General features: G+C 32.6%; 8 protein-coding genes, 1 long non-coding RNA gene and 1 pseudogene across 26 annotated transcripts; 6 read left to right on the plus strand and 4 right to left on the minus strand.

The window, feature by feature from the left end:
- The first annotated feature begins 3,133 nt into the window (after nt 1-3,133).
- LOC100807467 (transmembrane protein 45B) lies at nt 3,134-7,190 on the plus strand. Of its 2 annotated transcripts, none has more exons than XM_006573407.4 (3): nt 3,134-3,516; nt 4,437-4,922; nt 6,446-7,190. In XM_006573407.4, the coding sequence occupies exons 2-3, from the start codon at nt 4,576-4,578 to the stop codon at nt 6,933-6,935; spliced, it is 837 nt and encodes a 278-aa protein (XP_006573470.1). In that variant the 5' UTR covers nt 3,134-3,516; nt 4,437-4,575; the 3' UTR covers nt 6,936-7,190. The 2 variants fall into 2 exon arrangements, with proteins under 2 accessions (XP_006573470.1, XP_006573471.1); XM_006573408.3 differs by lacking the exon at nt 3,134-3,516 and adding an exon at nt 3,532-3,817.
- A 1,619-nt stretch (nt 7,191-8,809) lies between these two features.
- LOC121174942 (disease resistance protein RPM1) lies at nt 8,810-12,400 on the plus strand. Of its 2 annotated transcripts, none has more exons than XM_041015857.1 (3): nt 8,810-11,330; nt 11,847-11,953; nt 12,139-12,400. In XM_041015857.1, exon 1 carries the CDS (start codon nt 9,779-9,781, stop codon nt 10,760-10,762), a length of 984 nt encoding a protein of 327 aa, XP_040871791.1. In that variant the 5' UTR covers nt 8,810-9,778; the 3' UTR covers nt 10,763-11,330; nt 11,847-11,953; nt 12,139-12,400. The 2 variants fall into 2 exon arrangements, with proteins under 2 accessions (XP_040871791.1, XP_040871793.1); XM_041015859.1 differs by having other exon boundaries at nt 11,854-11,953.
- A 773-nt stretch (nt 12,401-13,173) lies between these two features.
- Nucleotides 13,174-22,024, minus strand: LOC100808006 (MOB kinase activator-like 1B). Of its 5 annotated transcripts, XM_041015864.1 has the most exons (8): nt 21,869-21,968; nt 18,547-18,571; nt 16,004-16,052; nt 15,141-15,249; nt 14,883-14,976; nt 13,990-14,123; nt 13,733-13,896; nt 13,174-13,562 (listed from the first exon to the last, which is right to left on the minus strand). In XM_041015864.1, the coding sequence occupies exons 5-8, from the start codon at nt 14,897-14,899 to the stop codon at nt 13,491-13,493; spliced, it is 387 nt and encodes a 128-aa protein (XP_040871798.1). In that variant the 5' UTR covers nt 14,900-14,976; nt 15,141-15,249; nt 16,004-16,052; nt 18,547-18,571; nt 21,869-21,968; the 3' UTR covers nt 13,174-13,490. The 5 variants fall into 5 exon arrangements, with proteins under 5 accessions (XP_040871798.1, XP_003517075.1, XP_040871800.1 ...); XM_003517027.5 differs by lacking the exon at nt 18,547-18,571 and having other exon boundaries at nt 21,869-22,024; XM_041015866.1 differs by lacking the exons at nt 18,547-18,571; nt 21,869-21,968 and adding an exon at nt 21,101-21,151.
- A 2,969-nt stretch (nt 22,025-24,993) lies between these two features.
- On the plus strand, nt 24,994-28,959 carry GRF1 (growth-regulating factor). The gene is made up of 3 exons (NM_001371440.1): nt 24,994-25,409; nt 25,503-25,935; nt 28,130-28,959. The coding sequence occupies exons 1-3, from the start codon at nt 25,235-25,237 to the stop codon at nt 28,527-28,529; spliced, it is 1,008 nt and encodes a 335-aa protein (NP_001358369.1). The 5' UTR covers nt 24,994-25,234; the 3' UTR covers nt 28,530-28,959.
- Nucleotides 28,960-32,611: 3,652 nt separating this feature from the next.
- On the minus strand, nt 32,612-33,987 carry LOC100808530 (SET domain-containing protein). Its single transcript, NM_001317514.2, is given in 1 exon segment — nt 32,612-33,987. A coding segment is annotated over 1 exon segment (1,098 nt). The 5' UTR covers nt 33,930-33,987; the 3' UTR covers nt 32,612-32,831.
- Nucleotides 33,988-36,206: 2,219 nt separating this feature from the next.
- LOC100809069 (protein PAM68, chloroplastic) lies at nt 36,207-37,459 on the plus strand. The gene is made up of 2 exons (XM_003517028.5): nt 36,207-36,486; nt 36,762-37,459. The coding sequence occupies exons 1-2, from the start codon at nt 36,439-36,441 to the stop codon at nt 37,338-37,340; spliced, it is 627 nt and encodes a 208-aa protein (XP_003517076.1). The 5' UTR covers nt 36,207-36,438; the 3' UTR covers nt 37,341-37,459.
- Nucleotides 37,460-38,071: 612 nt separating this feature from the next.
- Nucleotides 38,072-41,165, minus strand: LOC121174943 (uncharacterized). The gene is made up of 2 exons (XR_005891708.1): nt 40,758-41,165; nt 38,072-39,432 (listed from the first exon to the last, which is right to left on the minus strand). It is a non-coding gene; the product is annotated as an uncharacterized lncRNA (long non-coding RNA).
- A 5,709-nt stretch (nt 41,166-46,874) lies between these two features.
- Nucleotides 46,875-54,338, plus strand: LOC100809614 (protein BREVIS RADIX). 3 transcript variants are annotated; one of them, XM_006573411.4, is made up of 8 exons: nt 46,875-47,286; nt 47,378-47,436; nt 47,536-47,698; nt 48,818-48,952; nt 52,002-52,399; nt 53,058-53,187; nt 53,398-53,726; nt 53,969-54,338. In XM_006573411.4, the coding sequence occupies exons 4-8, from the start codon at nt 48,842-48,844 to the stop codon at nt 54,045-54,047; spliced, it is 1,047 nt and encodes a 348-aa protein (XP_006573474.1). In that variant the 5' UTR covers nt 46,875-47,286; nt 47,378-47,436; nt 47,536-47,698; nt 48,818-48,841; the 3' UTR covers nt 54,048-54,338. The 3 variants fall into 3 exon arrangements, with proteins under 3 accessions (XP_006573474.1, XP_040871824.1, XP_014630831.1); XM_041015890.1 differs by lacking the exons at nt 46,875-47,286; nt 47,378-47,436; nt 47,536-47,698 and having other exon boundaries at nt 48,879-48,995; XM_014775345.3 differs by lacking the exons at nt 46,875-47,286; nt 47,378-47,436; nt 47,536-47,698; nt 48,818-48,952 and adding an exon at nt 49,312-51,826.
- Nucleotides 54,339-55,181: 843 nt separating this feature from the next.
- LOC100810150 (cyclin-dependent kinase F-4) lies at nt 55,182-63,321 on the minus strand. Of its 10 annotated transcripts, XM_041015879.1 has the most exons (20): nt 63,137-63,321; nt 62,173-62,376; nt 62,008-62,042; nt 61,311-61,347; nt 61,146-61,224; nt 60,991-61,059; nt 60,811-60,900; nt 60,580-60,718; nt 60,151-60,253; nt 60,018-60,070; nt 59,820-59,886; nt 59,423-59,531; nt 59,234-59,299; nt 59,069-59,137; nt 58,934-58,994; nt 58,724-58,840; nt 57,530-57,561; nt 57,238-57,310; nt 56,797-57,037; nt 55,182-55,381 (listed from the first exon to the last, which is right to left on the minus strand). In XM_041015879.1, exons 2-19 carry the CDS (start codon nt 62,184-62,186, stop codon nt 56,820-56,822), a joined length of 1,431 nt encoding a protein of 476 aa, XP_040871813.1. In that variant the 5' UTR covers nt 62,187-62,376; nt 63,137-63,321; the 3' UTR covers nt 55,182-55,381; nt 56,797-56,819. The 10 variants fall into 10 exon arrangements, with proteins under 10 accessions (XP_040871813.1, XP_040871820.1, XP_040871812.1 ...); XM_041015886.1 differs by having other exon boundaries at nt 61,311-61,903; nt 61,991-62,376; XM_041015878.1 differs by lacking the exon at nt 55,182-55,381 and having other exon boundaries at nt 56,561-57,037.
- Nucleotides 63,322-67,477: 4,156 nt separating this feature from the next.
- Nucleotides 67,478-69,930, plus strand: part of LOC100810480 (putative disease resistance protein RGA3) — a 2,574-nt pseudogene continuing 121 nt past the window's right edge.

Below are 69,930 nucleotides of genomic sequence, written 5' to 3' on the forward strand. Positions count from 1 at the left end.
TTATTTAAGGAAAACAAAAAAGATAAGGAATGGTCTATGATTTGAGAAAAAAAAATTCAGGGGTTGTTTATGCACAGGAAAGTGTTAACACCCCACACGCCTGCCATAAAGATAACAACTTTTAATCGAGTGTGCTAAAAAATAAAGTGACTTTTTAGTTATTAACTTCGCTCGAGAACATGAATTATTTTTGTTTATTAGGAAAAAAAGAAAAAAAATAGAAAAAAATAAATATTTTTTTTGTTTTTTTCTTTTTTAGGGTGACAAGGTGTTTGTCTTTGCTCCTACGTATCCCCAAGTACAATAAGGAAGACTTACGTAGTTCTTTGTAAAAAAAAGCATGTGTGTTGGGTTGATTTTATTTTATTTATTTATTTATTTTGCAAGATTTTAATTTTGTGGTAAACTTTGTAAATTCAAGTAAGTCAGAAACCAATCATGACATTCATAAAATTTACTCACATTTTATTGAAATATTGACAAGCAAGTTGGAGACCCAAAATGAAGTGCGCGGAACGTGAAAAATGAAAAATTGAGTGATCATTTATTTGAGAATTTTTTAGCCTTTTTAGGAAAGATTTTAGTTTTGTGGTACACTTTGTGAAGTCAAGCAAGTCGGAGACCCAAGATGACTTTTACAAAATTTACTCACACATTATTGAAACACCACTAAGCAAGTTGATGACCCAGCATGGAGTACATGGAATGTAAGTGTGTACTAAAGAATACTAATGAGAATTTGTAAAAATAAATAAATAATTGTCATAGTACTACAAAATCAAATAAGTAGAATGAGAATAGAAAGAGACATAATAGAAGTGAGGGTACACTTAGTAATTAAGGATGAAAGATTAAAACATAGGAGAAATAAGATGAATAACGAGATATTTACAATCATTATTAACATATACACCCCCTCTTAACATATAGGCAACAAGATTGGAAAATCCTAGGTGTTTTAGCCTCCAAACGGAATGAAAGGAGGAACACCTCCACGAAGGGTGGCGCGCCTCCCCAGCGCCACCAGTGCATGGCCCAACGGCACGAGGCCATCACGGGGACGACAGCAGCAGCGCGACGGTTGTGCGCGAGGCTTCATTGAAAAATGGAAAAAGAGGAAAAGAAGAAAAGGATGATGAAATGTGAAAAATCATGAAGCAAAATAAAGCACCAAGAAAAAATGGCGATATCAGCATGTACAGATCTCACCGACAACCATGGAGCTCACTGGCGAGACGAACAATGAAGCCGCAGACTTAAAAAAAAAAAGAAGAAGAAAGGAAGGGGGAAAAGAGGGGAGAACGTGAGAGAGAGTGAGGGAATGAGGGAATTACCTAGAGACCCATCTCCCTTCTCTGACATAGCTTGTCAAATGGCGCTACTGGATTGGTCCGTTTTTTCTTTCTGGGATCCATGCCCCTCGATGCCCTTAATACCAAGACTTTTCTCCTTTCTTCTTTTATGCAATGTACTGCTTCTTCTTGACCTAATGGGTTCTTCTTGAGAGCTCAATAGGTCACACAATCTAATTTTTTTTTTTACGTTTACTCCTTTTTTATGTCTTTTTTTTCCTTCTTTTTTTGTTTTACGTTTTCTCTATTTTTTTTGTCTTCTTTTTCTCTCTTTTTTATGTTTTTTCTTTTTATACTTTTTCTTTCCTTCTCTTTTTTTGGGGCAGACATAATTAGGGTCTAACACCTATTATAAGCAAATTCAGTATGAACTCAAATTTTCTCTTACCCATCCTTTTTCCATCAAACTCTTACCACTTGTCTTTGACTCTTTTTTATCTATTCTAGATTACTTCTATATGTTGGCCTATTTAATATGAAAACTCTTGGTATGAGATCAATTTAGTACTCTAGTCCTCTCAAAAGAGTAATGAGTAAGAAACATGACTTTAGTAAAAAAAATTAGGTTTTATTTTACAACTTCAAAGTAATATTTTTTTTATTTTACTTTTTTAAGAAGTTGCGAAATTATTAATTACTAGTGCATATATTTTTTTTTTCAAAAATCATGAATATGTGTATGATTTCAGTTATTTTTTTAAAAAACTAGAATAGAAAAGAAAAACAAATCATGTAATTAACCACAACTTCCCTTTCTATCCTAAAAATGCACTGACCAACAATGCTACATGTTAAATCTACACACTCCACATTTCACATGCTATTAGCTGAACTTTTTCATGAAGACACAAGGGATGAAGTGCAACTTTAACTAATAAATAATAATAATAATAAAAAAAGCAAGTCGAGGTTAGTTACACGACTTCTATTTTTCCAGTTAAAAAAAACACCAAATTTGTAACCTGGTTCACGACTTCTAAGAAAAATATGGCTGAAGTCGTGTTTTCCTACACGACTTGCCCCTATGGGAAAATTTTCAAAATTTGCACCCATTTAATAATTTTGAAATAAAATTGCCCCCTTTGGTTAAAAAAATCCCATTTGATGCTTCTATCTGAATTTTTTAAATTAAAAAGTTAAAAAGTAAAAACTGTTAAAGAAAGAAGTAAAAATAGTTATATTTTGTATAAACTTTTATATATATATATATATATATATATATATATATATATATATATTTAAAGTTCATGAAGGAAATGAAAATAATTATAATATAAAATTATTTTATTGTTATATGCTTAATCCCATCCCAAAAATAAAAGGAAGAAAAATTATACATTGATAATATAAAATTATCATTCAATAAAAAATTATTATTTATAATAAATTTGTTGACTTTAATAAAATTATCTTAAAATTATTTCAATACTAATTTATAACAGGATATTTTATATTATTAATTCATCAGTGTTAACTTAAAAAGAAACCATGTTATTTTTATTTTACTAAATATATAGTATTTTTATTTTTCACTTTTTATGCAAGCATAAAAGTTACATTTTTATTTGTAAGTAAACTTAATTAGACAAAACAACGTTTATGTTTGTAGTGTGTGACACGTTGGTTTTCAATAGAATATTAGAATATAAATTATAAATTTTTCTAATTCTAAGATAAATCCATAATTTATATTCTAATATTCTATTGAAGACCAACGTGGCACACACCACGACAAACTGTTCTCTTTATAAGCTCACCCAATCTTACGTTATATTCCTTTCAAATTATTGTCACATGGTTTAACCCTACCCCAAAAACAACAAACAAATAGTTACATCAATTGGGATTGTGAAATGTTACGTACCCAGTTGTTTGTGTAAAACAAAGTGAGGAAAGAGACCATTGTTTGCCAGTTCAACTAAGTACGCTGTTTTTTTATTTTCCCCACAAAACCATATAGCCATCGGTCGTAGATCCCACGAACCCCATCATCACACCACTCTCTGCAGTTTTCGCAACCAAACCTTCTTTTTTGTTTTTATTCCTCTGCTTATTGGATTCAACGAAGTTGTTGTGATTAAGGAGAACATAACTTTTTGAATCACACAGAGAGAGAGAGAGAAGAGACCCAGTACTTTCTGCATCCAAACCAATCACTACTGCGGTAAGTAAAACACCCTCTCTCTCTCTCTCTCTCTCTCTCTTTTTCTTCTTTTTCATCATTGTTATTTTTTTACTTTATGATTATGCTTATGCTTATATATGCCTTTTTTTCAGAACCCCATTATCCAGTGTAAAGTGTCTAATTATTCATCGGGTGTAGATTATAAAAATCTAAACTTTCATGCACACATACACAATCTACCTCTATTAGATATGCATAAGAGGGGAGAGAAAAGTTATGCTTTCTGATTTAGTCATGAGTACAAGATGGGTTAGACTTTGTTGGATTTTTATGATAGGAGGTGAAATTTTCCCAGTTATTAATGGATCTCTATGTTTTTTCTTCTCTAAATTTTCCTCTTGGTTGACTTCTTTGTTCTTAGCCCAACTTTCCAGATTTTGACTTGGTTGGAGGGTCTTTTGTGTGATTTATTTATACTTTCTGACGGGGTCTGTGAATGAGATCAAGTTTTCCTTACACTTGTGTGAAAAGACACATTTGTGGTGTTTTTTTTTTTTTTTTTTCTTGTTGAAATAAGAAAACTTGAAATTGACCCTGAAAGTCACTCTTTTCAAGTAAATCTCTAGAAGCACTGAACCAGAACTGTACTAGGATTCAATAGTCGGCAACTCATAGCTTTGTTAGTTTCTCTGGAAAATTCAAGGGTCATGGAGGATCCATCTTTTGGAACCTTGGAAGAAGATGGCCTTAAATGATCCTGTTGTAAAAGGAAAACTTTTAAACACTTAAATTGTGGCAAAAAGTAATAAAGAATTTAGTTTTGCAGCACACAGGATAGAGCAGACACGGAAATTGAAAAGCAGATATATATTATATTATAATTACTATAATTTATAGATACTGTTCAAAAAAGGATGCTAATCGATGTTGAAAACTGATGGTGCCATTATTGTTAACAGGATAACTGGTAAGTTCATAAAGGGGAGATTCTTCAGTGATCATCTATCTGATTTGGTCCAGCTAAGGAATCATTCAGAAGCCAAGTTGATTAAGTACTAGAGAGATCATATTTTGGAGTAGTAAAAGTTAATCATAAGCATGGGATCTTTCAAGGGTCATGCTTTGCCAGGGACTTTGTTTCTTCTAGTTGGGGTGTGGCACGTATGGGGCTCTGTGGTGAGATATGTTCGCAATCCAATGGCGTTTCAAGTCAGAGTTTGGAATCCTGTGCCAGGGTTTGATGGGAGGCTGAAGCACCTGGAGCTATATGTTATTGCAATTGGTGCTTTCGTTGACATGTGCATCGAGCTTTTGTATTCACCACACCTCAAGATTTTTGTTGGTGGAGTCCTTAACCCCGCTCACATGAATGACTTTGAGCACTCTGGAATGCTTCTTATGTTTTTCATCTTTGGTGTTGTTGCCCTACTTTCCCAAAAGACCAGGTTGGTTCCCTTCTCTCTGTCTCCCTCCAATACCTCTGTGAATAGTATAAATTATGCTGTACAATTTAAATGTTATTAATATTTATTATTAAATAATTAAGACTGTTTAACTCATAATTAATCAGCCCAGTTTATAGAGTTTAGTCAATTCAAATCTTGATTTTTTTTTTTGCATTGTCTATTGTTAAAATAAAAAGATAAGGCTAAATTCTAGAAGTTTTTTTTTTTTCAGCAGTAGTTAAGTTTTCCTTTTCATTGTGTCTTGTTTATTTTGTAAATTAAATAAAAGGTGAAGTAGTGCAAAATGAAGCTTTAGCGTTTTGCTGATACTGTTGTGGTGTCACAATGTACTAAGTTACTTTGAGATGAAACTGGGTTTTTAAAGTGCTGATTTATTGTTGAAAACAAATGAGAAATGGGATTCTGATTGAAACAGTTACTAAAAATTGTTGAGATAGATAATGCAACGCTATTGATAGCAGTGGAAACCAACAAATCATGCAATAGAGCTCCGTATATGCTTTCCCATAGTTGTTTTTCTACTCTTAAAAAGTGTCTCAGTAAAGAAGTTACGTTCTCTTAATTGTTCTTTAAATTGGTGCTCTCAATAATTGACCAAGTTTCCTTGTGTGTCCACTGGATATTAGTTCTTAAGCAGCCTAGTGTCCCCACTATTGTTTAACGTAAGATTTGGTACTCTTATGTACATGATGCATCCTTTGCTCCTTGTTCCACATTGCATTTTTCACTTAAAGTTTTCATAGACAGTAGTATGAAACAAAATTTCTAGTTATTTTTGGTTTGCTCTGAGTTAGTTACTGGTTCACTGAGTGAATCATAATTTGTTGGAGGCTGTGGGGCTATCAAATGAAAGTTGAAAAACATTCTTCTGTGTGAGGGGGCTAATAATTACACCGTTCACCTTAATTTATTTTAGGCTATGGTCTCTATATTGCACATTATTTTTCAGTTTAGTCCTTACATAAAAAAATCTACATTTTGGTTTCTATGTGAACAAATTTCTACAAATTAGTTCCCACTGTTCATTACTACTATAACGGTGTTTAAATAATATTTCTAAAGTGACTAAATCTAATACCGTTAGAATGTCAGCAAAAAGGAAGGATCTTTTCATAAACGTTTTTCTTACAAAAACCGAAGTATAAAGTTTTTCATGTAGGGACTAAAACGAAAAATGATTTCAGCTGTAAGGAATAAATTTTGAATTTAACCTATTTTGTTTAGTTTGGTTAAGGAATATTTTGATAAGATGTAGAAAACTTAAAAAACCAATCTAATTACCATGAGAAATTAGGTGAACACGAAAGCAAGCTTTTTCTCATTAGTCATGACTCTTGTGGATGATGTGACAAATACTTCATGCACACTCTGGAATTTGGTTCTTTCATGATCTGTAGTTTATTAGGCAGGAAACCTAAATTAAGACAACTAGCAATTCCCTTCCAAGCATCTTAGTATATATCTTCCTAACCATGTCCTCTTTGTGACATTTTCTTACACAGATTTCTTCCCTTGCCAGAAGGTGCTCTTTGTTTGCTTGCTGCCTCAGCATTCACTGCAGAGTACCTTCTTTTCTACTTCCATTCAACAACACACAAGGGCCTTGAGGGCTATTACCACACCCTCCTTGTCTTCCTGGTTGGACTGTGCATTTTATCTTCAATTGCTGGAGCCCTTTTGCCAACAAGCTTTCCAGTGGATTTATGCAATGGCATTGCTATAGCACTGCAAGGTTTATGGTTCTATCAGACAGCCTTTGTTCTCTATGGCCCTATGATGCCAAGTGGTTGTAAGCTTAGGGAAAACAGTGTCACATGTCATTCTATTGATAGTGAGGTTCGGGGCGAATTGCTTGCTAATTTTCAGCTCTTTGTTGCGGTTCTTGTGGTCCTTGTGGGAACTGTGGCATCATATGGCTTTGCTGCTTCAAGATATGGGAGTTCTGAAGTCAGGAACTTGCATGCAATTCAGACTGAATTAGATCAAGACTAAAGTTGCGTTGCTATTTTTTCTGGTGGTAGTTGAAATGTGTTGGCAGCATAGAGTTTCTTATAGAACATGTTTGTTGTATATTGAAGTGCAAAGGATCATGCATGCATGATCACTGAAAATTGAAAATTAACACCCCCTCCTCCCTCAAAAGGAATTATACATTTTTGACTTTTAGGAATCGGATGTCAAAGGAGCAACAAATTATTTTCCTTGGTGTATGATTACAAAATGTGGCAGGGGAGTTCACTTGGATCATATTTTCATTGGTTATCACTCTTTCTTTGTAATGATGCATTCACTAAACACTCATATTGCAAATTACCAGGACCATTATTTCAGACAACATAATGAAGAAGCAAAAGCTATGCCAAGAGTATAAGAATATAGCTGATTAGAAAGTCAACTAATGAAGTTATGAGTTTATCAAGCAAATTGTGAATTACAATATCCCATTTACGGGCTTATCAACCACATGTTTGTTGGATATTGACTCTTTCATGTTATCTTTTGTCGCATGATCAAAGAAAGATACAAAAATAATTACAATAAAACTTACACTTGTTTTATTGTTTGTCTTTATCACAACATAATATTATTACGGAACATTTTTAGTATTGTTTTTCTTAATACTCAATAGTGTTTGCAAACCCAACTGATTAAAAACTCAAGACAATATTATATTGACTTCAAGACGAACTTCATTATATAACTTCTTTTATGAATACATCTTGAACTTATATTTGATCAAGTTTATTGATGTTGTACCCACAATTCTACATTTTGCTGTTACTAACAGTGAAGGATGCAACAACAGAAAAGTTAATAAAAACCGTATCTTTGGACACTTCACACTTGCACCGGCTCTCTGTTATGATATTATATTTATTTGCACTTCATATTTTACGTGTGTTTAGATGAATGTGAGCAACCAACACAGATTAATTTGCATATTTTTACTCTTTCTTAGTTTTATTTGAAATAATTCATTAAGGAATATAGTTCAGGAATATAGTTAATTGGTCGAGTAGGATGCGTGAGTGTTGTAAATTCATGTTACTTGTCTTCAATGACTACAGGTAAAAAAAAATGAATGTTAATAAAATTAATTTTGGTTTAATTTTTTAAAACAGCTGTTATAAATAAATTTAGTAATATTGTGTCTTAAAAATGTTTATAACCAATGAAAAAAGGAATTGCATTTTGTGGTATTGTATTGAATCGAATTGTTTTAAGAAAAGAATCCAAATCCATGGAACTGAGCAAGTTACGTTTGGCTTAAAACCGATCAAACGGATCCGCAAATACCCCACTAACAACCATGCAGCTCGTTCTTGATATATGTCTTCTTGTACTAAGGAGACTTTTGATTTTCTTTAACTGCGGGGTATGTCCCGTTTATTATTGTATCATTTTGGGTTTAATATAATTTACATTTTTTCCCAAGCTCGTTCTTCATAAGCAATATAACTAACATTATTGGTTAATTAAATCATCAAGTCAGCTAAATCAACATAATTAGTTTTCACACTTTCATGGCTCATCGAATCGGATCCGAAACTGTATTTAAACATATTCAAATCGAACCCTCATCTTTTTTTGGGGTGACATTCGACGACTTTTTTTGAGATGAGATGGAATTTAACTATATTATAGGTGCAACTTATTTAAAAATTGGGTAGCGAGATATGGTATATGGATATGGTGACAACTAATTAATACTAACAAATTGCAGATTCAGCACTGAAACTAGCGCAGATCATGTCTGTGTAAGTCAAACTAGCATGTGTTTTTGGACAACTGGATGATACTTTAATTTGGCCATGCCAAATATTCTCACTTTTTTTTTTCCTTCTAGATCACAGGTATTCTGGAGGCAATCCTGTTCGAGTTAGGTAGGACTACTATGGACGTCAAAACTCTTCCTCTAAGTATTTAACACAACAATTACATACTTGGACTCGAACTGAGACATCTAGTTAAACTACAACAACCCGAGACCTTTTGGTAAATATTTTGAGCATAACCAATATTAGGTGATGTTTAAATATTATAATGACAAGCATGGTCCATTTAATTAAAAAATGGGGAGGTCAAACTCAAAGTCCTCTCCTTACTACGGACATGGCTATATATAATGTTGAAGAACATAAAGTTTTGCATTCACCACAAAGCAAAAAACAGAAGCTAGACTTAAATGGCAGAAACTGTAGTGTCCTTGGCTGGTCAGCACGTGCTTCCAAGATTTCTGGAAGTGGTCAATATGCTGAGAGGTCTAAAGAAAGAAGTTGAAGACATTAAAAAAGAACTGGAGAGCTTTCAACATTTCATCAATGATGCGGATAAAGTGGCTGAAGCTGAACAAGATGATGGAAAGCACATTACAAATAAAAAAAAAAGGGTGAAGCGGCTGAGAGAAGCTGCTTTTTCCATGGAAAATATCATTGATTTATATGATATCTATGAGGACAAGCAACCTGGTGATCCTGGATGTGCAGCTTTACCCTGTGAGGCTGTTGACTACATCAAAACTCTGATCTTTTGGCTCCAAATAGTATTTAAGATTCAGGAAGTCTAATCACTTGTTAAGGAACTGAAGGAAAACTACGGTCTCCAAAGCAAACTTCCTTTAGAACAAAGACCAATCAGTTCTACAGGAAATCAAAATGTCACAAGGCACAACCTTCGAATGGCTCCTCTGTATGCTGAGGAAGCTGAGGTTGTAGGCTTTGATGACCCCAGAGATATACTGAAAGATTGGTTGATAGAGGGACGAGTAGAGCTCACTGTCATCTTTGTTGTAGGAATGGGAGAACTGGGAAAAACAACTCTTGCCAAGCTGGTTTATGACAACATGGAGGTTTATGCATGCTTCGATTGTCGAGCATGGATCAGTGTCTAAATCCTACACTGCAGAAGGATTGTTGAGGGAGATGTTGGACATGCTTTGCAATGAAAAAGTGGAGGATCCTGCTCCGAATTTTGAGACCTTGACAAGAAAACTCAGAAATGGCCTGTGCAATAAGGGGTATGTTGTCGTGTTTGATGATGTATGGAATAAAAGATTTTGGAATGACATTCAATTTGCTCTGATCGATAATAAGAATGGAAGTAGGATATTAATCACAACACAGGACACACAGGTTGCACAGTTTTGTATGAAAGATTCTTTAATTCAGCTTAAGCTAGAACCTTTAAGTGAAGAAAAGTCTTTGGAATTGTTCTGTAAGAAGGCATTTGGGTATGGTTTTGATGGACGTTATCCAAAAGAATATAAAGATCTGGGTCTTGAAATCATTGGAAAGGGTCAATGTTTACCTCTAGCAATTGTTGCCATTGGTGGTCTTTTATATAGCAAATGTAAAAGTGCAGCTGAGTGGAAACGGTTTAGTCAAAATCTAAGTTTGGAGTTGGAGAGGAATTCTGAGTTAAGTAGTATTTCACAAATTTTATGTTTAAGTTATGATGATTTGCCATACAATCTCAGATCTTGTTTATTGTATTTTGGAATGTATCCTGAAGACTATGACGGATTTGTCAAACATGTAACGGGGGAAACTTTGGAAGAAGTTGCTCAACAATATTTAGCAGAGTTAATCAATAGAAGTTTGGTGCAAGTATCTTCATTTACCATAAATGGCAAGGTTAGAGGATGTTGCGTTCATGACTCAATACATGAAATGATCCTTAGGAAAATCAAGGATACAGTATTTTGTCATTGTATTCATGAGCATAATCAATTAGTGTCAAGTGGGATCCTTAGACACTTAACAATAGCAACTGGTTCCACTGATTTAATTGGAAGTATTGAAAGATCACACGTACGGTAAAAATTCTAATTTTCAGAACTAAAGAGTTGTCCGAAAACTTCATCAGCAAAATCCTTGCAAAATACATGCTACTAAGGGTACTTGATTTAGAGTATGCTGGATTATCTCATCTTCCAGAAAATTTGGGCAATTTAATCCACTTGAAGTATTTAAGCTTGAGGTATACACAGGTAGAAACTCTTCCAAAATCCATTGTTAAATCACTTAATTGACTTGCACACCGTGTCATCCTTGTCTACACTTAGGAAGCTTGTCCTGGAAGGAAAGTTAAACGAGTTGCCAAATTGGATTCTATGACTCCAAGATCTTGTGAAACTGTCCTTGAAGTTCTCTAAGTTCACCAACGATCCATTGAAATCACTAACAGATATGCCAAATTTATTGTTCCTCTGTTTGGACTCGCATGCTTATGAAGGTCAAACTTTACATTTTCAAAAGGGAGGATTTCAGAAACTAAAGGAACTAGAGCTCAAACATGTGCCCCACATTTCTATTTTTGATTTGGTTACGGTCCAGAGATTAGAAGAATTTCTACTGGATGAACGCAAGAGGATATTAGGATTATAAGGTATGTTTTTTCTCTTATTAATATTTCTATAGACTGATAATTTTGTCCCTTATTCTTTTTCAATAATAAAAATGAGACTGTTTCCTAATTCCTAATCTGATTTCTTTACTTTTGTCTCCCTTCCAGTATATGCTTTACTTTTTACATATCTCAGAAGTAGAGATAAAATTGTCTTATGGATAAAAAGAAATTACAAGATATTGGTACGGACCTTCAACAACAATTGTAACGTCCACAAATTTTCAATTCTTCTTATGTTGTTTCTATTTGCCCCTTCCCCAAACATGAAACTTAATTCTATTTAAATTCTTACAAGTTTTTGTTATGTATGCTTAAAAATTAAAATTACAGTGTTCATTTATTCTAAACATTATTACCTTTCATTCTTGTGCCCATTCTCTCTCAACACACAATTTCTTCACTTCAAACACCAAAACCGATACTCATCCTCCCATATACTCCTTTCATTCTCTTCATGCTAATGAAACTAACAATTTCCTTTTGATTTTTGGAAAGAAACCAGTTGGTGGTGGATTCAAGATAGGAAGAGAAGCTGGGGAATGGACTACATCTATGTCTAACTTTCATCCATAATTTTCCTCAGAAAATTACCTCCCCAGTAGGTAATCTATCTCTTGTGCTCAATAACTTGTCCTATTGATATGAGTGCAATTGTTGCTTCTTTTTGTTTTTTTCATCGGCAAATATTAGTTGTTAGATTGTTAGTTTTTGTTAGTAGGATGGATTCGAATCCACGACCTCTCCCTCCCTGCAATTGTTGCTTAGTGCTTAGCTTTTTTCTCTGCAGGGAAGCACAGGCTGGTGGATCTTGTAGTGAGGAACAATTCATTTGAGAAGACTGTTGTTGTTGCTCTTTCTGGTGGTGGGATTGTTATTCTAGATGAGGTGTTTGAGATACTGCCACTGATTCAGCTGGAACCGAGTGCATCAAAGCTTCAGTTTCCCATCTGATAAAACAGTTGTTTAAAAGAAGTATATTGCGAACATTTTTCTTGCTACAATTTGTATATAAACCTTGAAAAGCATGAGATAAATGACCCTCTGTCCTATCTTCTTGTAAGTCTTCAATCTCACGATTGGACTCTTCTAAAGAATATAGTTGATTAGAAAATCAGCTGTTGAAGTTATGAGTTTATCGTGCAAATTTTGAATTACAATATCCCATTTCAGGGGCTTATCAAGCAAATGTTTGTTGGATGTTGACTCTTTCATGTTAACTTTTGTCACATGATGAAAGAAAGATACAAAAACATTTACAATAAAACTTACAATTGTTTTATAAGCTTTTTCTGTCTTTCTCACAACATAATATTATTGAACATTTTTAGTATCGTATTTCTCAATAGGGTTTACCAACCCAACTGATTAAAAACCCAAGATAATATTATACTGACTTCAAGACGAACTTCATCACATACTTTCTTTTTATAAACACATCTTGAGCTTATATTTGATCAAGTTTATAAATGCTGTACCCCCAATTCTACATTCTGCCGTTACTAACTGGAAGATGCAACAACAGAAAAGTTAATATAACCGGCTCTTTGGACACTTGCACCGACTCCCTGTATTTTACTTGCAATTTGTAGTTTATGTTTACCACGTTTAAAGTTTAACATTTGATCGAATTATATTCACTTCCAATAAGATTATAAAAATTACAGTAGCCTGTCCCTCTTCAATTTTCACCAAATATTTTCTCGTATTTTTATTTGTGCGCAGTTTCCCACAAGTATATACACATACGACTGATACTAGTTATAAGAGCAACTTTAAAAACTCGAGAGCAATTTGCCCTATTAAAAATATATGAACAATCACATAGAAATCTGCATAGTACACATGTTATTAACATTGAACATTGTTCCAGCAACAACCTTCCAGCGTACAGTCTTCATTTGGCATATATGAACCATTACAATTAACTTTTTTTTAACCCATGATGCCCCATTGCATATATATGATGCTTTGTGTAAGTTATTTAGAAGGATAACTTAGATCCTGTTCCCAAGCACATCCAACACAATAAATACAACGCGGCTTTCTGAAGTAAAATACTAAAAAGCAGTTTCTATTTAGAGTAATACATTAGTTGTGCTTCCTAGGACAAGATTTTTCAGAGGGTAGGTCCCAATTCATTTAATATGGGATAATGGTTTCTATAAGCTCTTGAAGGGGTGCCAGCTCCTTTTTGTCAATCAGCCCGAACTCCTGCAAAACAATAGTTTCAAAAAAAATCTGCAATGTTAGACAATTAGCTGGTTTAAATTATTAACATTATTAGTGTTTTTAAAAAGAGTTTTGAATAGAAACAAGCCAACGTACTTATTTGAGTTATTTCAACACAAAATAAACTAGTGAAAGGAAAATATGAGACTTACACAGGTGAAGAGTATAAAATGCTTGAAGCAAGTGTTTAAGTGGGCCTCTTCTTTGAGGCTCACAATTTTCTGAAAGTGAGAATGGTATATGTGAGCATATACACGGAACAACCGCTTGAATATTGTCTTCACAACTTCCTTAAAGTTGGGAGGAAATGGTGAACCTACATGATTTTATAGGTTATGGTACCAAAATGAAAATGATGATGACCATATCATCTAAGAATCTTTAAGAAAGAAAATATTAAAATCTTTACCAAGCTTCTGTGGGAATATGGATTCATCATCAAGCTGTGCTTCAATCCAGTCCATTAGATATTCTACATATTTTGGAGCAGAAACCTCAATAGGTTTCTTAATTTGTACACCATCTGCCCATCTATATTCATACCTAAAGTTTTCGTGCAAAAGACAATACAACATAAGAGCTAGGAATGCATAAATATTTAGTACAGATGGATCTAGAATTGTCATTGGCATTAAAGGAATCATTATATAAAACACACATGCAAGATGGATCCACAAAGGCATTACAAAAGTCACTCGTTACTAAATATTGTCTAGATTCAAGAAAATGAACAACTGCCATGAATTATAACTAAAAAGATTTTGAAGAAGCATAATTTAAGAAAAGAAATGACAACTTTAACATCTTTCTACGAAATAAATCCTTTTCTTTACCAAAAATAGTGTTACTACACAGTGCACATTTAAACAGGCACAAATTTGAAACAAAACAAATATAGCAAGAAATGAAGACATAATTAATTGTTGTAAATTTTTATGCACCTAGGTTCCCAGTTATCAACAGTTCCCAAAAGCAGACAACATGGAATAAATAGCAACCATCAAAACAGAAAAAAACTGACATCCAAAGGGGATACTCACAAGGAGTTAACAATTTTTGACAAAGTGATATAAGCTTTAACAACACAAACCATTGTTTTAAAATTTATAGTCATTTGGTTGCCTGTTAACTCAAGATAATAGATACACAACCCACATGTTTCAAGGAGCTGAGTGATTTTCTCATGCAACTGCAAAGATAATTGAAAGAATATCATCTGACTGAATTTCTAAAAGCATACAAATGCTTTTCCCCTCAGAAGGAAAGGTAAACAAGGAAATCAGTCAGTTAAATATGCCATACTTGGGTCCTGCAGACATTGTCCGACAATTCTCAGGAGTACAGAACTCTGTAAGGGTACCATAAAGCAGATTCACCTGATTGAAGAAATCAACAGCTGTAATGCAGGAAGAAGAAAAAAAGAAGTCAGTTTACTGCATTTCAGAATTGTATAAATTATGAATATATAGTTGAGGAAACTAGAGAATAAAAGGCAAAAGAAAACTTCAACGAGACTATACACTGCCCTTAAACAGTGCATTACAGAGAAAAAATAGTTACTGTTGACAGCTAGCCACTCATTTAAATCCTCCCCAGGAGGTAGCTTTACTGCTTCCCTCAGATTTCCACTACCTAACGTGGCATCAATATGTTTTCGAAGTTGAGCTCCCTGCAACAATAATAATAATTAGCAGCAGAATTTGGTTCATCTTCCATTAGAGCAGGGTGAACCTTAGAAAAGCCAAGACAGACCATCCGATTACTCTCTTTTTCTCCTCACATTAATCACAAGAAATCAGTAGAAAACTAAAATTATAACTAAAATCAAGGGTACTTAACAATCTTGCAGTCTGGAAGTTGGAATTGTACAATACAATTTGTCAATACCACAATTTTCTAAAAAATTAGAATACAGGAATAGGAAGATGTGGTATAAAAAATCTAAATTATATTTATATTTGTAAAGAAAATGTATAACTCATAATCATTCATGATTTAAAATTAACAAAATTTTGTCATTCATCCTTCCTTCCCCTCCTATCACTCAACCAATTATATAAAAAAAATGAAACAAAGAAGCCAACTCTCCATATCTAGACAATTTTTTGTGTATCTGCCAAAAAAAATCCCACAAATATGCCAAAAGTTTGGTAACTTCTATAAAACATGCATGCTCAACATACGTCATCAATTTTAGAGTATGCATGCATTACAAATAATATTGTAAATATAATATCACCATCAATTCCTTCCCACTCCTCACATCCCATGCACATGTGCAATATGGTCATAAATCATAATGTCCCAGCCATGGGCTTTAAATGAAGAAAAAGATTAAAATACCCCAAGAACAATTTAAACAAAGAAAATTATATTAAATTAAATATAAAAAAAAGGATCCAAGAAAAATAAAAGGAACCAACCTTACTTCCAGAAGGAGTACTTTTTTTCGGGCGGAATGTTCTCTGGTTTCTGTTGCAGAATAATATCAGGTAAAATACTAACAAAGGATGGAAAAGAATCAAACTAAACTGACTAAAAATATTCATCAATATTAGACTTCTAACAAAATCATAAAGAAGATAAGAGAGAATCAATAGAGAGAAATGAAAATGATATTAAGCCACTGAATGTTGTAGTACAGTTTGGTATTTATAGACCAGAATAGTCAGTTATAACAACTAACTAACACACTTTAGCTGAGAGTACAGTTGAATACTGCAACTCTCTGTGCATTACTCTAATACCCCCCCCCCCCCCCCCCCCCTTTCAAACTCAAGGTGGTTGAGACTTTGAAGAAGCCTCAATCACATTGAGTTTGGCCCTTAGAAAAGCAAATCTAGTTGGAGAAAGGGGCTTGGTAAGGGCATCTGCCCATTGATCAAGAGCAAGAACATGCTGAACTATGAGCTGCTAGGTCAAAATTTTCTCACGAACAAAGAAAACATCAAGTTCCATATGTTTTGTTCTTGCATGAAGGACTGGATTGTGGGCAATGGCAACTGCACTTTGATTATCACAGAAGACAATAGGAGTGCTGAAGGGAACTTTGAGTTCAGTCAACAATGTCTGCATCCACAAGATTTCTGCAGCAATCTGAGCTAAGCTACGATATTCTGCCTCCGTATGGGATCTAGCAACAAGTTGCTGCTTGTGGGACCACCAAGATATGAGGTTAGGATCACTGATTAGTGATAGCCAATGTTGAAATAAGTCTGACGGTAACAGGTTTTACCCCAGGGGAGAAAGTCTCAGAAAAGTCAAAGCCAGCAACTTGATTTAAACCTTTTGCCACAAGCCTAGCTTTGTACTTGTTGATTGAGCCATCTGCATTTTCTTTCACTCTAAACACCCACTTACAGACAATTGGTTTTCTGTGTGGAGGCAGAGGAACTAGATCCCAAGTATGATTTTTCATTAAAGCTTCATACTCCTGCTGCATGGCTGAAAGCCAATTAGGATCTGTCAAAGCTTGTTTGACAGATTTTGGTTCACAATGAGCTAGCATTAGTGTAGGATTGATTCTGGGTAAATGAATACCAGACTTAGATCTGGATTGCATAGGGTAGGTGTTTAGTGGTCTGTGAGGAGATGTAGGGTTAATAGAGGAGGATGTTGCTTCTGAACTGATAGCTGGAACAAAAAGTAACAGTAGCAGGAAGAGACTGATCCGTGGGTTCAGTACTAGGGGACTGAACTGGACTAGATGCTGAACTAGAAGCTGGAATAGGTATGTCAGTGTCAGACTGAACTGGCTGATGATTAGAAGAGGACTGTGCAGAAACAGATGCAGACTGTCCAACATTAGGAGAATTGAGATGACCGGAAACAAGGAGGTATGAGTTTGAGGGGAATTAGAAGTAGGATGTGAAAGATTTGGAGACTGAATGATAGGAATGGAAGGAAACTGAAAAGGAATGGAGGAGGAAGTGGACTGACTGAGAGAAGTAGAAGTCTCAAACAAGTCAGCATAGGGAAACTTGGACTCATTGAAAATGACATCCTTGGAGATATAAATTCTGCCTGAAGAAGACATACATTTATACCCTTTATGAGAGGTAGAATAACCCAAGAAAAGGCATTCAGCAGATCTAAAGTCTACCTTGTGATTGTTGTAGGGTCTAAGTAAAGGGAAACAAGCACATCCAAAGGTTTTGAGAAAAGTATAATCTGGAAACTGTTGGAACAGCATATGATAGGTTACTAAAAAATTTAGTGATGTTGTGGGTAGTCTGTTTATAAGATAGACAGCTGTGCAAAAGGCAAAATCCCAAAATTTAAGTGGTAAGGAAGCATGATGCAGTGATGACCAAGTTCTACAATATGCCTGTGTTTTCATTCAACAACCTCATTTTGATGATGAGTGTGAGGACAAATTAGCCTATGTTGAATGCCACAGCTAGCTAAAAAGGATGTAAATGGCCTAAACTCTCCTCCCCAATCAGTTTGAAGACTTTTAATTTTGAAATTAAACTGTAATTCTGTCATACCCTTAAACTTTTGAAAAACGTTGAGGATTTCAGATTTACTTTTAAGAAGATAAATCCAAGTGAAACGAGAATAAGCACCAACAAAAGTTATATAATAGAGAAATCCATTAGTTGAAGAGACATGAGAGGGTCCCCATAGATTACTATAAACCAAATCAAGAGAAGTATAGACAGATTCAGAAGAAGGAAGTCTGTGAGACTTTCCTACTGCACAAGCTGAAAAAAAATCATTCAAACTCTTACTAGAAGTAGGTATTTTACAATGTTGCAAAACTAATTGCAGTACATGATGATTGGGATGTCCAAGTCTATCATGCCAAAGAGAGGTGATCCTATTACATGGATTTACAATGGGCTTGTCAGACTTATTATATGGATTAACAGAGAGTTTTTCAGAACTAGAAATACAAGCAAGACTAGAAGAAGCAGAAACAGGATGTCGGAGAACCTGTAAAGGCCATCAGAACCAACATTACCTTGGAGTAAGACTTCATTGGTAACCTGAGATTTCACAATACAATAATTAGAATGAGATTCAAAGAAAACACCATTATCCCTAGCAAATTGACAAACACTAATAAGATTTTTAGTAATGATAGGAACATGTAAGAGATGCTTAAGAGACAAAGAGATTTTGATATTGAAAGGAGGAAGAACCAGAAGCAGTGATAGGCAAACCTTGACCATTTCCAATGAAGATCTGGTCAGGTCCTTCAAAAGGTTCAATGCGTTGAATATTTTGGGATTCTCCAGTCACATGAAATGAAACACCTGAATCAGGAATCCAATTGGTAGCAGTAGGGGTTCAGGTAGAGGTTGACTGAGTAGGAAGATTAGTTAACATAGCACTAGGATTTGATTGAGTGTTGGGACTAGCAGATTTGTAATTGTTGTTGGTCCAAACATCGAATGGGCGACTATCACTATTCTACTGCCCAGAATTAGGGCTACTCTGAGACTGAGGTCCATAGCTCTGAGATGTAGGGTCATGAAGCACAAGAGATAAGTTCGGTTGATAATTTGCATCAAACCGAAAAAGACAAACCGATGCAGTGTGGCCATACTTAAAACACACCTGACACTGAAATTTTGCGAAGCAACCACTACCATGGCCTTAGCCGCCACCGTGCTGGCCACTACTATGGTTGAAACCGCCACCAAAACTACTGTTGCGGCTAGATCTGCCACGGAAATTAGAAAAACTTTCAGGCTCCTGTTTGAGCATGCGTGTTAGTTTATGGAGGGAGATTCAGAGAGAGATTGCTTGAACTTATTCAAACGAGATTCATGAGCAAGGAGAAGTGCTTCAACCTGTGCGATAGGCAGAGATTCAAACTTGCTCTCCATAATAGTGATGATTGAGTGAATCCGATGAGAGACCTTGAAGGATGGAATCGATATGCTCCTAAAGCATGATCGGGCTTCTGACCAAAGCAAGAGAACTGAAAATTGCTTTGATCTGCGACAAATACTCATGCATTGACTTGCCTCCAAGCGTTCGGAGCTGAGTTCGAAGCTAACGCACAGTGGTTCGCGTTTGCTTATGGAAATAATCGTGAATCCACTCCTAGACTTCGGACAAATGAGATGATCCGAGAACTTGAGAAAGAATTGACGTAGAAAGCGTCGATTGCAGCCATGTAAGGAGAACTTGATCTTGTTGCTCCCAAGTTTCATACTCGGGATTTTCAATTCCTGTTTCACGATCTTCTTTAGAGAGAAATTGTAACGGAATTTGTGGATTGATGACAAATCAATGAAAGAGATGGGATTTAATAACTGGCTCAACTTGTTAACGCCAGAGAAGAAAGGTTGAATCATCAAGTTTGTGTGAAATGGAGTTAGGAAAAGAGGAAGAAGTGAGGAACGCGTTCTGTTGTGATGCCATGGAAGATCTCACCAAGCTCTTGATACCATATTAGACTTCTAACAAAATCATAAAGAAGATAAGAGAGATATTTTGAGAGAAAGAGAGAATCAATAGAGAGAAATGAAAATGATATTAAGCCACTGAAGTTTGTAGTACAGTTTGGTATTTATAGACCAGAATAGTCAGTTATAACAACTAACTAACTCCTAACTAACACACTTTAGCTGAGAGTGCAGTTGAATATCGCAACTCTCTGTAAATTACTCTAATAATCAACAATTTTTGCACTTGTGACATGCGTACTAGTATCATGCAAAGTTGCACTCATACCATAATAACTATTTCTTTACTGCTGATAAGTAACTTCTTAAGAACAAGCATTTATCTTTGTAAGCTTAATTAGAGATTTTCATTTTCAGACATTTGTTACTATTTAGCAAGAAGAGGGAGTCTAATAAACTTGAATATCCAGATTATACAAGCATCCACTTGAACTAGTTGCCCAATAATCAGCAAATGTTTAAATAAAAATGTGCAGGAAAAATATGAGTAGTGATCACAGGAGTCTCTGCCACCACAACAAACCAGGTTAGTTTGATAAAAATAAAGAAAACAAGGATAGGTAAGACCAACGTAAAAGGGTCTAGATGGCTTTGAAATGCTAAAAAAGTATGGACTACTGATCAGACAATAGGACGCCTAGATGGCTTTGAAATGCTAAAGAAGTATGAATTACTGGTCAGATGATAGAACCTAGAGGCAATGAAGGAATTCTGTAGACAATAAATTGAAGTAGTAACAACTGAAACTTTTTTCATCTTCATACTAAACTATATAAAAGAATTTAAAGGTTCAAGTATTTGCTTTCATACAAGTACTAACAGTTATGACAGTGAAGAAATGAAGAAAATATGATAATTTATTAATATTTAATACTTCATTCAGAGATTAAATCTTTTTCACATTAACTAGGGGAACCAAAGCAATTGGCATATCACCCTATAACATTTCTAGATATGAGATCATAGAATTGTTTGTCTGAGGAATCAGTGTTCTTCACTTGATTAAAGGGATGTGAAAAAATATCAGATAAAATGAGCAAATTTTGCATATGTTACATTATCTGAAGGACAACGGCATGTTTACTCATTAGTCCTTACAAGTTACAACATGTTGAAAATCTCCTCAGAGTAGCTAATCAAGATCTATGAAAAACTGTTTCAAACAAAAAAAATGGACGTAGTCTGTCAAGGAGGAACAGTATTATAGACATTTCACTGAATAATTTTTTGAACCACAGAAGCAAAGAAATAGGGATATCAGAATCAAAATATTCCACTGAGAAAAATTCCATGGAGCATAAAGAGAGCTTTGACATTACTTTGTTTATCCACTGACATATTTTTTTATTTGCTTAGATGGTGAACTTTCTTTCTAATCATTATTGAAGTTTCAAAAAAACTGTTATCCAAAACAATTTACTTTACTCATCAATCAATTTATCATCTCAAGTCTATTAATTCTACTATGAGAGCAAGTAAAAACAGCTTAACCTATCATTCCATTTGAAAAAAAGCAATTATTTTCCCCCAAAATAACCTATTTCCAAATCATGCATGAAACAATTCCCACACCAATTCTACGCGCTCAACAAATTTACTGAGTATGACGGATTAATAACAGTTCACTGAAAACATAACAGTACCGGCCACTAAATTTCCCCATATACACACAGACTTGAATGTGAAAAACATGATCCAGATTGAAAATTAAAAATATTGAACAGAGCAGTGATCGGATCATGGAACAAACTGTGAGAAGAATAATCCATTAAATACCAAAAAAACAAAATCAATTGACGGAAAGCTCGGAAATTGAGACTTGGAAAGTGTGAATCGTAGTAAAAATGGAAACTTTTTTCCACTCACCTGCCTATACCGAAGAGGCTCATGGCTGGGATGTGTGTGTGTGAGAGAGAGAGGAACTTTTCGACTTGCTCTTACTTATGGCGTCTTTTCCACTCACATGGTTTCAACTTTAGAATTCGAATATTTTTATTTTTCAGTTTTTTTATTGTTTGAACGAAATTACAGAGTCACCCTTCTTTCTACTTATAATCACCCCACTCGGTCCCTTCCGTGCCATGACGTGTGCGTGATCTAATTTAGTAAGAACTAAGAATCATCCTTCTTTTTACCTTAGTTAATTAATTAATGTGTAGTGATTTTTTTCTCCAATTTTTATAAGAGAAATAATATTTTTATTTTTAATTCATGATATTTGTTGTAAATTAATTAATGATATTTTAATTTAAAATTAATTAATATAAAAGATAATTTTTAAAAAATCTTATAAAAAGAAGATAAACAAATTTGAAAAAATAATCTTGTATTTAGGATCAAATATAGTAATTTAGTTAAGAACATAAAATTTATCTTGAGTATTAATTTTTAAAAAAAAATCATGTGAATAAAACTTAGAAATACTAATGGATTAGAATTCTTTCACTATCTCATCATTTTAAAACCGACTTTAATTAAAGACAAAATTAATTAATGAAAAAATATTATAAATTGAACTTTTATAATAAAGACAGACATATATTTGTAATTTGGACATTTTAATAAATACCAAAGAGATTATATTAGTTAGAAATAAAGACCAATATATTTTTAACGCATTTTCTTGAATGCACCTTCTCTTATTGATTGAGATTTATTAAAAATTAGTATTAAAACTCATGCATGGTATGAATAATAAATTAAGTAATTGAATAAAATAAATAAATAAAAACTTTAAAAAAATTTCCAACTGACATGTAACAATGACATGGCAGGACAATGTTAATAATATTATTAATTAAAAACAAAAATATAAATCACAATTTTATTTGTGACCTACTCATATTTAGTAGTTTTTAATAAATTTCATTGAATTTAAATATATTTTTGGTATTTGTAAGTTAATGTTTTTTATGTTAGATCTCTGTAAGTTTACTTCTCTAATTTTAGCTTTTTGTAAATCCATATTTTTTCAATTTTAGTCTTTGTAAGTTTTTTGTTCATTTTAGTCCTTCTAAGTTTGTATTTTTTTTTTAATTTTAGTCCCTTTAAGATTTTAACTTTTTTCATTTATAATCTCCATAAATTTTCACTTACATGAACCAAAAATAAAATAATTTAAACTAATTTACAAGAATAAAAAATATATTTAAGTTATTTCATTCAACACACTCTAGTTAGCAAAATATATATATATATATATATATATATATATATATATATAAATTTATGTTAAATGACCTTTTTTATTCTTTCATCTTTTTTTAATTTAGCATTTTATCTTTTAAAAAGTTTACTTTAGTTCTTTATCTTATTTAATTATTTCATAATGGTCCTTCTATCAAGGTAGATGTAATGTCCTTAATAATATGAAATCATTGATGACTAAAGATTGCTAAAAAAAAATTTCTCTCTCTAAAATATCTTCATTTTAAAGATTGATACATGGTGATAATTTTTAACGGTCAATTATCTTTCTGCAAGCTTCGAACCAAGGACTTGAAGGTTGAGATTAATACTTTTAACCATCAAATTTTTCTCAGAATTTGGTTTAACTGCCAATTATAGTATTAAAACACCTAGAACCAAGAACATGCACAACCCATAGCAATGTTGCAACCACTCATAACCCAAAACATCTAGATATTCACATTCAAGAAGCACTTGATGGACACAAATTTATACATTCAGCATTAAACAATGCTAAAGAAAAGGAAAACCTACAACCAAGCAAAACAAATAATACCTCAAATCCTAGTTTTTCAAAAGATAGGAAGAAAATTTCATTGCAGCCATTGCAAAAAAACTATTTTTGCATAAAAACACCATAGCTAAAAAAATGCTAGATCTACAAAAATAGATCTAAAAAACACCGGCCAAACATATGCAATTAAACAAATGAGATGAAAATCACTTTATTTCTTATCATCTTTGTTGACTTTGATTCAATAAACCCCTAAATTGTTTGCCAAGCAAGGATGAAAATGAAGGGAAATGACTCTCATAGTGCATGGATACACTGATTACCATGTTGTCCTAGAGAGGCTTGACAACGTAAGGAGCAGAGGATGAAATCAGATAGAAGTAAATTTAGTGGTGCACGAACACACTAATTGTCATGTTGCCTTGTAGAGGTGCAACGACACATGGAGTGAAGAATGGTGAAGGAGAAGAGCTAGAAACTAAAGGGGGGTGAGGTTGGGGAAGCATGGGGTGGGGGCTTTTTGGGTTTGGGGAATGGCTATGGTTAGGGTTTGGTGAAGATGAAGCCTTGGGGTCTTGATATGAGAAAAAAATGGTGGAAGGTGTAAGAGAGAAAGAATGAAAAAAGTGGATGGAGAATGAAAAAATTATCATCCATGATAATGTTTAATCTAATAAAAGGACTATTTTGAATTTTTTAAATAATATAAAGAATTAAAGTAATTTTTTTTAAAAATAAAGTACAATATTAAAAAAAATAAAATAAAAACTAAAATCATCATTCAGGTTTTATAAAATCAAAAGAGTAGAAAGTATAAGATTTTAAATTGTTATTAATTCTAATTTACAATACATGAATAAATTTACTGTCTTTCTTGTATTTTTATATTTCTTTTCTTGCTTCAACTTTCAAAAAATCATTTTCAAAGCTAAAAAAATATAAAGACACTCAAACACATCTTAAATAATTTTACTTGACCTTTGAAACTTTTACTTTATATTTTAATTTTAAAATACCTTCTGATAGAAAGAAAGTTAAAATAAAGTATTTTCAGTCAATAGAATTTTAATTAAAAAAAATTAAATTCATTTAATTCCATCTCATTTTTTCCATTTAAATCATTAATTACAAAAAAAAATCGCTGCTGAAATAAAATTCATTTAATATATTTTTTTTCTTCAAAAAACTTAAAGAGCAGCAGATAAGAACAAAAATCCAATTAAGATTTTTGTGAGAAAATAATTAAATAAAAGTGGAAGTTAGCTTCTCTTGTTGTAGTAAGTAGGAGTAGTAGTTAATACTTAATAATATGCAGCATCCATCCATCCATCCATGAGTTGAATCCCTTCTATACCATTTTATTTTTACCTATCAAACAATCATGTCTGAACTCCTTCTTCTGCTTCTCTCCGAGGTAACCGCCCCCACTTTCTAATGCAGATTTCCCTCTCTCTCTTTCCCTCTTTGTCTTTCAGATTCATCACCCTTTTTCTTTTTCCCTCTTCTGCATAAAATAAAAATAAAACACCATGAGCGTTCCTCCGCCGTATGCGGCGGCGATGTGGACGCCGTTCACGGCGGCACAGTGGCACGAGCTGGAGCACCAGGCCCTCATCTTCAAGTACCTCAAGGCGGGTCTCTCGGTTCCCCCTGACCTCCTTCTCCCCATTCGCAAGAGCCTCCAGTTGATGTCTCATCCATCTCGTAAGTAGTAATATTTATAATAAAAATAACATCTTTTTCGCTCGATTTTGTGTTCTGCAAGTGAAAGTTTGAGTTTTGAGTTTTGTTTTTCAGTGGGGTTTTATGGGAAGAAGATAGACCCTGAACCGGGTCGGTGCAGGAGAACCGATGGGAAAAAGTGGAGGTGTTCGAGGGATGCGCACCCTGACTCCAAGTACTGCGACCGCCATATGATACGGCGGCGTTACCGTTCAAGAAAGCCTGTGGAATCATCTCAAACTCACTCTTCTTCTTCTTCTTCTTCTTCTTCTTCTGCTACTGCTGCTTCTTCAAATTCAAATCCTGTTGCTGGTGGTGGTGGTGGTTCTGTTGCTAATGTTTCTGGAACTGCAACTGCTGCAAAAACCCTTCACACCCTTCCCTTGCACACCAATGGTGCAAGGGAAGGTTTCACTTTCACCCTTGGGAACAACACCAACACCACCCTCCCACACCTTCACATGAACCCCCTCACTCTTTCAGCTGACAATACCAAGAAAACTTACAGGTATGCAACTATGTATGCTTTTTGTCACACCCTTTCATTCATTCAGATTGAGCCCTTTTGTTAGAATTTCTCAATTGTTTATGCTTTTTTTAATCATGTATTAATAGTATCTGAAGGAATCATGTAATCCATGTAACCGACCTATCAGAAGAGGAATATGACTATTGTTGTTGTGTGAATAGAGGAGGTTATTTTTTATTTTTTGTTTTTAGTTGTGTTTTCGTATGATGCTTGCTACATTTGTCTTTAGGGGTGTTTGACTTTTGGGGTCGTGGCAATGATTGCTATAATTTTCTAGTGGGGTGTGTGGGTGTTATTTACCCCGCAACAGATGGTATATTATTGTGTTAGTGTTATACAGCAAACATGGTAGCTGTGATGTTAAGTTACCTAACATGTGGATCATTATGAGGGTGAGATTCTGGGAGTAAAGTGTAAGTCATCTACCTATAGTTTTTGAGTTAGACTTGTATTCTCTATTCAACTTGATTTGTGTGTTTTCAAAAGATGCAGTGCTGATGAGCTATCTTCCTAAATTCAACTCAGCATTTTTTTTTTCAAAATTTCCGGCGTGTTTAATGAATGCTTTGAAGCAATTTTCAACTTTGCTTCTTAGAAACAGCATGCAAGTTTGCCGTGTTTTGGGTTTGGGTTTCTGGATTGCATTTTGATTTTGTTTTTGCAAAATTTTTGGTGTGTTCAATGAATGCTGTGGAGCAATTTTCAACTTTGCCCCTTAGAAACAGCATGCAAGTTTTGGTTTGTGTTTCTGGATTGCATTTTGATTTTTTTTTTGCAATATTTTCGGTGTGTTCAGTGAATACTATGGAGCAATTTTCAACTCTGCCCCTTAGAAACAGCATGCAAATTTGCCATGTTTTGGTGTTGCGGTTCTGAATAGCATTTTGATTTTTTATTTATGCAAAATTTTCAGTGTTCAATGAATGCTATGAAGCAATTTTCAACTTTGCCCCTTAGAAACAGCATGCAAGTTCGCCATGTTTTGGGTTTGGGTTTGCATTTCTGGATTGCATTTAATTAGGTATTGGTTGCAGTTTAATGTTGAAAATTAATGAAGCTCTTGATTTTCTTGTGATCTGAATTGTCTGTCCTCTTGCTGTTCATCTGAGATCATGAGATAGGGCTCCAGGTTTACTTATTCAAGTATTTTGTATAAATGCTTTTCATGCTTGTTTCAAACATTTTGTGAGACAGGTAGGGCATGGTATGTTACCTTGTCAGAGTGTGAATGACGAGTATTAGTGTATGGTTTTATAAAATTGGAAATCAAGGACTTATCGATTATTGAATGTTAGCAAACTGAAATTATAGCGGGGCATTGATGTTAATGTGTGATGCAGTTAATGTAATCAAGGGAAGGTAGTTTCGTGCTGATAAAAAAAGTAAAGGTAGTTTCATATTGGTGGACCATGCATCCATATTGTGATGGATAGTTGATAGTTGTCGGGTGACATGGGATAGGTTTTTAAAAAAAATATTGAATATGGCTATTTTCTCTAATTGTCTGGTGATATGATTTTTCAATATTGGGTCATCAATGAGCAAATGGAATCTTTCATTTTCCTTCAATGTCTTCTCCATCTTCTTGTTCTTTGCGTTCTTGTTTTTCTTCCCTATTACTTTGAGTCTGAGATACATTTCTTATGTTTGCTTGTCATAGTTGTTTACTTTTTTGGGTGTGAATGGAAGCTAGTATTGATATTTGATACTGTGTTAATGACTACGACATGCACACACTGAAAGTGACATTTTTTATTTTGTAAAGTTAAAAAAAGTGTAGTGAAAGTGAGAGGGGAGGTAATAATTGGAGTTATATTTTGATCATTGAAGTAAGTGATTTGAGTCATTATAAGGAAATGGTGGGGTTTGAGGTAATCTGGATATTAACTTATTTTTATGACAATGGAAAAAGGGAGCATCTAAATTTCATCACACAGCGCGGGTAAGAACAGTTTTCTTCTGGACAGTACCTAAATTATTCACCTCAACAGATTCATGGGCAGAGAGGGGGGTTACTTTTTCAATTCAAGGCTGCGGTGACCCCAGCCCATTTGGATCCATTTGTGTAGCTTTTCATTTTTTTTCTTCAATATTTTTAAATTTTTTTGGTAATTTCCTATTATACATACTTGAAATAAATGGAGCATCATGATGTTTACTAAACACTCCATAGGTTTGGACTGAACTCAGAAGCAGATGAGCACAACGTCTTACAGAAAGATCTGGGAAGTGTGAGGTATCAAGGTTATGACTTTACCTCAGATGCCATGTGGTCTCAAATGTCTCACATTCCATCAAATACTGTTTCGGAATCAAGAAGTGGTTCTACTATGCTGGGCAACTGCTTCCAACATCAAACAATGCGAGATGCTGAGCTGTTGAACCTGGAAACGGCAAGGACCAAAGATCTTGTCTTTAGTGGCCAGTTAAGTTCAGCTGGGGGTTTGAAACAGGAATATCAGTCTCCCCAGTCTCTCTTCAGTGACTGGGACTGGAAGAAGGATTTAAGTTCCTCTGCCCTTGAGTATAAGCCTAACAAGGATTTTAACTGCAACCCAGATGCCAATGTTTGATTAAAATGGTTCTTTATAAGGCTTGGAAGGAGTATTTTTGTTTTGTGTCTTGACATGTCAGCATCCACCCGAAGGAAGCATTTTAATCAGGAACTGGTCCCCTACCCCTTTGTTTTTCCCCTAACCAATGAAATTACAAGTCCTCAGGCAGTTATAAATTTCCATCCATAGCTTTCAGATACCCGAGGCAGTTAATTTCGTGTTGTTCTCTTATATAAACTTAAAATACTTGAAGGAGTTATGCTTTCTTTAAATGTAAACCTGTAATATTTGACTGTGTTTTTGTTGTTCTTTGTTGTAATGTCATGTAGTTTGATTCTTGTCTCCTATGATTGTAGTTCCTTTGATTGTTAGACAGATTGTGCTATTTTCAGGCAACAAGCAAGATCACAAGTATGTTTAATTATTGTATGAATGATTGTGATTGACCAACATTCTTTAACATGGCATTTGAGAGGTGTGATCAATGTTTTGGATGTTGGACCGAGTCTAGTAGAGCCTTGGAACTAATGAGGGAAAGTGGAGAAGAGAGGGGGGCAAATAGTGGTTTTGCATTGGAATTTAGATGCTAAAATCGCAGTCAAGTGGTGCTTTCAACGCCACAGCCAACAGGGGTTATAAATGAGATGTGCAGTGGTTGTTGGCTTATTAATGTTTCAATTTGGAGTAGCATTTCGAGGTGGAAAGGCTGTGTTGGTGTTTCATAATGGTTTTTTTAACACATTCTTTTTTTTTTCACTCAAAATTCTTGCACTTTATTTCCATTTATTTTATTTTATTTTGCCAATGGAAGCCAAACGAGCACAGTTGGTCTTTCTTTGTCAGCCAGAAAAAAAAAACCGTGCCCCTTTAGTTTAAAAACTTTTTCTGTTTTTCTTTTTATATTTTTTTCTGTTTGATTTCTATTTTCAAAATTTGTTTAGTTTTTAAGAATTAAAAGATAAAAAAATTGTTTTCAAATGATATTAAGTGTTCTTCATGTTGACCTGATTTCTGGTTCTTTTAGGTGCAAAATAAAATGTGTGTTTGATTTCTATTTTCAAAAACTGTTTTTAGCTTTTGAAATCATGAATGTCCCCATCAAAAAGAAGGTAAGATATTTTACTTCTTGTCATGTCCTTTTTAGTACTCAGTTAAGTAGTCCTTTGAAGGATAGAGTTTGCTAAAGACATTTTGAAAGGTTTTGACTCATGACAATAAACATCACCAAAAAATGAAGGTGAATAATTGCCACGAGAATTTTGTTTTTATTTGTACAAACCTTTTTTGGGCTTTTTTTGGGGTGATTAAATTCTTTGGGTGATCTGATTCTAAGCATGATTAAGAAACTTAATCTCCATTGCTTTTTTACTTAGGATTGCTTGGGTCGAATACATATCCTGTATTTCGGATAAATCTATGCAATCCAATATCCAGACCTCACACACCTTTGAGCTAAGACATCAGAATTAGAGGATGAAAAAATAGCTCCCAGGGTGAAATTTCTTTATAAAAAGATTTTAAAATAAAAAAGAGAAAGAAATCAAATCATATGAAAAAGAATATCAACCACATTTTTGGGTTACTACGCCATTCTTGCTACTGATACATATTGCTCGAAGTTTCCTACTCATACATATTGCTCGAAGTTGTGTGTGATGTTGTCAGCGTTGAACCATTTCACCAGCCCATGAGTCCCATGGCTCCAAAAACAAAATAAAAAAAAATACTGTAATTATAGACTCCATGCACAAGAAAGAAAATATAAGAGAAACATGATAAGTTTACTGTTTTTGGTTTTTAAAATATTTATTTTGAAAATATTTTTCAAAATTTAATAAATTTTAAGTGAGAACTCACTATTTCACTAAATGAAGGTTTGAACTCTAATTTTCCTAATTTCTCATCATCAACTCCTCCACTCTTTTTCATATCACAACACCACCACGTAAAGTGTATTCAGATCCTACAGCTGTAAAAATATTCACAAGTGAGAAAGATAATTATCCGCATATTGAAATTGGATACGAAACAGATACACACACACGCACACACATTTTTAATTTAATGAAAATTATATTATTTTATCTATTCAATTAAAGTTCACACATTTTTAATTTAATGAAAATTATATTATTTTATTTATTCAATTAAATTTATTTTTATCTTCTATTGGTCGTTTTAGTTATTATTTTTTATAAATTAATGAAAATTATATTATTTTATTTATTCAATTAAAGTTGTTTTATCTTCTATTAGTAGTTTTAATTATTGTTTTTTTATTGTCTAATCCTTAGTTTTCTTGTCCTGTTCTAATTTCTATTAGCATTAGTGGGTCAAAGACATAAATAGACTTAGGAGATAGGTGTTTTTAAAAATATGGAGAAGTTGATTATAATGATGAAGTCAAATATCCTATTTTTTTTTTAATATATAACATAATTTTAAGCTAATTAATTTCAATATGACATGTTTTAAAGAATATTATCACCACATAATATTTATGTTTAATTAGAATTTTTATTAAATGATTAGAGCATTAATTTTAAGAATTGTTTTGTTGAATGATCATTTTTATAATGTTATTTATTTATGATTTGAGTTTGGACCCATCAATGTTATGTTTAATTGTTTTTAATATTATCTTTAGATGATTTTAATGTTATATTTTTCTAAATTTAAAAAATATTTTTAATTTACTTGTAGTAATTATTTTTTATTAATATATTAATTTTGTACATTATCAGAATGAAAGATTATAAAATCCTACCCATGTTTATTTCAAGCCGTGATGATGGGGCTACCCACGCACTCAAGGCTATGCACTCCTCTCCACCATATCTGCTATTCATATATACGACTATGCAATTTCAAGTATACAACATGTGCAATCACCCTTTCTTCCTTCTCTTAATTTTCTTTAATTTTTCTCTTTTTCTAATTTTTTCATCAATTTCCATAATTGCTCATCAATTCATTATATTATTTATTCACTCAGAATAAACAATTCGGTGAGGAAGTAAGACCAAGAGATAGAAAGAAGAAGAACCACATTTCCTTAAAATTCACCATAATATCATTGTCTTCAAGTTCCCTAATTGTTTTGTCACTAATTGTGTTTTTTTTTCTTCCTGTCATTGTGTGTTTTTGTTCTTATCATAATTGTTTTCTATTTTTATTTCCAACTTTTTACTTTCATTTAATCTCAGCCACATATCTGATCGGACGGTCCTTCTTCACCCCTAACTGAGTTTATGATTTAGGTGGTTTGAATTTAAAACTTAATACTCAAAATTGGAAAATGAAAACAGTAAAACACTTAAAATTAAAATTATTAATCTAACAATTATGATAAATAGAGCTTAATTTTACCTTATTTCTCTAAACACATTTTTATTTTGGCATTAACATTAAAAAATCTCATTCAGCTCTTTTATTTTTCGTTTTTTCCCCCTTTTTTTTAATTGGTGTTTGTCCACGATGTCTATAGAGTGAAGCACTAAAACCAGTGTTGCCTTGAATATGGGAGTGTTGTTTCAATGGATCTGCAGGGGTTCCAAATCAATTCAACTTTGGGGACCCCTTTATGCTTTTTTTTTTTCCTTCTAAAACAAAGTGCTCAATAGTCAAGAGTCTATGTGTGTAAAAAGAATATTTTTAAATAAAGAAGTTATGCAAAAAAAAAATTTTGTTTGATTATAAAAAAAGTATTTTTTTAGAGGGAGTTTTTCTTCTTTTAGAGATAGTTACACTTAAAACAATATATATATGGACAAAAATAAGTAGTTAAACATATTTTTATTTAGTGTCCCGATAAGAAAATCTCACATAAAACACAAAAAATCCACTGAAGGTTTGTTGAATCATAGAATGTTAAAGAAACAATAATGTTAAAGAATCGCATATTTGATCTTTTCTGTTGTTCTGTTGAAAAAAAAAATAGAATGTTAAAGAAAGAAGAAAATGAGAAAAATCACATATTTGATTGTTCTGTTGAAAAAAAAAATAATAATAAGGAGACCTAAGAAAAGATTACACTAAAACATAACGAGGAACTGAATTCCAATAACATCACTAAACAACACTGGACTCAGAAACTGAGCTTGTTGCTGAAAAAACATGAATTCATCTTCCATATTGCACGCAAAATCCACCAAACTGAGGTGTGAATGAGAACATGCAAGGACTCCACTCTCAGAGTCAAAGTAAAATACAGAATTGCAATATCACTTTCTCTAGGCAATGCTAAAAGACAAGAGCAACCTCAACATATATATTTCTACCAAAGATGAAATATAATAACTGATAGGTGTTAAAGGCCAATTAAGCAGCATCAATCTTAAAATTACCACAGAAGTTACATTCCAGAACATTAGATGGCACATCATCTTTTGGAGGCAGAGGAGCCATAGTTCCCGCACAATTCTTCCTCTCACAAACATACTTGCTAAGAAACCGCACGTGTGGAAGGTCACTGTTGTTTTCTTCACCATCCCAATTAGCTTCAATCTTGCACCTATCACATCCACAAGTAAACCCATAATCCTCCATCAAGATCCTTTTCCTTGTACAATAGTCCCTACCAATCCTGAAATAGCTGATGCAAACCTCTTTCCCCTCATCAACATCCTCAATCAACCTAATAACAATGTCAGTACTGTTGTGTTCATAATCATCATTAGTACTGTCCACATAGTCAAACCTGCATGCATTGGGAACACAGTCATGGTTGAAGAACGTGGCTTTGGGGTAAATAGCATAAGCCTTAATAGATCTCTGAGGGCCATCAGGGGAATAAGGGTCCATTAAGCCAAAGGAGTTGAGTCTGTCCTTTGCAAGAAGTTGTGCAATGAGATCCACAGAGAGTTGAGCCTGAGGTGGGAAAAGTGGTGAGATTAGCGAGTGAAGAAAGTTAGCAGCATCAAGAATAGCATCATCTGGGGTGCCATGAAGAGAAAGAAAAGTGTCTAGCTCAGAAGGGGTGTGATTGTGAAGGAAGAGCTTGTGAGAAGCAACAATTAAACGGGCTTGGACTTGGCGTTCTTGGGGGTGTTGTTGAAGAAGTGTTGAATTGGGGTGTTGTTGAAGAGACATGAGTGCTTTGCATACCCAAGTGGAGTGTGAGGATTTGAGTGCAAGGGAGAAGCACTTCTGGGAACAAAAACTGTGGTTTGAGCAAGAAGGGCACGTGACAGTAGTACTATTGTGAGTGAGAGGTAAGATTCTGAAACAATGGTCACAGTAAGTGTAAGGTGAAGAAGAGGGTGTGAGGAGAGGAGAAGCTGAGTAGAGAATGAGAGGGGATTCAGTGAGGACTATTTGACCTGCTTTTAGAGGCTGTGATGCAACAAGACCTCTTCCTTTGCCAGGTATTTGTTCCATCCTCAAAAGAGAGCTTGAAGCAGCCATGACTATGAGCATGGAAAAAAAATACACAAATTAAACAAACCTACACTGCTGAAGTAGTGAGTGACAGCTTGCAAATGATACTTCTCTTGTCATTTTTATAAGAAACAAATGATCCTATTATTATTTATTTCTTAACAAAAGGAGTAGTAGTATTAACTTAATATGGTTCAATTAGTGATCTTAATGCCATCCATTTCTGTTTTCAAAACTATGGCATTGACTGTTAAATATAATTATTAAGTGAAGTGCTGAAGTATTATTATTCTTAAAAGAAAAGAGTACAGTGATGAAGTAGTGATAGGTCGCAAATGTGCAGGCTGTGAAAGAAGAGAATAGAGAAACCAGCAACCCGGACATTTTTAATTGAATTTAGAAAAAGAATAATATAAAAACAGGTTAGATTAATTTGAGATAATTCAAATTTAAAATTTCTATAAATGAACGAATACTAATGTGTGTTATTTTAAAAATAAGCTTTGATTTATTATATAAAATGGATTTTTATATTGTTTTCTTCTGTACCGTTTAATTATTTATTCATCCATCTTTCACGAGGGTTTTTCTTAAATATTTTAACGCACACGGGAATGGATACCCAAGGTACCATTATTGCAAACGCCAAGGGACCATTATTGCTTTTTTCTTTCAATTTCAAGGAGAACGATCAAGTCGTGTCAATAAGTCGATCAATTAGGTATAACGCCACCATGTACGAAATAGGAGTATAATTGACCCAAAATAATTTAAATAGTTTGAGTTAAGAATTTTTTTTTATTTGGATATGATCAAATCAAATAAATTTAGAGTTTTAAGTTGGATTATAAATTTTAATATATGCACTTATTAACTTTATCCGTTTATATGTTAATTTGTATTAAATCATTATAATTAGTATTGTTATTATTATTAATATATGTAATATATAATATATAAGTAATTGGTTCAAATTTGTTGTAACAAATCTAGTTGAAAAACAATTATTTTGTTTTTTAATTTGTTTCAAATTATTTGAGTTTTACTTAAAATTTGAGTTGTATTAGCCGTTTGACTATTTAAAAATATTGGGATTTTCAAATTATGATGTAATAGTTTTAGTTTTTGAATTTTTTAGACTTTGTGAGTGTAATATTTGTTTATTATGTTTTAATTTTAAAATCATGTTTAATATAGTATGTTAGTTTATGTGATAATGATGATAAATTGATAATAATGAGATTTCTCCTCTAATATTGTCTTTCACTTATTAACTATATGTAATAATTAAGTAATGTATCAAGATATTTCATTTAATAAAAATATTAGCTAATAAAAGGTATTTCATTGTAAAAATTATTGGATAAAGTTAAATATTTTGACAAATAGATTGATTTTGATTGAGTTTTATTTTTTTTCTTGAAAGAATCAATCCGAATCAACATATTTAAATTTGATTGAGTTAGATCACAAATCTAACTAAATCCAATTTAAATCAACACTTGTACACTCCTAACACAAATTTTTGTAAACAAGTTTAATTATTATTCTATGAACACCCATAATATATTGTTATAACTTAACGATAGATTTTAAGCTCAGAAATTTTTTACTATTTATAATAGTCTTAATTCATTTGAATAGTATTATCTCCAATAAAAAATATACTTATAATCTATAAAAAAAATCTACAATTTATTGTTTCTTAAAAAGATGCTTACAAGACTCTTTTTTTTTTCTTTCATAAGTTTCACATTTCACATCACGAGCAACTTCTGTCGTGATTGCTTATCTGAGTTTCTCATAAATGAACTTACAACTAAATTTATAGTCTCGAACAATTTGAATTTAATATTTATTATATTTATCTGCACATGTAAGTAAATATTAATTAAGAAATTTAACCATGTTATTTTATTTATGATATATATGAAATAATGCAACTTAGTTTATTTAACATATAAAAGGTCTTTTAAATTGTATAATATGTATGATTTTGATTAATTATTTAAAGTATATAAAATTTAATATACTACAATTAAATTTATAAAATAAAAATTCAATGGTAAATAAATAATGATTAAACTAAATTGTTGATACATAAATAAATTATAGAATAATATTTTGAAATTTTTTAATAATTACTAATAATGTATATATTAATTTTAAAGTATATAATTGAGATATTAAATAATTTAAAATGAATATAAAAAATTGACAAATATATTCATTTCTAATATTTTTGAATTGAATGATATAAATTTGAAGATAAAATCATTTTAAGTTTAAACACAATACGGCGGCGTCTGGAGACAAGAAGACGCAGATTAGTGCGTATCTAAAAGGGAGCAAATATTGGAAGTAGGGGAAACCAGATATGATATCCTTCACAACACAACCTTATCCTTTCCAATTGCTAAGTTAACTCTCATCAATATCTCATTCCTATTCCTATGTCTTAAGTCTTAGGATTATTTTCTTTTCTACTCAAAACAAAACATGTCTCACACCCCACCCAGCTAATCTCCCCCTTCAACACAACAACATAATGGTTGCAACTGCCGCCACATTTTTCAATCCACTATTTCTTCACACGGTTCTCTCTCTACTCTACTTTTCATTTTATTTATTTAAGAATTGTGATCTTAAGAACTTTAGAAGATATTCACTCTATTAATCATGGTCATCTGTTTGAGAAAGAAATTTCTTTCAGCTAAAAGAATTATTGCTAATTTGTCACCAATTGGATTTTCTTTCTACCTCACTTTTTAATGTAGGACAAAAGTTCTTCTGTTCATAACTTTAGAATTAATTATAAAATCTTGTCTAATTTCGTGTGAACGATTCTGATTGCTAAATTATTTAGTGCAGCATGGTAGGGTTAACATATGGGCACTAAGCAGGATTAGCTACTTAAGTGGAAATGTGAAGTCTAGGTTCCCTATTTATAGATCAGAAATTCATCATCAGGTTCATTACTTTTCACACCTTGCACCTATATGTGCAACCTTTAAGGAACCCAAGGGGTTTGGTCCTACCCCAAAGAAAAAGAAGAAGAGCAAGAAGATGAGAAGGGATTATGAAGAAGAAGATGATGAAGAAGAAGAGGAGGAAGAAGAACCAGACAGGGGAGTTATTCCTGAAGTAGTGACCAACAGAATGATGAGCAGAATGGCAGTGTCTGTAGGAATTCCACTGGGTATTGGGCTTTTGTTTTTCCCATTTTTCTACTATCTCAAGGTTGGGTTGAAGATTGATGTGCCCACTTGGGTGCCATTCATTGTGTCCTTCTTTTTCTTTGGGTCTGCTCTGTTGGGTGTGAGTTATGGGATTGTGTCCTCCAGCTGGGACCCACTGAGGGAAGGGTCCTTCTGGGGTTGGACTGAGGCCCAAAAGAATTGGCCTGTTTTTTGGCAGTCCCTTAGAGGTGGTGAATCTAGGAAGAATTAGCCCATTCTTTCTTTAGCCCTTTAAATGTTTGACCCTTTTGTTTCAATGCATATTGTATCTGGCCAGCACTCTTGGAGGTTGTTTGGTATGAGTTATAAAACATCTCTAAAATTCTCTTCTCTCTTGTTTGGTAATTGTGGCGAAAACTAGATTATAATAGATTCTTTATATTACGAAGGAAATAAATAATTAAACAAAATTTTGGAGACTATGACTAAAAGTTAGTCATAGATTATGCTTCTTCTTTTTTTTGCATTTTTAATCTTTGTATTTCAGTATACGTATGATTTTGATTCCGTGGCTAGTTTTGATTGCTCATGTTTAGTTTTAATAGTTTCTTAGTAATTCAAATTAAGTTTATTACTTAAAATTTTACATGATAATTAACAGAAATGTAATATATAGGTGTAATCTATCACTGATTTTTATAGATTTGTGAATGAAAAATATATAAAATAATTAAGTGAAAATAATAAAGTTTTTGTTTATTATTTTTATGTAAATATTTATGTATTTTTCTAAGTTAATGATACGTCAAACTTTTGTTAAATTTCTATTAATCATTAGATTTAATTTTAAGGTGATGATCCAATTTAGTTTGAACAATTAGAAAACTAAAGAGATTAAATGTGAGCAATTGAAATTAAGGAATGCAAAATTGCTTGAAGTGAAAGATAAATGTGATCTTAAAAAAAAAAGTTCAAGCCTATCATAATATTGTCTAGGCTTGATTGCTGGGATCAATCATTCATAGTTGATCCAACCTTAACTGATGTTGAAGATACGGGTGATCATAGCCCAAAAGTGTGTGCTTATTAACGACAATGAAAATAAAGAAATAAACGACAGAAAAAAAATGAAAATATAGAATTAATGAATGAACTAAAATAGAACAATAACAGAAACCAGAGCCTTTTTTTTTTTTTTTTTGTCTCAAGCACATAAGAATCATACTATAAATCAATCGTGACCATGCGGAAGAAATTCCCATAAAGGGTCCAAACTCCAAATTTCAAGAGAGGCTCCATTGTGCCACTCCTTACATGGTCTGACAATTTACGTTGCCACAGACTCACAATTAAAATTGTGCCTTATTTTATCAGTTAAAAGATATATTATATAGTTTATATCATAAAAAATCCTATTGCAAGATTTATATACAAGAACAAGCAATAGCTGAGTTTATCCATTGAGTTATTACTTGTAGATAGTCAAAGCCATATCTCCTAGTCAATTTCTACCGAAGCATGCTCAATATTTTAATCAATCAAATGGGAAATAAAAGTTTGCTTTACTGTATCATCAGTTGGAACTTATTCAAGCGATTGATGACCAATCAGTGCATGGTGGAGTGGAAAACACGTGCAATTCTACACCTGAACTTACATTGACTCATCATGTCTTTATGTTGCACAGGCAGGTGCAACTATTATGTCCTTTTCCTTCACAGTAAAGTAGGGCACACACAACACAAGATATGCAAATACAAAATATTAATTCAGAACTTAGCAGTTAGCACGTACCTTTGCGAATCAATCAAATTGCTGTAACATACGAATTTGCAGCTAGCAACTCCGTTTTCTTTTCTTTAAAGGGTTTGGTATACATGGACAGTTTTACATCTTGTCTCTGTAAAGAGGACCAACATGAAAAAGAAAGTGGTTTATTGAACATTTTCCTCTTTGTAGATCAGAAGAGAATAGTTCAGCCACATTTTTATCTTTTTCTTGTGACCCTTTTTTTCTTTTCTAATTTTTCATCCTTTACAGAAAATCCTATCCTGATATGTAGAATCAAAATAAGCTACTAACAAATGTGTGGATTAACTAGCGTAAAGTTATTTAAATTTAAATAAATATACAACAATATTAAATATTCTAATAAAGATATTTATGTTTATAATAATCTCACTTCCTCAAATAAAATTGTGTCAATTGAAGAATTGATGTGTTCTCTACCCTAGAAGAATCAAGACAAGCTGAATATTCAGATTGCCCCTATTTAATTTAATTGCGTCCTTACCTCCACCACAAAACAAATCAACAAATGCATTTGTCCTCTGCATCTAATCAAACCTCTTTCCTTTCTTTCCCTATCATCAAATCATGAAAACTCGAATCATGCTATAGGCTAATATATTCTCCTCCTTTTATAAAATCAATCTACAAACTTCTAATGATATTAAAACCTATCATATCTTAATAAGACTCTTTATTCCTTAATCATTACAGGGGTTACTTTAAGAATAAGGCAAATCCTCCCAACTTGGCCCTTGCTTTCATGTACTACTTTATAGGAGGCCACATAGATAAGACTACACATAAGACCTAGGAATCCACATTTTGGCAAAACCCCAAGATTCTTTGGTTTGAATTTGCATCATCATGCATATGAAAACTGAGTTAGAAAGAAGTTGCATACTGCAGCTAGCTGCTTGAGCATGTATACATGTATAAATAAGACGCGTACGGGTTAGGTTTAAAGCTTCAATAAACAGTATTTGCACGAGACAGCGCACTTGTGTCTCTTCTTTTAACAAATGGTATAAGTAATGTTTTTAATCTGAAACAAGAAATCAAAAGAATCATATAAAAAACCAAAGTTATCAGAGCTAAAACATTGGAAATGGGGAAAGAAAATACTTGGGGATTGAGTTATGTAGATTTTGCTTTGAGGGGGAGGGGACTACCGAACCAAGAGCTTTATGATCACCTTTTATAGTACAATATTATTATATATCTATCAACTACTGCCTGTTCTTACTCACTAGAAAAAAAAAAAAAACAGAACATTCCTAACGTTAAAAAGTGGCATAATCTCCACCATGTTTTCATGTCCTCTCAACCTTTCATGGGATTTTTGAACTTGACTTTTGACAAGCTTGATGAAACGTATAGATTCTATGGTTTTTAATGTTATTACAATATTTGGATCCATTAGACTTGTACGTGTCCTCTGGACAAATGGAATTAGTATTATATAGCATGGGTGCATGAGTTGACAGTTTTGATATATAAAAAATAAAACCTAAAGGGTTCATCATATAAAACTAAAAAGACCCTCAAAGTGGATAATTGTCAAATAAAAAAATGTTTCATAGTTATTAATTAAAATTATAGATAGATGATAATCTGAATTCTGAAACTATCTAATAACCTCTCCTTAAAGTTCAGAAGACAGGTGGAAAAGAAAAGATAAAACTAAGATTTCATTTTTACTGCCTGCAAATAAGTAACAGAAAACAATTGTATATTATAAGTTAACAATTGTGTTTTTCTCTTTATAAACACAGAAGATAAAGAGAGGTGAACAAAACAACAAAGAGCTAATTAAAGTGTCGGATATATTTAAATTGAATTCTCTTCAAAACCAAAACCAATAACATATAAGGGAGGGAAGAAGGGGATTGCTTTGAACCTTGACTATATATGCTTTCTTCATTAACAAGATCCGGTAAAAACTTCTTTAGCTAAAGCATGCATGCATGGCCCCGCAGATGGTGACACATGGAATAACCATTCTAAGGCTCATCAGAAAGAGAAGAGCGAGAGAGAGAGAGAGATAACCCTCTTACACTAAGTAACAAAAGAAATATTGTGGCTTGCTGACAGCATAGAGAAAAATACAAAAAGAGATTTTGTAGAAGTTTTATATTTGGGGGGTAGTTTGGTTGTCCATCAATTCCAAGCATTCTTTGCTTAAAGAGAGAGTTAGCCCCAAGAATAAAGCAAAGGACAAAAAATAAAAATAAAATAAGTGATGAGTTAAGTTAAGGGTAAAGCACATTATCACTTACCTAGAGTGCAAATTTTGCGGCTGACAACCTGCAATAGCCAGTATCACACTCTCCTTTCCCAGGCCAAAAAGTAACATTAGTTACCGGCCATAGCCGGTAGCAAGTGCTGTTGTGTCTGGTTGCCGTACATATTACTCTAATTGTGTGGTTGGTTTGGGTTACACACTCTCTGTGAATGCTTTAATAATTATTAGTCAGGGAAAGGAAGCAACATAATAGCAAAACCAGAACAGCACAGTGCATATGAATATAAATCTGTTAAGTTTAACAGGAGAAATAATTTTGCAAGAAAAGAAAACATTACATTTTGAAATCTTTCCCTCATTTGATAATGCCAAAGTATAAAAGGGAAATAAGAAAGAAAATATGAGAGTTCCACCTAAAAAGTGTTTCTTTCCAAATTAGAAACAAAAAGAAAGATTTTTTTTTTTTTATCAATCTAAGAAACATAAAAGTTTGTGTATGTCACATGTCATTTTTTATTTATTTAAAGTGTTTATATAACTTTATACACATATTACATCACATCTCATTTTTCTTATGCAACTAAATATATCTTGTACACATGTAAAAAGAGATTGTTTTTGAATTTAAGCTCATGACTAATGGGTCATTGAGACATAACTTTACAGTTATGTTGAGGTAATTAATTAAACAAGAAGAAATAAAATCAAATTTCTCTCTTTTTATTGTCTAATCTACCAAAAATCTTAAATAATTACTTTTTTTTTCTCAATCAAACATAATTATATTAAAAAAAATGTTATGAAACCATTTGACAAGATTGAAAATCTTCCTTCAATTCCAATTATGATTTTGATTCTCTCACCCAGCCAAATGGGAAATTGCACTTAAACTCGTGCAACCTGATTGGACCAAACGGTTCAGTAACCTACCCTTCATCAATCTCATCCTTCTTTTCTCATTATTTTTTCCTTTTTATTTTAGTTGTAGAATCCCATGTAACATTCACCGGCCCAAAAAAGCATAGTTAGGTACAATTCTAGTTCAGCAAATGACAGACAGAATAGCGAAATGTCGTATTTTGAGCAGAGTATTTTCCAACAGTGCAGGAACTTTTGTCTCTTTTGAGATGCCTTTTTTTTTTCCTCCGTTTTATTTGGCTAAGAGCGATGCGAGATATTAAGTATGTGTTTGTTTTTTCGTTAAATACATGTCCAACGGACATTTAAGTTGTTATTTCTCACAAAATGACGCAACAGAATCCATGCCCATAGAATAAAACAGTAAAACAAACATAGCCGAAGTTATCGAATTAATATATGACAATAACGGTGAAGGATTGAGTGTATTTATGTTTAATTCTTGTGTATAAATTATGAATTCGAATGTAAGAGGAAAAATCACACTAAACTAATCTACTTTGTAGTTTGAATTCTAGTAAACCTAAAATAACGGACTAATTTAAATATAATGGTTAAGTAGATGCATTTTAAATATTATAAGAAATGAGTTGTGTATAACCGACCTTACATAAAAATTAATTATGATCAATTTTGGTTTGATTGGTCCAATCAACCTTGTTAAAGGAGACTGATCAATGGAATTGCGTCTATATAAGTTCAGCTCTCAGAATTGAATATATATATATATATATACACACACGTTTTCATGCTTTGTTATGCTAGAGTCTATCTAAAAATCTATCATCATAACTAGTAGCATCATCTTTCAATTTTGACAAGTATGAATTGGCAAAGCACTATTGCTACTCTATATCTCTTTTGATCGAACAAGCTTAATGCATGAGGTTTTTTGTCAAAGAAACTTGAGGCATTGATGAAGACAGTGATGAACTTTTTATGAAAAGGATGATCACAAAAAAGCACAAAAACTCATCTAAGTTTAGAATAATCCGATCGCTAGTGATCTAGCTAGGTTTGAAAGTACGTTGTTACTAGTTAGTTTAGCATGGCAAAAAATTGTTGCACATGCAACCCTTTAAAGTTCAAACGTACGCTTAACATGGAAGGCAACGTTATTCTTTCTCTATTGATTCTCCTTGCATCTTATTCTTAACTTTATAAGAAAACAATCAATACTGATCGATTAAGTTTTCAAACCATTAAATGCTTTTTCACTTATTGAACGCTCATTCATTATTAGGGTATATTTAAGTTGTTTTTCAATTTTTCAGAAAATTATATATTTTTTTAAATAAATTGTTTTAACACGTCTCTAGCCCCATACGTGCGGTGGATGAATATTTAATACCAGAGAACATATCTCTAATTTGTTTTTTCTTTTAATAAAACACTTATAGTATTAAGAAAATTAATTACATATAACATATATACATTTTTAAAAGATTACATGGCCCTCTTAGGATTGAATCTTAAATATCATAACTAGTTTCATACTTATGGACGATGGAATGTGCCATATTCTCCTCAAACAACTGAGCCATAATCCATACAGGAAAAATCAAGGGAAGTACATTTGAAACATGACGGAGTTAATAGCTAGACTATTATTGAATGTGTATTCCAAAATTATGTAGCTTGTGGCAGGATGCTTTTGCTGAAAAACTTACAACATTATGAATAGGGGTGGGAATAGGCTAGACCGGCCTACAGGAGCCTACGACCTGACCTATATAAAGTCTGGCTTGGCCTATTTAATTAAAAGGCTAGGCTCAGACTTTTTTAAAAGCCTATTAAATTAAATAGGTCAGGCTTAAGCTTATTAAAAAGCCTTATAAGCCTGATAGGCCGGCCTATATATATATATATATATATATATTATTTTTTGGATACAATTAATATTATTTTTTAAAAAAACTAGCAGATTCCATTCCTATAATTAAGTAAAATTTTAATTACAAGGTGTGAGTTTCTTTATATTTCTCATTATTTTTATTAGTTTTCTTATTTCTGTTAATAATTCATTTTTCTATTCCTATTAGGTTTCTTTTTTCTTTTATTACGTTACTATATTCTAGAGCAAATAAAAATCATATCCTATCGTATCCTACGTTCCTATACAAAAATCATATCTTATCATATCCTATTACGTTCCTATACAAAAATCATATCTTATTATATCCTATTACGTTCATATACAAAAATCAATCATATCCTATCATATCTTATCTTATGGTGAATATGGAGGAGCTAATGATGAAATGACGTTACTATTAATTTTATTGGTAGATATTTTATGCATCGATTCTGTTCAAATAGAATGGAGATGTAGGCTTTATTTTTTTGTTGTAATAATTAATATGTTGGTTTGCTAGACTTGGATGATACTACCTCAAGTATGAGGTTTTCTTTTGTTTTAGATTATTTTATATCATTTGGTGATTTCTGTTTATATTATTAATATATTTTTAGGACTACCAACTAAATTAACGTTAGATTAAAAATTAAGGAAAATTATATATTAAGGCCTTGTTTAGCCTATTATAGGAGGTGTGTTATTTTTTTTTGGTAAAAACAACTAGGAATATTAAAGATTTGATGTGAAGAAGATTTTTAAATAGGCTACCAGGCCAGGCTAGGCTTTTAAAAAGGCCAGGTTGAGCCAAAATAAAAGCCTTTGATAGGCTATAGGCCAGGCTCAGGCTTCAAAAATTAATCGTAGGCTAGGCTCAGGCCTTTTAAAGCCTGGTCTGGCCTATTCCCACCCCTAATTATGAAGAATAAATTGTCGAGAATATGAAAATTGAATAGAGGATATGATATCATGGACATGGATACTGATTTTACAAATATTTAGAGTCTGGAATTTGTCTCTTCAAATCCAAAAGGTAGTTTGTGCCTTAGTCTGGATTAGATTTACAGGTTTAAATATAGTCTACTATATGATGAGAGTTTTATGGCAGCAATAACGCTATACGTTGTAGGGGTGTTCCAAAAAGTTGAATTAAACTGAACTACGCCAGAACTGAATTGAACAAATAAATAAGCTTTGCCATCAATAAGGGATAAATTTGATAGTAGCTCTCTAGTCTTATTTATAAGAAATAAATGAGAATATAAAATATGATATCACTTTTTTTTATAAATAGGATCAGAAATAATATTATATAGGTTTAATTGTAAATTCTATCACTCAATTTTTATTATTTTGTAAATTTTATCTCCTAAGTTATACTTTCATAAATTATATCATTCTAGTTTTTAATGTTTATGTATTTTATCATCGTTATCATATCACAAAAAAAATTAAAGATAAAATAAAATGATGTCATTTTTTTTATCAACTTAGTGGTAAATACACAAAAATTGATAAATTTGAATGATAAAATTTGTAAAGAGTTAAAAGTTAAATGCTAAAACTTGCCAAAAAAAACTTAAGTGATATAATTCATAAAATTATGAAAATTAAATAATAAAATTCACAATAAAATTTGAGTGATAAAATTTAAAAAATAATAAAAATTTGGCAATAAAATTTACACTTAAGCCTATTATATATTGTACAAAACTAACATTTGACTAAAGTGAAGATTGCATCTTTTGTCGCCATGTTAGAAGCTAGCATTCAACATCTCAAGATTAAGCTTGACATGGATATTAAACAAGTGGAATCCAATTGCTTTAAATTCAATTATAAACCCCATGACAAGCTTGGTTTTAGTCTCTTAATTATTTACATTTTTGGTTTTAGTTTCCTATCTGCATTTTTTACTTTAGGTTAGTCCTTTCAATTTAAAAAGTTTTACTTTTGATAATTTAAAATGTCTCAATTAGTAGAGTTTATTTTATGTGACATTTATGACATTGTACACATGTCACTAAGTTGATCAAATTAGTGTGATTCAATTTGTTCTACCAAAGGCACAAAATCAAAGTGAACTTCTTTAAACTTAAAAGATTCAATTGAAACAAAAATATAAATAAGAGATCAAAATTCTATTTTAACTTTTTATTTAACCTTCATATTTTTGTAATTATTAAAAACAAATTTATGATTTCATTTTTTATCGTATGAGACCATGTGTATCTTTTTGCATAATATCATATATAGTGAGTGACAATGCTCTCATTTCCAAACTTGTCAAATAATTAATAGAAATACAACAAAAATTAGACATGAAATTGCATTTTATATATATATATATAGATAGATAGATATATATATAGATAGATAGATGAAATTAAAACAGAAAATATACAATAGATTTTTTTAATAATTGTTTAAACTTTATATTATTAATTTATACAAATTATCGTCAAGTCACAATATTTTTAGGAAACACATCTTTAAGTTAAATAATTCCCCCCAAGTTGGCTTCCCATAATTGATTGTAAAAGTTAGGCTTTAATTGTATTTCCTTTTTTTTATTCTACATTGGTGTGTGACATTAGTGTCTTTGCTTGTGACTAATTTCTACAATCAGAAAGACCACGTTCAAGTTAATGAATTTTTACCTCCTTATCATATGTTTTTAATTATAACATTTAAATTTGAGATCTTATTCAAATAAGCCTAATTCACCAACTCATTGATTTGCTTATGATCTTTAATTTAAATTTATATTCTCTTTAATTATTATACATTTAAAACAAATACTTGATTTTACAAATTAAAAATTGTCCTTAAAAAATTAGAAATTATACAAATTAAACGTGTTAATCAATTACTTCCAAAAAAGCTAAAATTAGATATAAAATTTAAATTTGATAATTAAATTATAATTAAAGCTACATTTAAAGTTCTAAAGAGTACAACCTGGATGGGAAACTTCCAAAAATTCAAACCTGTCAAACCCCCTAATATCCTGAGCAAATCCCAGCCATCCATTTCCATTCAAAACACATCAAACCCAACCACAACACGCCACGTAGCATAATCTTACAAAAAAGTTCCACATTCCACCATTGGATCAAAACCCAGACCAGACATGTAGGCCACAAACGTTCTTTCTCTCTCTCTCTCTCACTCAAAAACATTTTCTGTCAAACTTAAGGCCCAAACCTGATGATACCGTCACCCCCCCAAACACACTCTCCCCTTCAAATATAAATACGACAACCTCAAAAACCGTTTCATTTTCTCGCTTCAAAATATCGTAACCCCCACACACCTCTTTGTTTCTTCTCTTCCTCTGCATTTTCCAGCATTTTCACCTCACACTTGTACTTGAATAATTTTCTCTTCGTGTCACTCTCATTGGCGCGTGTCAGTGTTTTCTTTCATGGCATCATTTTAGTAGCGTTTCACTTACTCTGTAAACTGACAGAGCATTCTTTGTTGTTTTGCATTGCCATAGAACTCGACAACTGAGTCTCAGATCCCAAGCCAAATTTTTGCCATGCGAAAAACGACAACGTAGCAAAGCACGGTTTTTTTTTTTTTTTTGTGCTGGTGGGGTGCGGGTAGTAAGTAGTAGCTTCGAAAGCGAAATAAAAACATGTGCTTGCGTTGCAGAACCATCGATGCTGTCGAGGGAAGGAAAACTAGTATAAAAGAGAAGAGAGGACCCAAAACCTGAAAGCGCAGAACAAGAGTAGTGGAAGATTCTTAATGCGTGTTTGTGTGTGTATCTGTGCAGAGAGACAAAGCACAAGAAGAAGCAGTTCAGGTTTCCTTGGTAAGTCGTTTTCCAATAGTTATTATACCAATACCAATGATATCACACAATTCTCTTCTTCTTCTTCTTCTTATTTATGTATCTTTGCCTCCCTCACAAACAGCTTTTGTTTTCATCCTCCGACATACATTTTTTCACGTTCACCCTTTTTTGTTTAATGTGACAATAACCTTGTTTTTGTTTCCATTATTTCTTTCTAACGAGTAATAATAGCACTGGTTTTGTTTCTCTCTCTTATGATCTTATCTCGGTGAGCGGGGATTGATTGTGATTTACACAAAAGATAAAGAGAGAATCAGAAAGAGAAGACGGGTGCGTGAGGGACGTGTCAGAAAACTTCGGCTTCGACACGCTTTGCTTCTTTTTTATTTACTTATTTTTGATAAAGCAGCAACCCCACCACATTGTTACTTATTATTCTTACTTCTTACTTCTAGTACTACTACCATTCAGTATGTATTCTTCTTCTTTGATCATTCTTCTAACGAGGATGAATGAAAGAGTCTTCTGAAGTCTTTGCATTTATTTGCAATTGAAGAATTGCCTCCATTTTGCTTCTCTCTGCTTTCTCAATTATTATTCCCTTCTTTTCGGTTTTTGGGGGTGGCTATAGCTTTTGCTCTTGCTCTGATCCCGAGCCATGTTCGAGATTGCTTTTCCTTTTTGTATTTTTAGCCAAGGACCATTTTGTTTCTCGTGAAGGATATTGTTACTTACTTACTCGGGAATTGAGAGCAGTTTTCATTTTTGAATAGTTATTGTTGTTTCATTAGTTACTAGCATTCTAACTGGGTTGCTTCTTCTGGTTCTCTTCTTTATTTTGGTGCCTTTCTCTCTCTCTCTCTCTCTCTCTAACCATTGCTTTTACTTACCGGAAATGGCCATTCTCTGTCACTGTTTTATTCAATGAAAGTGATTCCCTCCTCCTATTCTCATCTCTCAGCTTTATCCTAAATTGCTTTGTTAGATAGTTCTGTTTTTTAATGTTTTATTTTTCTAACATCGAAAACCAACAATGGCATGCATATTGATGTATGGTATTCTAAAATTTTGGCACTTTTTTGTGTGTGTTTAATTAACCATGAATGAATGCTTTTGTTTTGTTTCTTTGTTGTGCAGGAAGGAAAGTGAGAAGTGGTGAAAATGTTTACATGCATAGCGTGCACGAAGCAAGCGGCGAAGGAGAAGGAAGAAGAGGGTGAGAGTGGCACGCCGAGTACAAATAAAGAAGCCGTCAAAAGCCTGAGTGCTCAGGTTCTTACTCTTCACACCCTAGGCCTACAAACCTTTTCTTTAGGTGAAAACAAACAAAATCAACTCCCCACCCCCTTTCAATCTTTTACCTCCACGTAATAATAATATATTATAAATGTTTTCATTATGCTAAAATAAAATTTATGATGTGATTAGAAGATCGAAATAGAAAAAAATAAAAAGAATTTATGAGGTATTTAAAACAAGTAAATATATATATATATATATAGTACGGCCTACACACAAATTCACACAGACACACGTTGTTGTGATATTTATAATTTTATGTAATTTATGTATGAGAGGGCCACTCTTGTTTTGGTTTAGGATGACGTAAGAGTGTGTTGTGTTTTTGGGCACTTTTGCTGTTGAGTGATGGTCCACTTTCTCCCACGGTTTGGTCCATTAAGTGGCTTTTATTTTCATGCATGTGGTGTGGTGGTGCCTCGGGGCTAACCTGACGTGACCATATAGCATTAGCAATAGCATAGCATCGTAAACGAATCAAGTGGGTTCTAGTGGCTTATTCTCTCTAGAGCTAGAAGTTATGGAACCAACTTGTCAAGTAGGTTCCCAAGTACCCCTTTTGGCTACTTATAAGTTATAATTGCACATGAGATGAGATGAGATGAGAGGAGCAAAAGGTGGTTCGATTCAAACTTTACAATAGTGACAGCATTTCCAATGTAATAGCTAGAGCTTGGAAGAGTTTTATTTTTACCACCAAATGTGCCTGATTTTAATTATCATTTGACTATTAGTATAGCACTATAACCTAAGTACTTTAGGATTATTCGCATATCATTGACTTACCATTACCTTAATTTACCCATTTTTGTTTTATGTTTTATTTAATTTTGGAAGTAAAAGCAATTGTGTGGTGAAAATTAAAATCATCTTTCTTTGATTTGGGATGATGGGAAGTGTAGCAGTGGCTTTGTGGCAACATGTTCCACATTCTGCGGTTTAAGTAATGTTTGGAAAAGATGCCTAGCACAGAAGGGAATGCTATATTCGTATCTTGGTGTGGCCCATCCTTGAATTCTTGTCGTCCCTAAAGTTTTCTATTATGTGCATATGCAAAATATATGAATATTTATCATGAGAGAAAAATATATTTACATTTATTAATGTTCTCAATAGAATACTGGTAGGTCCCTTAGAAGTAGAGGACCAATGTGTTTGAGTGAGTTGTTTTTCGTTGTGTTTTTTAAGCCTCTTTAAATAGGCAGACTTAGTGTGTTTGAATTAGTTTCCTGATGAAAAATAATCAATTATTTTTTCATAAAAAAGGTAAAGCAACACATAATTGTTTTTACTTTTATGATATGGCATTGATTTTGTGAGATAGAATTGATTATTGTGTGCTATTCAAACACTACTAGTAATCGACACTACGTATAATGCTAATTGTAGATTGATGAGTCCTGATAATGTTGTTAAGGGATTGTAACACTCGTTATGAAGAGAACGGTTACAAATTATTGAAAGTAGGTTGACCGTTATCACTAGCCATGAATGAGCCTATCAATTTTTTTTCTCCTGTTATATTTGCATATTAGTTACCTCATCTTCATGCTTATCATTCATCCTTAAAAGTAAATGTTACATGCAATTTTAAGCTAAGCTCCCAACTTTTTAAAAAGATAGTAAACCTTAGCTTGAAATATCAGATTAGAAACTAGTATGTGAGGCACGTTCTGATGCCCATCCTAAGTATTTTGAACCTTATGTTTCTGATTAGTGTGAAAATGTTGACAAGTAATATTTGGATAGATATTGTGGGAGATTTCTTCAAACAGGAAATGCTTTCCATTGAGGGTACATAGTTGATAGTATGATATGTATAAGGTTCCTATCATGGACTTTCATGTTCACTCATGTTGTTGTCATCCACTTGTATCCTACACCCAAGTACATTCTCCACCATACCAGCTGTAAAGTATTTCATGATGCTTCGAAAATGACACAATCCTGAAACCTTAAGACTCCGTCTAGTTTCATCCAAGCATACATTTTTTAATTGATGTTTCAGAACCTCCAGACTTAATTTCCCTACTCTTCCCATGTATGTCATTTGACCAACACTTCTGCTCCCATGCTCTATTTAAATCATGGTACATGTCTGTAAATTATTTAGCTTAATTTAGTTTTTTTTAATCAACATTGATCAACTAAATTGCTTTTGATAATGGGAAATTTTAATTGCATTAATTGTATTTTCTTCTTGCAAATTAAGAATTGGTTTCTCCCTATATAACTTTTTGTCCTTTATTCAGCAAAAAAAAAAAAAAACAAAACTTTTTGTGCATCAACTGCATCACTGAACAAGACAATTATATTGGATTTTTAAAATGAAGGGAATATTTGAAGGGGGATCTACATTGTTAGCAGTAGGGGAAAGTACAACACTCAGGTGTTTTGAAAGCTTTAACACATTCTTAAGTGTTAAAAAATTATTTTTAAATTCCCCCCTCAGATCAGATGCTTCCTAATTTTAGGTATCAAAAACATAGATGCAGAAACTGTGTAACTATTCAAGAATCTCAAATTTCAAAAAGTTTGAGATATTCTGTTAAAGTAACATGATCTGTAAAAGTAGGTTTACATGAAGGTGTAGTGTTGACCAAGTACATGTATTTATAATGCAACTTTTGAAAATAAATATACAATACAGTTATATTCGTCTTGAAATAATTTGAATGCACTTTTATGTAACAGTGTTCTGATGGCACGTTTCACGTCTAAATTTATCTTTTGGTGGCGTGTTATGATAAAACGGTTAATAATCAATCTTAAAATAATTGTTCAATTGAAAGTATCATATCTTGCCATTTCAAATCAAAATGTCCCTCTGTAGCTAGATCGATATAGGTATGATTTTTCTTGTTAATTTTTTATTTTCATCCAAAAAGGACATATTTGCTTATCAAATGTCACTTGGTCATTAATTTTGTATGTTTCTCAGAAAATAGGTATCTATGGTACATAATTAAAACTTTCATTGCATTGGTTGTTAATTTGAATTTTTCTTCTTCTGCATATGCAGTTAAAGGATATGGCACTGAAGTTTTCAGGTGCCTACAAGCAGTGCAAACCTTGCACAGGGTCTAGTACCTACAAGAAAGGACAGAGGCCATATCCTGACTTTGACACCATTTCAGAAGGGGTTCCATACCCTTATATTGGAGGTGCAAGCTCAACTTCAACCCCTGCTTGGGACTTCACAAGCTCCAATTTCCTTGGTGCTAGATCAGACCAAAGATTTATGGGGGGATTCAGTGGTGATAGGACCCCTAGAGGGCCTCAATCAGCACCAGCCTGTGATGTAGTTGTTGAGGATGAGGATGAAACCAAGGAGTGGATGGCACAGGTGGAACCAGGGGTTCACATTACCTTTGTGTCTCTTCCTAATGGAGGAAATGATCTCAAAAGAATTCGCTTTAGGTATGTTAAGAAATCACAAACCTTGTTTGTTAGTGTTACCTCTCAAACCTTAAAAAAGTTCTAAGGTTTTACTAACGTTAGATCTTTATTCAGACCATTAAATAATAAACCTATTCAAACTAAATTGGTTATTATTTGTTGGCCTAACTCTGCATTGTTGCCACTGCCCTTGACATATTTATAAAGATAGATTTGAAGGTGGGAGCCAAAAGATTTAGTTGCAAATATCTCCTAAGTAGTGAAAAATACTACCTTCGAGGCCTTAATATTATACAAAGCATACTATTAATTGTTTTACTAATGTTAGATCCTTGATTATTTATTTAGACAATTAAATAATAAACCTATTCAGACTAAATTGTTTATTAATTGTTGGCCTAACTCTGCATTGTTGCCACTGCTCTTGACATATGATTCCATTTGTAAAGATAGATTTGAAGGTGGGAGCCAAAAGATTTAGTTACAACATGTCCTAAGTTGTGAAAGAATACGTCCCTTCAAGGCCTTAATGTTATACAAAGAATACTATTAATTGTTGTACTGATGTTGATCTTTGATTCTTTATTCAGACCATTAGTATATAGGAATTTTAGTTGTTGAAAAAGTTAATTGTCCAGTAGGAGCAAAGACTGACAATACTAAGCATTTAAATTTGAAGCCGAGAGATTTTTGACAAGTGGCAAGCTCAAAAATGGTGGGGTGAGAATTATGACAGAATCATGGAACTTTACAACGTGCAGAGATTCAATCGACAAGCTCTTAATACTCCTTCAAGATCTGAGGATGAGGTAATCTACAACTTTTACACCAATATGATGTTAAGTTGTAAACAATCCATTTCCTTGACCTTGTTATTTTGTATGAAACAAAACTGTAATCATACTTGGTTACCTACATCCATGTTTATCACTATTATGAAAAGATTTTGCTTTTTTCCCCCAACAACTGATATTGAGTTCTAGATTTTTCAATGTACATTATTTATTGCCTTTGAACAGCAAAGAGATTCTTCTTACTCAAGAATGACATCTGGACATGATAGCCCCATGCACTCAATGTCTTTAAAGGACTGGACACCCAGGAATCACTATAAACCCTCAGGGAATAACCCTTCTGAAGCTATGGATCAAGGTGGTGGTGGCCAAAATTTCCATGCAGCTTCATCCGTGGAAGCATCAAGGACAACCACCTCTTCTAGAGACGAGCGTTCAATGAGCAATGCCAGTGATTTGGAGACAGAATGGATAGAGCAAGATGAACCTGGAGTCTACATTACAATCAGGCAATTAGCTGACGGAACAAAGGAGCTTCGCCGTGTCAGATTCAGGTAATATAATAATATCATGCACGTTCCTAGTTTTGTAGTGGTTCCTTCACAAAAACACGTGACATGTTCCTAGGAACATGTACTTAATTTGATGAAATGGTCTTTAGATTGCATGTACCATGTTGTTGACATGTTCCCAAATTTCATTAGAATTAAAATTTTCATCTAGAGAGTAAGTTAACTTTATGGATAGAAGATTATTAGTAGGTTTTGATTTGACTGTTTATCAACTCTGTCTGCAGCCGGGAGAGATTTGGGGAGGGACATGCAAAGAAATGGTGGGAAGACAACAGAGAAAGAATACAAGCTCAATATCTTTGAAGTGTTGTGGCATTGAAGAGAAATGGATGTCCCAAGCTGGTCGAATCCTCAATTTTGTTTTCTAGAGATTGTAGTGTTGTTGACTCCAGTTTATGGAGTGGAGTTGTATACAGAAAACTAGCCTTTTCTCCAATACCATTGGTGATGGTCTCATGGCATTAATTAAATTGTTGATACCCTCACAAACAATGCAAGCCCAGAATTTGGCATTGTGGTGACTCTATTTAAGGGTCAGTAGCCATGGTATTGGGAGGTATAATCTTGCATATTATATATAGATGTATTTATTCACCCACCCCATTCTCTTTATTATCTTTTTTTTTTTTAATCTTATTGGGATGCTTTTGTGGTCATTGTATTTGTCTTTGCGTGAATTAATTATCAAAGCAAGTGAAAACACCATTACTTAATGCTTATTATGCGGATGCTAAGCATTATTCTTGGCTGGTTACATTAGTAAAATGTTTAAGTTATAAGCATTACTTTAATGTAAGCATGGAAATACAAATTTATACAACACGCATGCTTCAAGTGTAAGCATTACTATGGGAGCTAAACATAAATAAAACGAAACTGCTTAGTAAGCAGAGTTATATACTGGCTAAGGAAAACAAAAAAGAAGTATTTGCTATAAGTTTAGAAATCTTGGAAATAGGAATGTTAATATCTTGAAGAGAATTTCGGCTATTGTATGGGGCATTTCTAATCCTCGGAATGGACTTCATTTCTTTTCTCTCCCCGATATATATGGATTCTTATATCCTGGTGAAACTTTCTCAAGGATTTTTTTTTATGAAATATGTTTTTGTTGTGAACTATAATTGATGCTAGGGGTAGTGACTTTGTAAATTGTAATTCACAATAAAAAATTTGTTTGTTATATATCAAGAGCCACACATCCTCAATGAAAATAAGAAAATATGTCTTTGATACGTATATTTTTTATACATGTGTACAACACTCCGTGAAACATGTTTATGTTGTGTTATATAGATTTCAAATAGACACAACAAATGCACATAAACACCTACACATGTATTATTCTATTTCAATTATCAATGAATTGTAGTAAAATGTCATCATAAAATTAGTAAGTAGATAACGAGTTCATGGTAAAGTTAAAGATTACAAAAATTACAATATAAATAATATCATTATAACGAGTATCTTCTAATATCTAGCTACATATTAATATTCCCTTTTGCTAATAATGAGTTGAAATGTTTTATACGGCCCAAATATGAAATTTCTCGTGAATAAGCGTGCATCATCGTGGCAGTATTTGTGTCATTGCGATGCAATAGAAGGTAGTGAATTCCATCCTTCAAATAAAGCTATAAAGTGAAGAAAATTAAATAAAGTTAGCAAACCACATATTATAAAAATCATTAAAGTTGTTAAATAATAGTATAAGAATTTATATATGATGCCGACACAAAGTTACAATTGCGAACAATCCCAATAGCAATAATATGGTGATAGGTATACGATTCGAACAAGCAATAATAATGTGAGAAACGAAATTCATAGTGATTGGATTCCTGCATGCAAAACTAAAATACAACCAATAAATGACAACGAATTCTGTTAAGAAAAAGTAATGATCTCCCAGGCTAAAATTTGATGAGCTAACAAATTTATCAATAATCGAATCAAGGAGTTACTATTGTAAAAGAAACTCTTGAAATCATACTTCCTCCGTTTTCTTTTATGCCTTCTAAAACTTTTAGGTAAACCAAGAAATGAAATGTTTTTTATTTAAATAAAATAATTATAAAAAATTATTTTATCATTTTTCATTTCTATTTCACAGTAAACGCATGTGAATAAATTAATTGAAAGTTAAGTAAAAAATAAAAATTACTAATGTTCCCTTGAACTTTGAAATAACTATAAACAGAAACAAAAATTTTGTAAATAAAAAAAAAACGTAGGTCGTAATATTGGAAGAGGTAGTTACAAGTCAAGTTACGAAAATCTTCGAGAATAATTATTAGGGTTGCGTTTATGTGAACAACACTCACCATGATTGTTTCGAGCAAAAATTGCCAAATGATAAATGACACTGATTCGGTTAAAAAAGGTAATGCGATCTCCATTGCTAACAGATTTGACGGGCTAGCGAATTTATCACATTAAGGAATCAAGAAGTTACCATTTAGATAAGGCTCACAAGGCCCCCATTAATGATGTGCTAATTATACGGGTTAAACAAAAAAAAGAAAAAATAAACCAGTCGATATACTTGTTAAGAAAAAAAAAAACAAAGTATTTGCTAGGTATATCAAATAAATATTATTTAGTATTCTTCAAGTAACAAAAAATATATAGAGAAAACTCAGAAGATTCACCAGATCAAGTGATAAACTGGAATATGAAAAAAATCAAAATATTTCTGGGTATCCCAAGTCTTCACAAAAATATTAACATCTATAGAGAACATAGACAAGATTTATGAACACCTCGACCCAATGCGTGTATCATGTCATGTCACAGCTGTAGAACATTCCACATCATACAAATAGCATTTATTTATAGTAATAGTAAAAAGCATCAACTTAGCTCTGTATGTCCCAAAAGTACGAAACGATTACCAACAAGTAATAACACACGGGCAGTACTAGTTTTGTAGTTTAGACATCGACAAAGTCATCAGAATGTCTAACCATACATTTATTTTTATTTTTATTTGATATTAGGATACATTCACAATCACATCATTGAGCATTATAGAATCATCATCACTCACATTTTACTCATTCATACTTGTCATCAGGCAACTTTTCTTGCAAAAGTTCTTCCAGTCGGAATCTGCTGTGCGGGCCCAAGGATGAAGTTTCCAGATTCAGAAATCCAATTGCCTCCAGCCTTCATTGGTGGAGGAGGACGAGGTTGCCCCATTGATTGTCTTCGACTGGAAACAGACAAATTGCCCAACTTTTCAGCTGTTTCTGAAACCCCACGTACAGACCTCCCTTTGTTCATAGAAGCTGCCAACAACCAACATATAAGTTTCCATAAACAATAAGATCCACACAAAATCTTTTTTAGTTCATTAGGGAAAAGAAGAAACCACTTCTCTCAAAGATATAATACTAAAATAAATAATTAATACAAATCGATTTTGGTGATCATCTATAAAAGAATTCTTGAAACAATAATTAAGAATATCAGAGACTGAAAAGCTTACTTGGGCTGTCCTTTCCTGGCTGACGATATTTTGGTTTAGTAGTCCTCATTGGTTTTTCGTTCTTAATTCCATCCTTAAGAAGAAACAGAGAAATTGTTGGCATTGCATAGAGGGATTTAAGAAAGGAACCAGAGCATTACATTAAATGAAAATAACATCTGATCAAGCATTATAAAGAGGTATTAAAAATTGGATTTTTCATTTTCTTGACATCATGGTGTAAAAAGAAAGCATGCGTAGAGCTTTTCAGTGAGAGATGTGGCAAGAAGAGAATGCTGAGAGAACAACTCACCTGATTTACCATATCCAGCTTCCGTTGCACACCTGTAACATTTTCAATTGGATGAGAACCTAGTTCTTCACAAGAAAAATTATGAAACGAGTATGTCAAACCAAAAACGACCCTATTTATTGTACATATAATCCAACGGGAAAAGGCTTTTATATTGCTCAGCAGTCATTCAAATAAAAAATGGATAATTCACTGCTTAAACACTGATATTTTAAACCAAATGGAATAACATAATTTAATTCTACCCAAAGTTATCAAGGTAACCAATAGGTGCGTCCAAGGCACGGAGGCCAGGCGCCAGAAGGGACTGGGGGTAGTAGCATCTCATGGCACCTAGGAGCCTTTCTGGTTTAGACGAGGCACGCTTCTATCATCTTATTGTGAATTCTAAAGAGTAAAAAGAGAAAGCTATCATAAGTAAAAACACGGCCATCAACTTGCTAACTGTGAGACATAACGGGGCAAAAATGTTCTAAAAAGTAACTGTCACTGGAGTTGGGACATACAGTTGAAGTTTTTCTGTATTGAACATCATAACCTTTACTTATGAATCTTTTTTTGGATTACATCCATTATCTCAAGTTTTGGATCAAACTAATCCATTGACCCAAATAGTTCATGAGAGAAAACTGAGTTATTTGGACCCTGGAGGATTGACAGGGCAAACTGCAAGTTTTCGGATACCAGATATCCACCCTAGTCACTATGGATGCATTTGCCCAATTGACACGTCAAAAGGAATCAATGTTGGACTCATTGGATCTTCTAGCAATTCGTGTGAGGATTGGTAGTTGGGGTTTCATAGAAAGCCCATTTTATGAAATCTCTGATATAAAAAAGAAAACTCATGCTTTATTTATCACCATGTACAGATGAATACTATATGGTAGCAACAGGAAATTCTTTTGACACTTGATCGAGATATTAAGGAGGAACAGACTGTTCCAGCCCGATACAGTTATTATATATATATCAAGTCTAAGAATGATAAGCTTGAGTAATTTATTTAGAAAATCGATGTAGAATAGTAAAATAATTTACTATGCTCTTTTCATGATGATAACGTTTTTCTTTTCAGCAACCCGTGTGCTTTTTGTGGTCCTGTTGGTCCACATCAAACACAAAATAAAAAAACGTGCATACATTCATGGAACTAATCAGTAAATATGTAAATTGTAAAACCAATTGGGTCACCTGAAGCTAAAGGAGGATGTAATTTCATGGAAGAAAAATTATTGGAGAGCTTTGAAGTAGGTAAAGCACCGGAATATCTCTTGACTCCTTGCTGATCCAGTGCTCCTCTTGTTCCAGCTGGAGAAAAAAAAGAAGAAAAAAGAGACAATTCATCTCCATACAATTATACAAAAAGCACGTCCCTAGCAAACAAAATAAATAAATACAAACCGGGTGGAGGAGTTCTCGCTACTGCTCTGTTGCGAAGGGATGGAGGAATGTAAAAGCAACTCTACAGAAAAATAAAGAGTATAAGAAAAGATAAAGTTTCTTGATGAAAAGAAAAACAACTAGTTAAGAGACCACCTGGAAGAAAGGATGTTGAAGTGCCTCTGAAGCCGTTGGCCTCTTGCAGGGATCCCAGGAGCAAAGTGACTACATTAAAGCGAAGAAAACAGGAAAAAAAACAAGGATTACACACAATTTATTGATCAGTGTTTCACAGCTAAGCAATATACAAAAACGACTTACTGTAATAAGGCTGATTGCATCATCACTAGCAGACGGAATTAAAGCAGAAAGATGCACACCGGCAAGCTGTAGAAAGTAAAAGCATACAAGTGTTGAGTAAAATGTGATTACACCTAGCACATTAATTAAGCAAATAGCATCCCAGAGGCTAATTACCAAAAATAGCAAGATCCAAGTTATATATCTAACCTGTGGAAACTGGTAGTTAATATCCCTTGCAAGTTTGAGTCCATCCGCCCATGATTCAAAGGTTGGATTGCCTATCACACCACATATTTTGTAAATCTCATCCGCTTCACTGCATGTGTCACAATGAAAGAAACATAATTATTTACAGCATCCAGTTGCTAATCAGGACTGCTTTAGAGCATGATTCCACTTGATTTACAGCAAAGAAAAAACATAACAATTTGCAATGGCATATTTTTAAAAAAGAATGTGCAGTCAAATTAGATGACATGAGATTTTATAAATTGCATTAGTTCCAGCTGCTAAATTTTTGTTTTCCATGATGAAAATCTATTTTTGCTCTTTCTCAGTTAAAAACCATCATTTGGAGGGGGGGAGTAAGTGAGAAGCTAAATACCTGGCACCTGGGAAAAGAGGACGAAGAGAGAAAAGCTCAGCCATTATAGCACCCATTGCCCACATGTCTAGAAGGGGGGGAAATGTTAATAAACAAAATGGTAGAATGGTACTCATCATCATCATCAATGCAGAAAGCGTTAGTGAAGAACATAAATGACACCATTAGTTAGTCCCAAACTCCCAGTCAGACACTCACCAACTTTAGAGGTATACAGATAAGACTGAAGCAGCACCTCAGGAGCACGATACCTACACAGGAAAGGCCATCATACATGTTAATAAATACCTAAAACACAGAATGTGATATATTGCAAGATGAAGGCGCGTACCATCGTGTGGAGACATACTCAGTGTAGGGTGGTTGTGAACTGATCTCTCGGGCTAGGCCAAAATCAGCGATTTTGATAAAATCCTTGGTAACCAGCAAGTTTTCTGCAAAATGCAGCACACCTTTGTATCAAAACAGTAAAAAAAATTGCAACAGAGTAATAAAAATATAAGCAGTAGACTGTGCTATCGGTTTTTTAATATTATGTCATTCTCTCACAATAGGGAGTTCTGTTCAATTAATTAGCATTTAGAAGGCCAAAACTACAAAATGCATATAACCACGTTAACTAGATAAAACTAGAGAACTAGTAATAAGAGAACAATATGCTAAGACAATATACATTGCATGCTATGTAATATACATGAACACACCCAGTTCATCCTAAACCATAATCTACCAGATTGTGGATGAAATAAAAAATAAGTACCAGGCTTCAGGTCGCGATGGAAGTATCCACGCTGGTGCATGTAAGCAAGGCCTTGGAAAACTTGAAAACACCAATTTCTAACTTCACCTTCAGAAAACAGTTTTTCCCTGTCTTTCATAAGTTGGTATAGGTTGCATTCCTACATCACCCAAAAATTGACATTAAAATTAGTAAATTAGATCTTGCATCAACCAACCCAGCTCTTCTCTACCAAGTAGTTTAGTCACCCACCATGTACTCAAAAACAAAGTACAAAATATCACTTTCTCGAATAACTTCCTTCAGCTTCACAATATTTGGGTGATTCATTTTACGTAATGACTGTCAACAAGGAAAATTAGAGAATAATTATATACATATCCAACAATGAATGACAAATAAGGCTACAGAAAGTTCGGCAAGATGTGGAACCTTGACTTCTCTCAGGTTTACACACTCCTCCCAAGAGTAATATTTCTTCTTCATTTTCTTGATAGCAACCTGCAATTTTACAACTTATTAGGATTTAGGACAACATCCAACTTGAAATAGAGATACCTTTATCATGTCAGTTAAAGCATACTTACAACTTCACCGGTTTGCTTATTAATAGCTCTCCAGACACTCCCAAAAGTCCCATCACCAACTTCCTTAATTAACTTGTACCTGTATTTGCAGGTAATTTTAATAAAAAAAACTAACAATAAACAAGGGGGACTATAGTAACTTCTGCAAAAAGAGAAAGAAATCACCTCTCCATTGTTCCCGTGGAACACAAAGCAGCACTTCCTTTATTCAACAAATGAAAACAAAAACACTAAGGATAAATGGCATTTATCTCATGTAGATGATGCTCAGAGGCGTATAAAATATTAACAGGTTCCTGCTGGTCCAGCAAAATCCACCATCAATTTTCTGTCATAGCAAAAGAAGGCATGGAAGCAGAAACTTTCAGATGGATGGGCTGCTCAGCCTTATTCATTAATAAACCCACGGCTTTGAAATAGTGGCAGGACAAAGGTGGTAGAAATGAACAAGAACCAGAGATCATACTGACACTTCTCAGGTCCCACTAAAATGGCTGATCAAAGCGATAGCATCACTCTCTAGCTAAAATCACCTTGACCCAAGACTTCAGAACTATAGTAAGGTCTACTTCATCTAATCTATGTAGGATTTATTTCAGAAACATCCGGTAACTGATGTATTGTCAGCAACAATACCCATCGAGAGCAACAAGGAGACAAATTTCAATAACTACAGTCCGCACTGATTCAATGCAAATGCTTCACTCAAAGATGCAGGCAGAATCCAATATTCAGTCACAAATCTATATGCTTCAGCCCTGTAGAAGCAAAAATAGGCCAAGTCAATTTTTTTCAAGTTGAAACAGATGATGATGTTATAGAGGTCTACACGATAGAAATCTTACCCAAGAAGAAGATTTACCAAAAGTTTTAACTGAATGTTGGGTCAGCAATGCACTGCCAAAGGAACACTTATCAAGAAACTTCTTTTTGGATCGGAGTTTTGCAAAGAATAAGAATAAGCGCTTACTTGTACAAGTGCACTTAAGATGCAGCACCTGTATCAGAAGAATGTAGCATCACGTACCCTGTGCTGATCATTAAAGCGGAGCAGAACCCTAAGTGCAATTAACAAAGGAAACCCGAAGAAAATCTCCAAGGATGAAAACTCGCCAATCAAGCACTTCTTGGAATGCAAAAAACCGATACTGGTAGCAATTTGTCCAGAAACAAACTCCCTCCATATCTCAAAATGTAAATCAAGATTCTTTAGATTCAATCCCAGGTCAACCTAGAACGCAAGAACATGGACAAATCTTAGTAAATCCATGTCAGATTTGTCTGCAATACATAATCAATAAATAAAAATCTCAACAAAAACTGGAATGACATGAAATCAGACAGCTTATAGTTTCAGATGCCACAACAAAACAGCTATATTAAGACTTCAAGTCTATGAGCAAGTAAAATTAATTGCATTTACACCTTTGAAAATCGTGTAGGAAGTCTGAAAGTTTTCCAGTGATAAAAATGCAAATTATCAGTCTAATAACTTTGCGTAAATTAAATTCCAGAATTGAAATCTCTCCCCATAAAACAGCCTACGAGGAATTGATTGAGTCGATTAATTCAACCAAAATAATTATCACCGAAGACAGAAAATAGCATACATAACTAGCCATTACAATCAATATGAAACTCCAGGAGCTATCCCTCGATCAGCACAGCATAATCCTATCTCCAAGCCCTATCTAACACCAAAGAAACAAACAATAACCACAAAACTAAAACCAAACCCTCAAAATCCATCACCGAAACCAAATTCAACCAACGCACGATCCTCTAACATCCAAAATCAATAAAATAAACAAATTCAATTCCTCGATTGTCAGCCGTCAAAAACCTCACGAAATTCACGAAAACAAAAAGAAAAATCAGAAACGACCGCGAAATTAAAGCAATAACGATTGCGAAAAGTTAATCGGAAGGATCCGAAGGGAATCGGATCGGATCTGAAACAAAAAAAAAACACGGAGAGTAAAGAGAGAAACCTGAAGAGCAAGCAGCACAACAACCGTCTCGAAGGACGGGAAGAGGTGGAATCCAGAGCTTCTTCTTCTTCTTCTTCTTCTTCTCTTTCTCTCTCTTTGGCTCACACAATTCACAACACGCACCTAATTTATGCGTTTTTGGCTGGGCCTTAGTCACCGCCTTGTCTTGGACTCCTATTTATATTTTGTCTTCTCCGCGTGGGTACAACTGCCTCGTCATCCCTCATCTTCCCTATATTCTTTCCACCTCACATTCATCCTTTTCTTAATTCAATTTTTCATACTTACCCTTTCCTTTCCTTTTTATTTTAATTTTAAAATCACAAAAAAAAAAAAGACTGTGCAACTTGAGATTTCCTATCATTAATTACTCAATTCTTAAAATTGAGTTAAATTTCTTGCACTGTGTAACTTTTATTATTATTGTTTTGTCTGATTAGTTATATTTAGTATATTGTACAAGTATACATAAGGAGACAATAATTGTTTCATTCTTATATAATATGTAATATATGTAATGTAAAACATTATATTACATAGCATGTATAATGTAAAAAAAAAAACTCATAAGATTAGTGATATAAGATAGCATAGCATTACAAAATGATTTATTTAGTGAAAATATGTGTTTAATTTTTTAATGTATGTTTTTTTTTTTTGGATTAACAGTGACTGCAAGTAAATTATTTAAAAATATAAAATATAACCCGGGACATAAAATATATAGTATAAAAGGTTTAAACTATTAATCAATTAAAAACTATTTTAACTCAGTTAATAAATAATTGGGTTTTAGGTATTTTTTTATGCTTACGGATTGAGTTTTATTTCTAATAATATAAGTTATAGTCACAAAAATTACTTTAATAATCTATATATCTCAAAATGAATCGATATATCTCTATCTATTTAGAGATATTCCTGGCATAAACAATAAAAAATAATTAAAAAATATTATAAAAATATATTTTAAATTATTATTATAAAAATTAATAAATTTAATATATGTATTGATTTTGATTAAATGTTGATGTAAATACATTTTAATTAAATTCTAATTAAATTAATATTGAGGTCTAAATTAAAAGTAAAGATAGAATTTATTCTTAAATTCTATATTTATATGGTTTAAAGTAAACATTTAACATAATCTATTTTATATTATAATAATTATGGTAATTGTTTCTGAAAAAAAAAAATTCAAATATCAAATCTCACCTCTTTATAACCTCTAAGTAAAAGAAGTTATTATTCTCCTATAAAAACTAAGCATTTAAATGCATTTTGAAAAATAAAGGAAAACATGTCAACAAATTTAATTTTAATTTAAAATTTCTTATTTTAAAATTTAACTTAAAGTAACTTTTAAATTATTAAAAAAAATGAGTTAAAAGTAAAAGTTATTTGGTAGTTTTTAGCTTAACAATTTCTTTACCTAAAAGTTTTTTTTTTTTTGCCTCACAATAATTAGTTTGAAAAGGGAGAATAAGACGTGTATCTTACTTTTAAAGGCTAATTTCTCCTTCTCCTCACAAGTCACAATATAGACGTTTGTTTTTATATAAAATATCTTTAAATATGTAAATTATAATTAGATTTCTGATGAACAATTTAAATTGTTATATAAGTTTGATTTTCACTATAAATAATCTCTTTTAAAAAATACTAAATTTCAATTTAAAGATAAAAGACGATAGATTAAAAAAATGATAAACAATCATGAGGATGAAAAAACTAAAATAAAACGAGGGTAATTTTAAATACATCTTCAAATGAACTGTCAAACAAAATATAAAAATGTCTACGAAGATTAAGACAAAAAACTTTTCAGAGGATTTTTTTTAGAGAACTAAAACTTTATGTCTAAATTAGAATAACTATATTTAACGATAACAAAAGTGTTTTTGAGTTTTTTTAATAAAAGCATTTTCAAAAAAAAATTCTTAATATGTTATCTCTTTCAATTTATCATTTTTATTTTTTTAAAAAATAAATAATTAAAATAACCTCATGTCACAATATAAATTATTTATCCTAAATTTAAAATATAATTATATGTTAAAACTTAAAATATATTTATTCATCACAAATTTTAATTATAATATAACTTGTATATTCAGAAGTGTTTATTCATTATAAATTTTAGTTATATAAAATAAGTATATGTGATTAATTATTAATTCAAATATTAAAAATTAATATTAGAAAAAAGCAAAATTTTAAATATTTTGAAATAAAAAATAAATTAAAATAAAAAATTATATAAAGAACAAATAAAGTGAAATCAAGAGCTAGAAGTGTTACTATTAGTACGGAACGCATCAGGTACACGTTTTAAAAGCTATTGTGAATTGTGATGTTTTGCCACTCATGTAAGTGTAATTATGGCTTTTCATTTTAATGTAGTAGTATCAAATGATCACTGTATTATACTACTACACATGTTCACGTGACATCTAATCATGATAAAGATTTTGTGAAAGTATTTACGTCACATATAACACATGCCAATTTTTTTTTATATTTTACAATTAACTATAACAAGTTTTTATATAAAACTACATGAAATTAGAAAAGAAAATTTTATTACCATATATCATGGAATACATGATAATGTTACTATTATTTTTTTCATTTACAATATTTTTTTAAAAATTACCAACAACTATAATTTCAATATTATTATAAATTATTCAAAACAAAAATACTTAAACAAATCAATTCATATCCGTTGTAATAATTTAAATCAATACATATACTCTTATATTAAAATTAAAATCCATAATTTAGAGAGAATAAGATTTTTTTTCTTAAATAAAACCAACTACCAAGCACTCGAATCAAGTAATGTGACATTTTTTCAACTTATTTAATTGTTTAAGTTCGAGATTTATGTATATAGTTCCGTTAAAAATTCAGATTTAATTTTACCACCAATAATCCCTCTCAACTTTAATGGAAATGTCTCTCGTGGAGCATGATTACAAAAAAAACAAAATCATCAGTTTCAAGATTATTATAAATTAATTAGTGCAAATATAATAAAATGTACAATAAAATTTTGAAACTGTTACATTACTATTTTTTTTGGTTCATGGTTAAATTAATGTCTGATACAATAATTTTAAATCAATCAAATATTTTAATTATTTAAAATAAATTTTATTTTAAATGAATAAATGATACACAGTATATATGATTTTTGATATACTTTATTCAATTCATTTGTTTAGTTTACTATTTAATTTAGTATTTTCCACTTAGTTTTATTTTAAAATATATACCTCCTATAAGAAAGAAAGTTTTTATATTATACTTTAATGTTTATTTACATTAAATTCAGCATTTTAATGTAAATAAACATGTTAATGATAGTTTTTTTTACGGGATGTTATTGATAGTTAATAACAATGAATGAACTTCTCATGGAAAATTTTCTCTTATAAATTTATTAGCTATAAGATTAATATATTAACAAATTATTTTCCCAAATCAATAATAGTCAAAATTATATTTTATCATATCTTATTTAATTTTGTTTGTCTTTCAACTAATCAATTTTTGTGTACCATATAAGTCAAGAGCATTTTGCTTTTCCCTATAATGTAGGAGTGCACAGTGTATAATGTTGGGAAGTTGGGACAGAAACTTCAATAATGGATGAAGTTGGGTCAGGATAGTGGCCACTGGCTACTTGATTGGTGGTGAGGTTTGCGGTTGATTGGTCGTCTAGGTTAGGTTGTAATTCACAATCAATTTTCATCATACATTTGTTGTATTCTAATATTCTATCTTATCTCATTAGTTATTTCTTCTCACCTATTCATATATTTATCTCTTGTAAGTAACCAAAGATGACAATGCTATTTTTATTTTTTATTTTACAAGGTGAATGACAAATTTATTCTATTAACAATTTATTATTATACGAGAGTCATTTTGTGGTTAGAGGTGCAAGAAAATTAGGATATATAGACAAATATATAAGGTTTGAAAATTCAAGGAGTTGATTGTTATGTTAGATTTATAGTGTTTGTTTGGATCAACATTAATAAAATTAATTTTAAGATAATGTATCTTATGTTTGAATATTTTATTATAAAATTAAATTAAAAAAAATTAATATAAAATTTTAGATGTAAAAATTACTCAAAATCAATTTTAAATCTAGAATTACTTCTAAATTCTTCTTCAATATAAAATTAAATATATAAAAATATATTCAAAATCACTTTTTTTATATTGAGAATCAATTCCAAACAGAAGACCAAACACAAACTTAGTCTTAATTTGGGTGGAATTAACGTTAAATTTCTTGACTCCTTGATAACAAAAACAAAAAGGGTGGAATTAACATTAGATTTCTTGCCATCGCTCGCAACAAATGACTCCAACAATAGTTAGTCAATGCAAATTAATAATTTTTTAAATCACTGCAAAAGATCTTTCCAATGAAATTCTTATTCACTCGTCTATAGCTTTCTTCTTCATACTTCCTTGTCCAGATCCAAAATCATCACCAAGCTTTTTCGTTTATTCTAGCTTTGGTTTCTACCAATGGCTGAGGCTTTGCTGGGAACTGTGATTGAAAACTTGCCATCTTTTGTCCAAGACGAACTTACTATGTTTTGGGGTGTTGGCCAACAGACTCATAAGCTTTGCACCAATCTCACTGCAATCCGTGCTGTTCTCAAAGATGCTGAGAAAAAGCAAGTAACAGGCCATGTACTGAAGGATTGGCTGCAAAAACTAACAAATGCAGCATATGTGCTCGATGATATCTTGGATGAATGTTCAATACAATCCAAAAGGGTGCATTCTGATGAGCATAATTCATGCTTATTAGCCCATGTCCATCTCAAGAACATTCTTTTTCATTATTGTATTGGCAAGAGGATGAAAGACATTACCAAAAGATTCCAAGACATCAATGAAGAAAGGCGCATGTTTGAATTACGCACCAGTGTCACAGAAAAGCAAGGAGAGGATGGTTATTGACGCCAAACTACCTCTATCATTACTGAGCCCATAGTCAACGGTAGAGACCAAGATAGAGAGAAAACTGTGGAGTTTCTTCTGGAACATGCTAGTAATAGTGAAGACCTCTCCATCTATCCCATAGTTGGCATGGGTGGACTTGGAAAAACTACACTTGCCAAATAGGTATTCAATGATGATAGGGTATGCCAAAATTTTGACTTGACTATTTGGGTTTGTGTTTCTAATGATTTCAACACAAAGACAATACTGCAATCCATCATAGAATGTGGCATGGGACAAAATCACAACCTCAATACTTTAGAAGCAATGAGAAAAAAAGTTCAACAAATGGGAACCAAAGGAGCTACCATTTTGGTCACTACTCGACTTGAGCAAGTTGCGTCCATCATGGAAACCCACCCTGCTTATCGCTTGATAAAATTGTCTCAAGATTACAGTTGGTCATTGTTCAAACATCATGCATTTGGACCAAATAGAGAAGAGAGGGAAGAGATTGTAGCAATCGGCAAAGAGATAGTGAGAAAATGCGTTGGTTCGCCACTTGCAATCAAAACACTAGGAAGCCTTTTGTGTGATGAAATTGAGGTAACACAATGGCAGAATATAAAGGGAAGTGAGTTTTGGAATATTCGGGAAGAAAGTTCCATCACTGGTGAGGAAACTTCTATCATGCGTGCTTTGAAACTAAGCTATTTTAATTTGGAGTTGTCATTGGGGAAGATATTTTTCTTTTTGTGCAATTTTTCCCAAAGATTTTGAAATTGTCAAGGAAGAACTAATTCATCTCTGGATGGCTAATGGATTTATTAAATCTGAAGGAAATTTAGAGGTGGAGGATGTTGGAAATAAAGTGCGGAGAAAATTATACAATAGATCATTTTTTCAAGAAGCAAAGTTAGATGGGTTAGGTATCATTACAAGTTTCAAGATGCATGATCTATTTCATGATCTGGCCCGGTCTATAATGGGTGAAGAATGTGTGGTTCATGATCATATAAGGTTGACTCATTTGTCAAGTAGAGTTCATCATTTACTCTTGTTAAATTCTAATGAGTCCGTCAATATGGTTTCCTTTAAGAAAGTTGAATCCTTGCGGGACTTTTCTTGATTTTGGATTTAAACTTGGACATAATCATTGGTTGCCATCAATCCATTGTCTCCGAGCACTACGCACAAGCTCTTCTCTGTTATCCCCACTCAAGGATTTAACATATTTGAGATACTTGAATTTGCATGGAAATTCTGTCACAAGCTTGCCTAATTTTATTTGTGGGTTGAAGAAATTGCAAATATTGAAACTGGAATATTTTGGGTCGCATAATTTGTTGCCTAAAGACTTGACACCATTACAGGATCTAAGACATCTTGTGATTTATAGATGTCCTTCAATAGCAGATATGCCTCTCAATATTGGCATGCTGAGCCATCTAAGAACATTGAGCACTTTCATCGTAGATTCAAAGTCAGGCTATGGGTTGGATGCTAAACAATCAAATTTTATTAGTAAGAAGAAGCTGAATCGCTGAAACTTGTCATGGGGTAATTCAGAAGGTACTAATGTTAACGCTGAGCTAGTACTGGAAACCCTTGAACCTCCCTCAACTCTCAAGAGTTTTGGGATGAGAGGATACTAATGAGTGCTTTTTTTTTTTTCCTTAATGTGTCAAACTGTCCATGAAAAATTGCATCGAGTCCTTTGCACAGTGTATATGTTGATGTTTGAAATTGGGTGCAGAGAGAATTCAACCATCGTGGTCACGGACCTTCTTCAAGAGCAGAATACTGCATGGTTT

Source organism: Glycine max, chromosome 1 (genome assembly GCF_000004515.6).
Source record: "Glycine max cultivar Williams 82 chromosome 1, Glycine_max_v4.0, whole genome shotgun sequence".
In the NCBI taxonomy this organism is placed as follows: domain Eukaryota; kingdom Viridiplantae; phylum Streptophyta; class Magnoliopsida; order Fabales; family Fabaceae; genus Glycine; species Glycine max.

Coding starts and splice junctions, on each gene's coding strand:
- LOC100807467 (XM_006573407.4), top strand. CDS start 4,576: ATGGGATCTTTCAAGGGTCATGCTTTGCCAGGGACTTTGTTTCTTCTA. Junction 4,923..6,445: donor CTACTTTCCCAAAAGACCAG/GTTGGTTCCCTT, acceptor TTTCTTACACAG/ATTTCTTCCCTTGCCAGAAG.
- LOC121174942 (XM_041015857.1), top strand. CDS start 9,779: ATGACAACATGGAGGTTTATGCATGCTTCGATTGTCGAGCATGGATCA.
- LOC100808006 (XM_014775330.3), bottom strand. CDS start 21,090: ATGAGTAAACATGCCGTTGTCCTTCAGATAAT. Junction 15,250..16,003: donor GTACTCCTTCTGGAAGTAAG/GTTGGTTCCTTT, acceptor TTATTGTTGCAG/GGAGCTCAACTTCGAAAACA. Junction 14,124..14,882: donor ACAATGTCTGCAGGACCCAA/GTATGGCATATT, acceptor CGAAAACTTTAG/GTATGAATATAGATGGGCAG.
- GRF1 (NM_001371440.1), top strand. CDS start 25,235: ATGAGCGTTCCTCCGCCGTATGCGGCGGCGATGTGGACGCCGTTCACG. Junction 25,410..25,502: donor GTTGATGTCTCATCCATCTC/GTAAGTAGTAAT, acceptor TTTGTTTTTCAG/TGGGGTTTTATGGGAAGAAG. Junction 25,936..28,129: donor AATACCAAGAAAACTTACAG/GTATGCAACTAT, acceptor AACACTCCATAG/GTTTGGACTGAACTCAGAAG.
- LOC100809069 (XM_003517028.5), top strand. CDS start 36,439: ATGGTTGCAACTGCCGCCACATTTTTCAATCCACTATTTCTTCACACG. Junction 36,487..36,761: donor ATCCACTATTTCTTCACACG/GTTCTCTCTCTA, acceptor TATTTAGTGCAG/CATGGTAGGGTTAACATATG.
- LOC100809614 (XM_006573411.4), top strand. CDS start 48,842: ATGTTTACATGCATAGCGTGCACGAAGCAAGCGGCGAAGGAGAAGGAA. Junction 48,953..52,001: donor TCAAAAGCCTGAGTGCTCAG/GTTCTTACTCTT, acceptor CTGCATATGCAG/TTAAAGGATATGGCACTGAA. Junction 53,727..53,968: donor CTTCGCCGTGTCAGATTCAG/GTAATATAATAA, acceptor CTCTGTCTGCAG/CCGGGAGAGATTTGGGGAGG.
- LOC100810150 (XM_041015879.1), bottom strand. Junction 60,719..60,810: donor ACTTTGTTTTTGAGTACATG/GTGGGTGACTAA, acceptor TGGGTGATGTAG/GAATGCAACCTATACCAACT. Junction 59,300..59,422: donor TTAACTACCAGTTTCCACAG/GTTAGATATATA, acceptor TACTTTCTACAG/CTTGCCGGTGTGCATCTTTC.